Raw genomic sequence first — 70,685 nt, 5'->3', positions numbered from 1 at the left:
GTTGATTATTTGTGTTACCGAGAATCAACGTGGGCAAGCAAGTAATGAGGGACTTGGGTTGTTAGTGCAAGGGAGAGAGCTCAAACTTTACCATCTTTTTTGTTGCCAATAAATGTGAGCAGAAATCATCCCTGAGGAGGATTTTAAGAAGGCATCAGCTGCTCTGGAGATGTAGCCAAACCTCTGGACCTTTTGAGGTTTGCCCGTCACTTCTTACAATCAGGAAAGAAATGCATGACTCTGTGAGGAAGGTATTTTAAGCTTATTTTCTTTAATCTTCTGGGTTCTGTGGTTGTAACTCCCCTGAGGTCATACAGATATTTTTAAATGAATTCTCACTGCTCGAATAACAGGGAAATAACATCTTGGTTTTCACCTTCTGTATTCTCCAGCTTCATAACTTTGGGCTCAAGTGAAGCTGAAGTCGTTGGGTTGTTTCAAGAGTCCTTTTGTATTTACATTAATAACAAACCTTCCCTCTCAAAGAACATTTTTCCATACTTCAAATGTTTATTCTTCAGCTGGGCCACCTAACAGCTGTATTGAGCAAAGCCCCATGTGACAACCAGCGCATTCCTGGGTGATTATGGTATCCTTCAGCGACTGTGTAATGTGTACGTTGCGGTGGTATCTGCACAGCCCAGAGCACAGCTAAGTGGAGGCAAAAAAACCCCCTTGCAATCTGAGTATGAAATCTTCACACAGGGATATAAAAAGCAAGGAAGAGGTTGTTGCACCCGTGGTAAAATGTCTTCTGTCCCACCTTGCACTGAATTGGTGCCTGTTTTCTGACAAGAGAACGCTCAGCCTGGGTCCTGTGCCTCGGCGTGGAGGCTCTGGAGCCCCAGAGATATCTCAGAGCTTTCCTCCAAACCACGTTTGCATCAGAATGTGGAGTCTGTCAAAACTGAAACGTATTGTGGGAGCACACCAGCATTCAGGGGTGGCAGGAAGGGACGTGTGGGGGCTTCATCTTCGGTTTGTTCCAGTCTGTGACAGACTGCATTGATTTGACAGAATAAAGGCATTTTGTTTCAACCTTCAGTGCTCCTATTACTTTTTGGTAGGTCTATTTACATTGCAAGCAGTGTTAATTAAGGCAACAGTACTTTATATTGTGATGATACGGTGGAAGTGAGGTATTGCCACGCTTCTGAATTGATTTTTTTTTAAAGAAAAGAAATTCTACCTAGCAGGAAAGCTTAAAATTTGCATTTTATGCGTTTATCATGACACAAACTTGGGAACACTGGTGCTGACTGCAGCTTTCTAGCTAACTTAAATTCATCCTTGTGTCCACACTATTTCTTGCTCTGATCCATGCCAGATACCAATGACTGAAAAGACACATTTCCAGACCAAAAAAACTTAAGAGGCTTTTCTTTGTGCCATTCATTTATAATAACCCTTTTTCAGATTTTTATTGTAAGTGACACTGGCGCTCCCACAGCAAGTGTTGGGGCTTGTAAGAGGGAGGGGAGCGGAGCATCCCCCCTGCCCTGGGTGCTACCAGCACCGCGGAGCAAACCCTGTGCCACAGTTTGTGTCCTCGCTTCTTCCTCATTATCTGCCTCTACCACAGAGAAGACGAAGAGATTGGAGCACAGCGATTCTCAGCTTTCCTAATAATAGAAAATTTTAAAATCATCGGGATGTTTAGGTTGCCGCCCTGCCACGAGCTGCTGTGTTACTCATGTCATCCAGCAGGCACGCAGGGAAGAATTAATTGCCACAACTTGTTAATAAAAATAGTTCTAGTGCTTGGGATTATTTCAAACCTGTTCCATTCGGATGGATTTCTGTGCTAAGAGCAACATTTCTTCCTCACCCCAGAATCTTCTAAAGCAAAAGGGCTGCATAGCTATTGATTGTCTATTAGCAGTTCCCAAATAAGGAAGGAAATTATATTCACATAGGCCTTTTAAATAAATTCATAAATCTCATCTGGACTTGTCTTGCTTGAGAGACCTACACTTCACTAGTCCTCTGTGGTGTGCGAGCTGGCCCTTCTCAGCTAGACAAATAATAATCTCAAATGAGTACTAAACAGACAATCAGCTACTTAAAAAAAAAACCAACACTTTAAAAGAATAATAGGCTGCATGAGAACAAATATTTCCAGCAACTCCACAGAATGTTACAGGAAAGTTTGATCTGAAATTAGCTCCTTCTGACTAACTTTAATGCAGTGGGCTATCACAGGGCCACCTAGATTCTTCCTGTTAATAAGGCTTTTTTCAGGGGCAGAATAAGGATAGTCTTGCAAACTGCTTGCTTTTGCAAGATTTTCACTGTAATTTTGAAGGTTCTAAATGATGAGATATGATCCATTTGAATTAAGCATGGCTAGTGACTGCTACCATATCTCTATAGGGAATTAAAGGTTTTAAACATTTTCTTGTAATATTTTTGTTAGGAAATGGGAAATAAAGCTTTGTAGGCTGTCACTGGAGAAGTTTGGTGCAGGTTTTGGTTTCTTTTTGTTTTCTGATGTTAATTTCTACAAAACAAAATGATACTTAAAAGTATATCACTTAACATTAAAAACAGGTTTCCATTTGGAGAGAATAATTTGTTCAAGATCACGCCATGCCTTATCAACTCAACGAACTGGCTTTGTTTGTGAGCAGTTACTTGGAGTCAGGTTCTTCGGGACTGGTTCTCACAACTAAGCTGTTACTCCTGGTGCAGCCCAGCTCCCTGAGCCCAAGGGGAATAACAATCAAACCAGCTGAACACACAAATTCACTTCTGTGTAGAGGAGCTCTTGGACTCTTGTCTGCTAGTACCTTGCAAAGAAAGGACTCTGGACTTCTCAATACCTTAAGTGGAGGCCTTTTTGATGCTTGCTTTGTTTGTTTGTTTAAATTCCTGAAGGGCTGAGTTTGGAGGACATCTTCTCTGGGACCGTGGGCAACATGATACAGTTTTCCCCAAATTGCTTTCCTTTCCTGTTCCTATCAAGGCTTGACTATCTCAGAAGGATCGAAAGGATGGCCCTTTGTGTTTCCCAGTCAGGCAGGTGCTGCCTGTAAGAGCAGGGGGATGGTTGCCCATGTAACTGGTGTTTCTGATGCAGAGCAGGGAGACAAGAGGTGGAGGTGTCTGTCAGGTGAAAATGAATCTGTGAGCCCTTTGAAAGTTTGGGGAAAAAAAATTTCAAGCCCTTCTTTGATGGTGAAATGGTTTAGATATAAATGAGGCTGTCAGCCCCGAGACACTGTGGCTCCCAACAAGGGAAGGGGGATGGAGAAGGCTCTGAGGAGACCTTATTGTGGCCTTTCAGCACTTAAAAGGAGCCTATGACAAAGATGGGGACAGACTTTTTAGCAAGACCTGTTATGACAGGACAAGGAGTAGTGTTTTTAAACTAAAAGAGGGGAGATTCAGGCTAGACATGAGGAAGAAATGTTTTACAATGAGGGTGGTGAAACACTGGCCCAGGTTGCCCAGAGAGGCGGTAGATGCCCCATCCCTGGAGACATTCCAGGCCAGGCTGGACGGGGCTCGGAGCAACCTGATCTGGTTGAAGATGTCCCTGATCATTGCAGGGGGTTGGACTGGATGAGCTTTGAAGGTCCCTTCCAACCCAAACTGTTCTATGATTCTATGCCCCCGCTAGTGCCTGTTATCTGTCAGGATGACCTTTTGCATCCTCCCCAAGGCTCCTACAGGGCAGGCACAGCTGAAGCCCGGTCTCAGCTCTGTGCTGGACCTTGCCCCATGGATGCTATAGCTTGTGTACATTTACTGTATATAACATTTAGGGGGAAACATGGCATGCCAGTGGGAACCGGCTGAAAATGAGGTGGCTAAATCTGCTTGGACCTGCAATATATTTCAACTCTGACCTTTGATATCTCTTGCTGCCACTATCTCGTGTCTTCCTTTATCAGAGACTTCCAGTCTCATGTCAATTTTAAAATGTCGGCTGTGAGCCTGGGGCAAATATTCACTGGAGATTAGGAGGAGACTTTAATGAATGCAGCACAGCAGAAGCACTCGCACAACAGTGGCTTTTGAAAAACCTTTCCCAGGGCAGTTGCAGCAAATCTGGGGCATGTCATGATTTTGTTCACTTGACTTGCCAGCTGCAAGGCATGTTGTTCCACGTGGATTTTTCTCTTGCATTTCACCCACTCAAAATGTCCAGTCTGTGGCTGCTGGGAGCTTGAAATGAATTTGGGAACGCATCCAAAAAATGGTGGGTGGGTGGGTGTGTTTTGTGGGTGAAGGCTAGCAGATGAAAATCTCTGTCAGGCGAGGGGATATGAAGAAAAGACTATCTCGGTGCATACCCTGGTCAGTGCCAGGGCAGAGGGAGGGAGGATTCATTTCCACGGGGTGCGTCAAGATGCTGACCCAGATTTATGATGCCGCGGTGGCGGGTTTAATGCAGCACCAACTGCACTTGCAGCAGCTCAGCAGCAAACAGCTTGTGCAGCACAAGCGTTTCATCACATCCCTTACAGGGTGGGGAAAGCACTACCTGGAAGTCCCTGCAGCTTGATGGCTGCATTGGGAATTGCCTCCCTCCCTCCCTCTTCCCCTGTATAACTACTAAAATTCTGTAGAAAATATGAGTGTTGGGGTCTGGCTTCAACGTCAGGTGCATCTTTGAGGCAAGCCCTGCTGTGAGCAGGTGGTTGCATCAGGTGAGCCCCAGAGACCCCACCCGAATTACCAAAATCGGTGGGGTTGAAGCGGTGTGACGGTGGTGTCAGAGCCAGGGCCCCGGGGACATGCCCTGGTGCAGAGCTGGCTGCAGGTGTGTGTGACTGCCCACAAACTGCCTCCTTCAGAGTTTATCCCTCTTACCTGCATCTTAATTAGTTGCTAAATGGGTAATAAGCGATTGCTGCTTAATCTTAGTGTTTCCCCACCATCAGTCGTATAAAACTGTCAGTATTATTTCATGCCTGATAGAGTTCTGTTAAAGGAAATGGTGCTATTCAGGGACGCATATGATGCAGAATTTGGTCAGACCTAGAGCTTATTTAGTAAAAGCTTTGTCTGTTGAGTGTTAGCTTCCTCTTTCTGCTCGAGTTACAGGGCCACAACCTCCTTTCATTTTCACTTGCCTTCAGAGATCCAAGCTCAGACCTGTAGGAAGCACCAAAGAAGAGGGGAAGGCTGGACTTGCTGCTAAGGCAAGTCTAACTCAGGCCTGCTGAGACCCATTTCTGCTCTCATGGACTAATGCTCCCCTTTTTTGTCCTTTTTTTCTCCCTCTAGAAGTTGGGAATGGTTGTACTAGCCTATCTTATCAAAGTATTAAATAGCTCAAGGAGTTGAAGCTTAGAAGGAGCTTGGAGAGTGGCAGATATAGTACAAATCGTGGCAGCATCCTGTAGTCCTCGAGGAGGCTGCGTTTGCTTCATCACACAGCAAGGCCACCAGGAAGGTCCCAGCAATTTGGGTTCTTGCTCAGCCTTCCTCCCCAGGATTTGGAGGGAGACTCTCAGCCTGACCTCAGCAGTTTGCGAGCCCTTGGGTCTGTGGATGTGACTGCACATGGCTGTGAGGCAGCAATTGTTGGGATATTTCAAGGTTTTTTCGGTTTCCAGTTCTGATGAGTTAGCAAGAGAAGAGCCCGTGGTACAGCTCCTTGTAGTGGACCACAGAAATGTCACTGCTCTTCCAGTTTTGGCAAATGAGTCATGGCCATTGTTGTCCCAAGTGAAAATTGCTCTCCTTATGTCCTGCTAGGAGCTGTGATGGAAAGCTTCCTGTGGAGCAACTTCTGTAGCAACTTGGCCAAGGAGGAGTTGAGTCCCTCATGAGGGGCCACTTCAGGCTGGTGGTGGGGACCTGCTCTTTGGCATCACGCCAGGCCTCCCCTCCATGCATGAGATCACATCACTTTAACCCTTTGTGAGGGGGGAGGCAGCTCTCCTTGCTGCTGAAGGCCAGCACATCAGTGCTGTGTGGTGCCAGCCACGTGTCTGCCCTCAAACACGCTCGGTGTGGCCGCCAGCATTGATTTAGTTGAAGGGAAGCCTTCAGTTTATCAGGCCAAACTCTTTTTTTGTGCCAAAATCTGCTTGGCATAGGGGAGAGGGGCATTTGTCAGAGACTGCAGCTGTCCCTGAGGTTTGCTAGTAGTTTTTAAAGCTGCTGCAGTCTGTGAATGGCCATGGCATTCACTTGGTGGCCTCAGCTACCAGGTCACCCAGGAGGGACTTTGTCATCCCAGGCTTGCTGGGCTGCTCCTTCCAGCAAATCCCATGGAATGAGGGAATGATCCTGCCAGCACTGTGCTGGTTAATGCCACCTCTCCATAGCAGAGCACTTAGTGTGGTCCCCGTGGTCAGGATACATCCCCGTGCCCGACTCAGGTGGCAGGATGGTCAGGAGCATGGGAAGAACTGGGTCTGATACATGCGATATTCCCGCCTGCTTCTTTTTCCCTCTGATCTTCCCCCTGCCCCTGGTAGGACAAGCAAATGCCAACTCAGGCATGTCTAATTCTTCCCTGTCTTCCTCAGCCTGTGCTTCTTTCCTTAGCTGGGTAGCCAAAAATAACCTCTGCCTCCTTTCCAAACGTTGCTCATGCAAGACTGGCCTCGTAGTACCCATGTGGGAGAGTAAAGCACAGTTTGAGTTTTGTCCACAGACAAAAGGGATTGAGCTGCAACAAGCAGGGGGCTTCCAGAGGTGAGGTTCATCTGCAAGTACTAGGGATTTTCCAAGCAGGATGATCCAAAGCGGAAGCCTTGTGTAAACCTCATAGCATCTCTTTGATTAGGTTGCATTGCATGACCTATGTATCACAAGGCATCGCAGGAAAAAGCGAGCATTTTGGGTTCAGAGGTGTGTTGATTGCATACAGCCACACGCATAGTATGTGGGGAATGTTTTTTTCTTTTTTCTCCTTTGTGATTTATTCCTTTTATTGCCGTCTTCTTTGGGTGTGCTTGCTCATGATTGCTGGGTGCTGGCATGAAGATGGTGAGTGAAGTGCTGGTGTAGAAATACTGTGTGTGAAAACAAAGACCTTGTTGTGGACAAATAGAAAGGTGTCAGACCCTCACCAGAAGGTAAATGAGTGCAGAGCTTTTGTCTACAAATACACCCCTGTTTATGCTGCTCCAAAGACCTGCCTTGGAGACAGTCAGCTGAGCTAGGGAACTAACAAACTTGCTACGGAAAGTATGATGAGAGATGTGTATGTGTGTCCCTCCCGCCTCCCACTTGCTTTCTTGACTAACTGGACTCCTTCTCTAGCGTGGAGTACGTGTGATGTCCTGGGAGGTTGTTCCTCTCCAAAGGTGAACCTTCCCTGAGGTGACCGTTCAGGCCAGGGCAGCTCAGGCACGAGGTGTCCCATGACCATGAGCCATCACAAGGTGTTAGTGGCAGGAGTTTTACTCCAGCCGGGGCTCGGAATAGAAGGAGGACAATGTGGCAAGAGCCTGCCTGATGCAAGCACCGCACATCTCTTGCATGTCTGGTGTGTGAGGTATGAGGAAGCACGGGGAAAATTCTTGTTTGTAGGCAGTTTTATTCATATCTCCCAGATAAGGATTTACTGTGGCAGTGGGTGCAGGTAAAGCTCACTTCTCTGGGTGACTGGGAGCCCTTGTCATGCTTTCTGATTCACGTTAGCTGTAGCTGAAAGCTTAGGTGGGCCAGAGGAACCACATGGACCTTGCACTGGGTCTCGGCACAACAGGGACCTCCGTGAGTCTGAAAAGTCTGTATTGGCCAGCTGCGTGTGGGAGGTGGAGGGAGATTTGGTGGAAAATGTGAAATGAGTATTTGTCCATTTTGAGCTTCAAGCACTCAAGGAAACTTTGCAGCTAAAAAAAGAAAAAAAGAACAAAAGCCTCAGCCATCCACCCCGTTAGTTTATGTGCATCCATGCGTGTGTATCTGTGTACAAAGAGTGATTTTAGAAGGCTGTTCAGTCATTTCCCATCCTCCATCTCCCAGTAGGGCACTGCTTCTCCTGGCATACCGATAAATGGGAGAACAGTCGTGCAGGCCATACCTTAGGGCCAGCAAAAGTGTCATTTGAAAGTCAGGATTGTAGCCAGGCTTTTGACATAGCACTCTTCCAGCATGACACTTAGTAACATTTTCTTCTTGCCTTCCTCCTGCATAATGTTCAGTTCTTCCGTTCAGCTGGAGAGTGGTGGCAGATCTGTGGGATCTTCAGTAGGGCCAGGATGTTTATTGCTCTGCCAGACCTGGAATACAGATTCTTGAACGCTGTGCACCACTAATGCACCATTGAATAATCCATGTCATTATTCCCCAGGTCTTTTTTTCTCAGGATACGCATCTCCTGAGCATATATTAACAGCGCACGTAAGCTGGAGGCAATGGCTTTGTCGTCAGCTTCAGCAGGCGAGCCTGGATCAGCAGAGGGACTGAAGCAACAAAATGTTAAACATTTGGTCCATCAGAAATCCTTGAAGCATACGCTTCAAGCCTTTGATCAGTAGAGGTAGTTACTACTGGGTTTGGTAGTAATGGCAAAATATCTGTTCTTCTGCGGGATTAGTAAAGGGATTTCTCTATAGCTTCCACTACCGCTTGGTAATTAAGGGCATGAGTCTCAAGTGGCATAAAAAGGCAAAACTCTCTTCTTGTTATTTGAGCTGTTCTGTGACAGAGGACATTGGCCTCATTACCATTGGCCTCGGTTACTCATTTTTTTCAGGTTTCCACTCAGAATTACTCATACCAGTTTTTCAAAATGGGATATGTGTGATGACTAAGCTGGCTTGGATGAGTCTAACATAGCTCATTATATCTTGAGTTGTTGTAATTTTTAGTGTACTGATTTATTAAAAGTATATCTATTAGGGGAGAATGAGTATTTTACTATATACGGATATCTCTTCTTGTAATATCATGTAATCTTCTTGTAATATCGTGTCAACTTTCAGGCAGCCAATGATGCTTACTATTTTACGTGCGGCTATATAGAATTGGATTTAATGCTCCACAGGGCTATGCAAAATGATGCACCAAGGGAACTGGGAGGCAAAAAGGCTTTTAAATGTAAATATTTATTATTTTAACTGTAATATTTGGCTCCTGATATCTGTACAGAAAGGAGCAGCCTGAGATATTTGGCAATGCTTGCCTACAGCTGTCCCAAGAAATGCTGTCCATGGTCTTCCTGCTGTATAGTAGGTGTGCAATACTGCATTACTGATGGGTTATCGTGCTCCTCTGACTCTGCAGGACCTGGAACACCAGTGCCTGGCTTTACACCCTCGGTGGTCACTGTTCTCTGGTATCCGTTCAACTCCTAGAGCCTGCAAGCCTGGAGGAATGTCCATCGGCACAGAATAAGTGTATGAATCCTTTGTTTTTCTGCCAACAAAGAAGTGTTTTAAGAGGAAAACATAAATCAGCTGGCTGATTTAGTCACATAGGTCTCAGCTGAAAAGTTGAGAGACCCATATGCTGCCTGTGAATGTATGTTTAGGCAGACCATGTGCTCAGATCCTTTCTCTTAAGCAGCAGGCTCAAGGGGTTATGGAGCTGCGGTGCTGCGCCACCAGGAACGTGTTTTCCAGCCCAAAGAATCTTGTTCTCTAAATCTATCAAGTCCCAGAGGGGACTGCAGCATCCGTAGGGTATGGCCGTGTTTTATAGCACAGCCACCTGACTGCTGTTAAACTGTGGCACCCTGAGAGCCTTGGGTAGGTGCTATATGCTCTGTTGGTGGTGGCATTTCAGCAGAACCTCTCTTCTCCCACCCCGTGAGGGTTATGTATAATTTTATTGAAAATAAAATCCTCTCCCTAAGGCCTGGCCGGCTGTGAGCTACATGCAGCCTGGAGGTGGTCATTCAAAGTATTCACTTATTTTTTTTAATACGCTACACCACCTTTCTGGTGCAGTTGCGACCTCGGTGTCAGTTTCGATTTCTAAATGATTAAAACTCCTGAATCACCTTTTGTTTCGCTTTGCCATGAGTGTTTTTCCTGTGAAGTGTTTCCTGTACTGCGAACGTGTGACCATGACTGATCACGACCGTTGTGAACATTTGCAAATTACACAACATTGTCCCTTGATAAAGATGAGTGAGCTCATTGTTCAGACCCGAACGTGACTCTTCTCCTGGGCATTTTTTTCATTAGCAGGGGAATAAAATCACAGAGGAGCAGGAAGGCTCCCGTAACGGGAAAGATCAGACCAAAAGATTAGCACAGCTCTTTTCGCTCAGCTAACTAGCACGTGAATTTGGGAAGTTACGTCACCAAATTTTTACGGTGCTCCTCACAGTGTGGGAGCATCCCAGAGAAATTAGGAGGCAGCAAATGTGTGAGGAGTAATAACTCTCTGTTTTACACAAGGCGTAATTAACGCGTGGAAATTCCTTTCAGAGAGAGTGTCGAGGTCAAGAGTCAAGTGGGATTAAGAAAGTGAATGAAACGCTTAGAGGTCTAATGAGGCTGCTCCTAACAACTCTGCTAGAAGAAATGGAAAGCACTAATGAGTCTCGCCTTCAGGAGAATTTGCCAAGGCTTGGATATTGTGGCTGTTCCTTGGTTGTCCACTGAAGGGTTCATTCAGTCTTTTGCTGAATCTCTTTGCTCTTGGAGGGTCAGTATCAGAGTAGGTGGGTCACTGGGGTCGCTTGCAATGCCAATTTGTTTGTATAGCATAGAAGGAATCACCAAAAGCATTTTGTGTGTGTAAATATACCTATGCACACTATATATAACTGAAACTATTTAATATACATAGTTGTTAAGACCTCACTAAGTTTTATGGCTGAAAAGTCTGAAGTCATGACATTGTCAAGGAGAAAAGTTATGTTTTATCACCTTTTTGCTTGCAGGCTTCATTTTATATACTGACCTCAGCAAATGTAGCAATGAAGACAGCAATATCAAGGAAAAAAATCAAAACAAAGCCTCCCAGCTGCTTACCCATGCATGTTCCCGAGTCCCACACTGAGCTAGGTTTGAATTTTGCAAAAACTTTTCTTTATAATGGGCTGAACAAGCAATCTGGTTAGAACAACCTCCTTTTCCCTTCCTCTCCTGTCTCCCTCCCCAACTGTGCACGATGTGAGATCCTCACACCAGAGTTTGCAGTTTAAACTAAAATTTCTGAGCTCTTCCTGATATACATATTTCTTTGGAATACCGTAGTGGAATGTGCGTGTCCCAGGCCCCTGAGCGCTGGCTCGAGGTCCCTGCTGTTCCCCGGCAGGCCAGGCTGCAGGACATCGATCCAGCCGGGAGGACAGAATGCTTGGAAGCCCCCATCGCTCTCCTGAGCCCAAGCTGACGTTTTATTTATGCAAAGTTTGCCAGAAGAACTTTAGTCATGAATGAAATATCCATAAGATCATACAACTGTCCTCCTAAGCTTTTATTTCTTCTCTTTTGAAAGGATGTATAATTCTATAATACAATGCAGTCTTTTAAGAAAGGCTGTGGATGAGAGATGACTTACATTTGCAGTGACGAATGGAACAGATGAAGAGTCCTGTTGTTTATCATCCATCATGGCCGTTGCATACATCCTTTGCCTGGTGAAGCAATTCCTTATTTGTGTATTGAGCGTTAACTGTTTGTGTTTGAACTCTGTATAGGACATTGCTCACTCCTGTGGCGTTTACAATTAGTACTGATCACATGCAGCATAGTCAGACGTGGGTGGTATCTAAATCAAAAGCCAAAGGGGTGCTGATTTTGTTATAAACCTATAGGTGGGAACATCACTATTTCCTTCACCAGGAACAGAGTTTATCTCTGCCACAGGCGCCCTATCTCAGCCTCTCCTGGGAATGAAGGTGAGATCCAAGAGTCAGGAGGGGGCCAGTCAGTGGACAGGACAAAAAATAGGATTCCTGGGAACTGCAGGACCCCTATTTCCTTCTCATCTTGATGCCCTGGCCAGAGAGCAGTGGGAGGACGAGGGCAGAAGAGCAGCGGTGCTGAGGGTGTGCTTGGCATTAAAAATGTATTCCCTGGCAGGGAAAAAGCTTTGATGATTCATTATCAGAGCCTCCATGGGTCTGAAGCAGTTTTCCTGCACATTTCTCAGTCCCTGTTCTGCTCGTCCTGCAGATAACCAGGCGACAGGCAAAGACTCTTTTGAGTAAAAAGTTAGAAGTGAGGAACAGCATCCCAGCAGCAGCTGCCAGAGCTGCTGCAGATAAGGGCTTGTGGTGATTTCCATTACCCTCTTGTCTGAGCGCTTATGGTTCACCCATTAAAATTAGTTTGGGGCTAAAAACTGACATTGAGTTGCCCATCTCTTAACACTGAACACACACAAGGTATGATTTTTATAGCATAGGTTCACTGTTTTGGGCAAAATTTATAGTAAATCGATTTCCCCCCATCTGTTAGCAGCAGGCACCGTCTTACACATGCAGTTTGCAGGTACGAGGCACAGAGCTAAAAGGGAAATTATCCAGGTGTGGACCCAGAGTGTGTTCTCTGTCCTCAAAATGAGCAGGCTGCTGTATGGCTAGGGGTATAACACCCCCAGAACTTCTCCACGTGTGCCAGTGAGAACGGCACACAAGCTCACTGGAGTTCTCAGCTGTTCCCACTGCTGCTGGACATGCGGCGGGGCTGAGCTGTGACATGTACTGGCCCCTGTTTGGCCATGATGCCTGAAATAATTTTTAGGGCTTTTTTATTTGTTTGTTTGTTTTTGCTTTGTTTTAATAGTGCAAACCATAGGTTTCAATCCTTCACATTTTTATTTCCAGAACCGCTTCAGTTGATGATCTGTGCCCTTGAAAGGGTAATGAAACTCCAGTTCCCACCCCTCTCTGTCCTCCAGCAGCCCCTGGGCAGTGCTGCTCCTGCTAATAGTTGCTGAGTTGTGGTGTAAGGCTGCTCATGTGGGCAGGGAAGTACATCTTCAGTAACAGAATGGGAAAAGTCCCTTTGGAGTGTTTATTTCTGAAGAGGTCGTTCTGCACTGTAGGAAGTAAAGAAACAGAGAAAATAAATCTTCCTGAAGATGTGTTGTGCCTGTAGAGACGCACAGGGATGTGGTAGCCACTGTTGTCAACGCGTACATCTTCTGCAATGCCTCTGGAAATACCTACTGGAAAAAGCCTTCTTCCTTAGTGATTTTCTGTGGTGTTTCCTAAACACCATGCGTGCCTGACCACAACTTTTCCCCAGCCAAGCAGTGAAGTAGAACGAGGTTGGGATGCAGAGGGGAACCAGGATATCTTAGACCAGATGAAGGGTGTAATCCCCTCTTTGGGAAGGGGAAAAGCCAAAAGGGATCAGGGAGATGGTGAGAGAGGGTTTTCTCTCACAGAATGAGTGCAGGGATAGTAACTGCCCCTTGCTGAACATTAATGGCCACAAGCCCAGCAGACCCATGTCTGTTGTCCCACCTGAAGACCATAATGTACTCACAGTTCCCACAGGGACTGTGTGACCCTGACTTAATTAACACTCATCAAGAAAGAATCTTGCACTTCATTATATCATCACTTTTTTATCTTTTACACTCCTTCGATTAAAACAGTGAGTAATTACTCGCACTGTTGACCTTGGCATCTCCTCTTAGATCTGCAGCGATAAGTGGTGAACAGTGGGGTGACTCAGAGCACGGGAGTGATGCGGGGGCAGTGTTTAATTTAGGCAGCAATGGTCAGGTGCCTCATCGGGGTGGTTTGGGTGCCTCATCTGGATGGCATGGCTGCCTAGAAAGGAAGAGGACTGAAATCCTGAATGAAAGTCCCTTGTCAGGACTCAGAGCAGACCCACGAGGTATCTGGAGTGACAGTGTTTGCCGTAGTACTGCTTCATTTGACGGAGAAAAAAAGCTCTTATTTCTTGCTGGCCAGATGGGATTAGTTGTATTTGAAAAGTACTTTAATCAGACTAATAGTAAATGCACTCGCTCAGCTAGGAAAAATCCTTTTTGTTTTTGAGGAAATCTGCTTGATTTGCCTGATGCAGCACAAATGATTGGCACAGCTTGGAGATATTTGCACAGTGCTCTGTCCTGGTGTACAGGTGATTGTTTTACTTAATTTGCCATTGAGTCCTTTCTCTTCTGCTAGGTTACAGCTGCTTACAGTGGCTTCTGCCTCTTCTTTAGGCTGAGTCACCACCTCATAAATAACAAAGTCCTGCAAGTTTACTGTATCTTTATTATTAGATCTGTGTAATTAATGGCCTTATTTTGAAGGAGAAGGAGCGGAAGCAGCGTTTTTTGAGTGTGTTTATAAAAGCAAAATTTAGCAGGGCTCTAGGAAAAAAAAAAAACAAAACAGAACTTTGAAACAATGGTGAAAAACATATAGGGATTGTTGATGCCATCAGCCTGTCTCAGTGTGTTGCTGCTGATGCAGGGTTCATATAGAGCTGAAATTCTGCCGCATGTCCTGGCATGCTCTCGCTGGTTTGATCTTGGGGCTGAGAGACATCTGCCCTGGATTCTTCCTTCTGTGTCTGCTCCTCACCCTTTTATGTCCTAAACAATCTGTTTTTTAGTTACCTGGCATCTCTAAGCCACTATTCCTCCTCACCCCTTGGACAGGATCTTACCATTCAGATGGTCACTTTGGAGCTTGTAGGGTCACTTCTGGATGTGGCACCATCTGAGTGGCTTGCAAAGTGCCAAGTCCTCATGCAGGTGGCATGTCAATGTGCCAACAAGGTTCTGAGGACGCACAAGGTCCCATTACTATGAGGTCACTGTAAATGTTCTCCAGGGGTGAGGAAGGAGTCCCAGCTGCTGTGGTTGTTGCCATGTGGGTGGTGTGAGCAGCACTGACTTGGCTGTCCAGGACTGGCACTACGACCGTTCTCATCTGTAGTGATTCTATCCAGCCGGAGCTCAAAGGATGACCCATGAATTACAGAGACCAGCTGCAAAAGGTAGAGTAATGGAGCAATACGGCGTTGCATGCCAATGACTTTTATAGTAGTGACAGCCAGTCTCACACCTCCCTGAACACCATCACGTGTACCAGTTCATGTGCTGCTTTGAGAAAGCGAAGGGGGCTGCGATTAGCGCTTACCCATCCAATTCCCGATACCTGCAGTTTGCTGCTGAATAGAGAAACAAGGGCTGAGCTGATCAAAACCACCAGCAGACCCTGAAGTGTAGCTACAGCTGTGCTCTTTGTGACACTACTGCAGGCAGAGCAGAACTGTGTAACCCAAAGCAATGACGTGAACGTCTTACTAGGAGATGTCTTTCCCATGCATTGCACCTGCTGCAGGGTGAAGTGCCCCAGGGATCTGGAGCCAGAGCTGCTTCTTGCTGGTAGGGATTGTATAGCCAGCTCAGGAGTAGCCACATGGCTGCCTAATGAGAATGGGATACTTAACAAGACTGAAGGAGCTCAGTAGATGTCAGGACAGCTGCAGGAATTGGGCTGGAGTAAGAAAAAGGACAGGTCAGCTGCTGGCTGCACGCTGAATTGCTTTCAGTGGGTAGCAGGGGGAAAAATGATGATTGGTGCAATCAAGAAATTAATCTCTTGAGGAGGTGCACAAGTAGATGGTAGGTGTGGTGATAATCCTCAGTGGGCTGGGGAAGCAAGCCTGTAGTGTGTAATCTCCACTGCTGACATCTGCTGTGTGAGGTTTCACAATCCATCAGTTGCAGTGTGGGAAAGGAGAAGTTGTAAGACATGCCTGGGACATTAATATTAACCCCGAACAAACTTGGTTTTATTTTTTGTACTTTGCTATATAAGAGAAGGGCGCTTTGATTAAGGGCAGCCAGCCTAATCCAAGCACGGGTAACCTACCTTCTAAGAAATAATTAGCATTTCGCACAAGATCTGTATTTACAGCCAAATACTGCTTGCTGTAGTCTCACAAGTGTGCAGGAGGGAGCCAGCTTCCCCTTCTCCCTCGATTATATCATGTTGTTTTCCTTCTACCAAGAGTGGTAGAAGTCCTTTAGGAAGTCCCTCAATCCCATGAGTCAACTGAGCAGGATTTGCTTTAAAGTTTTTCAGTTGCAAGCATCGATTATACTGATGAGCTGATTGTACTATCTCACTGCCCTGTTACCTGAATGACCTGCACTGATTTATGTGATGAGACCAAAGTCTGCCTGCTTAAAGTTTGGTCACAAGCATGAAGCACAGAGGCAGGCTCCCTTGGTAAGAGCCAAATTGATCTGTAGTTTTCTTCTACCATCTTTAACCCTCAATGTCCTTCTCTCATCTCCTGGTGGCTTTAGTATAGTCACCGCACAAAGGAAGAGGGGGCACCTGAACCACAGCGAGAGAACATGCTGTTCCCATTGGAACAGTGTCCTTCTTGGAGGCTCGTCAAGGGCAGCGCATTGCACTAAGCTAAAAGCATGGGTGACCTCCCAAGGAAAGAACATGGCACCAGCTGGTGTCCCACATCGCCTCACCTGCAGGGATTAGAGGAGGCTTGGCCTTTTGTACCCGCTCTGGGAAGCCCCGGCAGCCCTGGCATCGTGGTCAAAATCAAGGGAGATTGCAGGTGTGTGTTGTGGGACTCATCTGGCAGCTGTGAGAGCAGAAGGAAGCAACTAGTGTTTCTCTGGTGGAAGGGTGGCTCTGTGGAGGGAGGAGATGCTTTTGATTAAACTGTCATCCTTTTCAAAGGGAAAATCTCTTCAAAGAAAGCTGCATAAACCTGTGTGGAGCTCACTGGCCTTTGGTACATTAGACTGACAAGGGAGGAACTCTCTGTAGTTAAACTGGTTTGTTGTATCAGCATAAGGAAGAAGGTGAGTGTAATTATTGCTCACCACCTCGGGGAAGTGGAGGAGCAGGGAGACAAGCTCGTCCTGTGACCCAGAGCACTTTGCTTGTTGACTAACAAGATGAAAGTTTGGAGTCCATTCGTACGAATTCCACTTTCCCTGTCTTTGGTTGCACGGGGGTGACCCCTGGTCACTCCACCGTGGTGGGAGGCAGGATTTGTGAAGCAGGTGGAGGATGCTGGGGAGCCCCTGCTGTACTTGCTCACCCCATGCTGGTGATAAAGCGAGCTGTGGTTTGCTCTGTGGTTGTCATAAGTAGAACACAGCCAACTGCCTATTTCAGTCAACATGACAGAAATAGAGTTGATCTCAATAAGATCCTAGCTCTTTCTTCCTGTTAACTTCTCAGTTCCAATTTTAGGATTGCTGTAATCAAGCTGAGGAAGAGGCCGTTTATGCCATGGAGGGGAAGCTGCTTGAAGGCCAGGCAGGAGGAGAGGAGTTGCTTGAAAATGTACTTCAAGGAATTAGGTTTTCCTGTCCAGTCATTGGTGTGGACAACTAGAAGGTACATGGGTCAGAAGAGGACCTGTTCTCCTTCCCTTCTGGCAGCAGCTGCACTGGAGGAGGGAGGTGGTTGAGATTAACCATCTAGTTTGACCAAGCAGAAGTTTCCAGGTTTGCAAGTCTAAACATCCATTAAACTGTTAAAACTGTAGCTTTGCGCAGAGCCTCCCCTGCCTGCTGCCAAGGAATACTGATGCTCTTTTTGTTGGAGGCGAGATGCTGACAGCTCCGTCTAATACAGACAGAAATGGGGTGGGGTAGAAACTGGCACTGAATGCTAATCTGAATGAGCAGCAACTTAAAATACAAAGCCTCTGCCACAAAGAAATTAGTTAGGATGTTCTCTTAGGACAAACATTCAGAGTGGTTTTATGATAGTTCAATTAGTTTTCCCCAAAACACCTGTGAATGCCAAAGTGCAGCGCTGCTGACGACTGACTGATGCACTGTACCTTGCAGCTTGCCTGTGCGCAACCTCCATCCCCCTTGTCCCCCCAGGCTGGAGGGAGGGCTGGGAGCTTGAGATCCTTGGCTAAGCAGGTGAGCGAGCCATGTCATTCACACACCTGAGAAAGGCTGGTGCAGGCTCAGGCAGTCTTTGAGCAAAGGAGCAGAGCAGTGGTTGCCCCACATGGGTGGTGCTTTGTGGGTGATGCTTTTCTGCTCTGTGCCCCTGGGCAGGGGTGTCCACCCTAGCAGCTGCTCACTGCTGCCACTCTGCTGTTTTCATAGAATCAGAGAATGATAGAACAGTTTGGGTTGGAAGGGACCTTCAAAGCCCATCCAGTCCAACCCCCTGCAATGAGCAGGGACATCTTCAACTAGATCAGGTTGCTCAGAGCCTCGTCCAGTTTGGCCTGGAATGTCTCCAGAGATGGGGCATCTGCCACCTCTTTGGGCAACTTGGGCCAATGTTTCACTGCCCTCATCATAAAACATTTCTTCCTCATGTCTAGCCTGAATCTTCCCTCTTTTAGTTTAAAATCATTACACCTTGTCCTGTCACAACAGACCCTGCTAAAAAGTCTGTCCCATCTTTCTCATAGCCCCTTTTTAAGTACTGAAAGGCTGCAATAAGGTGTCCCCAGAGCCTTCTCCAGGCTGAGCTGCCCCAACTAAGCCTCACCTCATAGGGGAGGACTTCCAGCTCTCTGATCATCTTGGTGACCTCCTCTGGCCCCTCTCCAACAGGTCCATGTCTTTTGTGTACAGGGATCTCCAGAGCTGGATGCAGGACTCCAGGTGGGGTCTCACCAGAGCAGAGCAGAGGGGCAGAGTCACCTCCGTTGACCTGCTGACCACACTCCTTTTGATGCAGCCCAAGGTATGATTTGCCTTCTGGGCTACAAGTGCACGTTGCTGGCTCATGTCCAATCTGTCATCCACCAGTACTCCCAAGTCCTTCTTGGCAGGGCTGCTCTCAATCCCTTCATTCCCAACCCAGGTTCAGGACGTTGCACCTGGCCTTGTTGAACCTCAGGTGGCTTGCATGGGCCCACTTTTGGCACAAGTGCTGGTGCAAATGCAAGAACTGAGCTGGTGTGAGAAGAGGTGGAGGAAGTGGGATCTGTGCTGGTTCCTGTCTCGGTGGGATGAGCTCCCCATGCCACATACCTGCACACATGGACGGGCCAGCACAGAGCGGGCAGCGAGGCAGGAGCAGCGACAAGAGGTGATACATGCACAAAATGCTGGGTAAAAAAGTTGCTTGTAGACCAGGAGTGTTAGTGCCAGTTATCTGGGCTGTGATTTGCCCCTGCAGTACTTAGGTCATTCATGGCAGTGAGTGGGGCTGATCAGAGCTCAGCTCTGCTGTGGACACATATCTGCTGTCTAGCAGGGCTTCATCTGGCCGTGCACCCCTGACCTTCAGAGTCTGGCTGGTGTTTGCAGGCAAGCAGGATCGAAACTGCAGTCTGGGTGGAAGGTCTGATATGAAAGCTTGTTCTGGAAGACAAGAACCTTCTCCTGTAAGACAGAAGCTGCCCTTCCTGAAGAGGTGTTGTCCATGGGTTGCTGCTGAAGCAGCTACAGCAGCAGTTGAAACAAGCATCTCTGAAGATCTGTTCTGGTATGCTTCCAAGTGTGGATAAGCCATAAAGGTCATGTTACCGTCCTGCTTCCCCTTTTGTTTATGGGGCTGGAGGGAAGAATATGCAAGACAGTATTCTCAGTCTTGCGGCTCAGGAGAGAGGAGCTGCACTGGCCCAAGAAAGGAAAAAACAGGAGGGGAAGCACACAAAAGGCAAGATCTGTCACTTCTGGCAGGCAGCTGTCCTCCCTGGCATGAGGAGGAAAGGGCTTGGTCTTATCTGGCTTTGCAAAGGGGGAACCAGGGCTCAGGTTTGCCAGGAGCACACCTACAGCATCTCCCATCCGGAAGGCCTGGAAGGACCCTCAGAAGCCCCCTGTCTCGCAGTGTCAGCTGCAGTGTGCCCTCACCTACCCCGCGCACGTCCCTCTGCAGTTCCCAGGCTGCCGGGACAGGACAATCGGATATTTGCCTCTGGGAAGGAGACCTTGTGCCAGTGCACTGAGAGGCAGAGTTTGCTCTCACCGAATCGATAAAGTGTTTTGGGTGTGATGGAGAGCAGGATTTGGCCCAGCTGGCTGTCAATAGCACTACAGCTTTCTCAGCTCACAGTTGTTGTCAGGGCGGCAATTATTCACGCGCTTATTTTCCAATACAGCTGATCTGAGTAATTCACCTTGCCTGATCTCTTTTTGAAGCCAGGAGGGACTAGCCTTTATGACCCCGAACTGCTGAACAGAGCTGTAGGAGTGACTCCAGCTGCACTTTCTCCAGCCCTCTTGCGTCCCAGCTCTGCTCCCCATCACCGGTGTCTTCCCCTTTGGCTCTCCTAAGGAGAGGCAAAATGAGGGACCTGACCCAGTCTCTAAGAAAATGAAGATTGTGTCTGGCCTGAAAACAGTTTATAAGCAAACACCTTCAGAAAGCTGTTCCCTTCTTCTTTTCACACTCTCTTACTCCATCCCTCCGTGGCCCTCATGTCCTCTCCTGCGTGGCACAGATGTGCTGCCTGTCCCTTCCTGTTGACGTGCTCCTGGTGGTGCTGTGTGCTGGTGTTGTTGCGGCACCAGGAGCACACCTGAAGACTTCTTGTGACCTGATTCTGTTCTGCTCTCTATGTGGGGAGGTCATTAACTGCATGCTCACCCAAACAGCCACTGCTTAAACAGGGAAATATGGTAATGATAAAAGGACTGTAAAAATATATATAGATATGTGTCTGTGTTGCTGAGGTTCCTGACCAGGATGGTTGGAGAAGCTTAAATACATCTTTATGCTTAACTACTGGATCTCATTTCTTTATAAACTTAATTTGTGCACAATTTTAAGCCCACCCATTCATTAGAAGATGAACTCTTTGTCTAAAAAGGGGTCACGTTTCCTCTCATACTAGAGGATCAGTTAAGAGAGAAGTTTGTATTTTACATTTTGCTGTGGAAGGTGTCTTGAAAACAATCTTTTAAAAAATAAGAAAGAAAAAAGGAGTATCCTTTTCTTGCAAAAGGCTAACAGAAACTAAATCGAGTGTTTTCTCACCTTTGTCTGTGTAGTGAACTGACATTCCTAATGAGTAGAAACGAAGGCACGATGCGGTACGTTAAAACCTATCAAGAATCAAAGAGTGCTTAAACAAAAATAGGCAAACTTAACTAGTGAACACATGGAAGTTCAGTCTGGCCCCGGGGAGATCTGTGTTTAGCCAGTTCATGTGATACCTGCTGAAGTACAAGATACTGGTTTGCAATTCAAACACACTGTGCTGCTTCTCACCTTGGCTTTCCCCAGGTTTCCCTGTTTTCTGCTTCATGGTGTAAGTTTTTGTGTGGCTTTGGGAAGGTCGCTCAACCTCTTGGTTCCCATTTCTGCTGGTAAATTGGGAGCTGGACACGGCTGTGTTGGCAAAGGTAATTATTTTGTCTTTCAATCCCAAGCAAGAGAAAAGTTTGCTGATTGTAGAGCAGAAGATAAGAATGGTCATAGAAGAAACCTTTCAATAACAAGGGGCTCTTTAGTTTGAGAGCACTTAAGGGATGTCTGTGTTATTGGTGAGAATTTTGGTGGCTTCCTTTTCGCATCTGTTCAATATTCAGCATGTGTTTTTAGCAATCTTTACCCTTTTTGTGGGGTTGAACGGGTTTGATTGGATTTTATGCAGTTAGTATACTGTGAGAGTTTGTGAGGATTTGCTTCAATTCTGAGATGATTTCTCTTTGTCTGCTTGTGGTTTTCTACAAATATCTGAACGAGCGCACTATGATGGCAAAAGCATTTGAGGAAAATGAGTGTCAGAATCCTGTGTGCCTCTACTGCTGGAAGTGGGAATTTAACTAAGACCTGCCAGCTTTCATAGTAAGAATTCTTGTGTGTTTTTCAGAAAATAGAACTTTAGTTGTTAGGGGATAGATAAGTCATGTCTCTTATGGGTGTTGAATTACAGAAAACAAAAGTATGTAGAAAGCTTTTAATTGAATATGCTTAGGAAAAAAAAAATCACAGTGGGTTGTGGTTTCTGAGAGCAGGAGAAAGGCCAGTCTTATGTCATAGGCTAATAAAATATATTAAGGATGAAGTCAGTAAAAGTTCTGTAGGAAATCCTCTGAAACTGGAGATGAATAGCAACTTACAGTCAACATACTTAGAAAAATAGAAAGTTAAGTCAAATATGAGACAAAATTCCATTTGGCCTGCCTTTGTATTTAAAAGAAACTTGTCAAAGGCTGTGTATCCTTCAGAAGGGAGCATTGCTTACCACGGGTAAGCTCTGCTTGGCTCTTCTGCAAGGTGAGCTCCTCCATAAAGAAGTAATGGAAAATTTCCTCAGCACACATTGTTAGCACTGAGAAATTTGGTCAGAGAGTAAAAGAAGCTAAATCAGTGGTTGGAAGTGTTTTCTAGGAAGTATGTGCTTTAGGACACATGTAGCTCTGGGAGGATGCACAAACACAGAAGTACAGTTTCAAGCTCCCCTGGTTGGAAGGGACATTTTGGGCAGTGAATTGAGCACCAGCCCACAGAGAGCTCCTTCCCTGAGCCCGAGGCTGCAGAAGGGCTCTGCCAGCGGCAGCAATGGCTCTTGCAACATCCTTGTGCTTGAACAGTGAGCAGGCAAGTGATGCAGCAGATTTCAGTCTTGCCAGCAAGATTTAGTTGTTTCTTCTTCAGCGTTCAGGTCAGCAGGCTGAGGGCAAGTGGGGTGCAAGTACTTGAGTGTGCTTGAGAATTGCGGGGCTGTTTCTGAGCTGTGTGGCCACACCTGGCCTGGCTGAAGTGGTTCTGGGTGCCAGAGCCAATGTGGGAAGTGTTGGAGAAGAGTCTGGGCCAGGCTGGCAAGAATCCTGTAAGCACAAGCATGACGAGCAGTTGGGTGAAGTGGAACGGCCCGTAGGAGCTTGCCATGCGTCTGCTTTCTGATGTTGTCTGCAGAGAAAAGAATGGCCCCAGGGGCAGCCTGAGTCAGCGTGGTAGCAATTTGGGAGAGCTGTTCTTGATGGGATGACAGCAGGATCCCTATCCTGTGGGTCTTCAACTCAAAAAAGCCACAAATAAGAAAAGGAAAAAAAAAAAAAAGAAAAATTAGGAAACACAGCCCCAGTGAGACAGCTGTCATCAGCGAGTACCACAGATCCTGGTGAAATGCCAGAGCAGGAGTACCCCCTGAGCTACATTATAGGACCTCCCCCCAACTCAGAACTCACCCCCACTCCAGAGCTGTGTGCTGACCCAGAGCTTGATCTAGAATCATAAGGCAAGCTAGAACTTGATCTAGAGCCCCAAAGCAATCTAGAACACAATACAGACCATCAAATTGATCTAGAACCCAAAGGCAAATAAGAACTTGATCTAGAACCAACTGGTGGTCTAGAACCGGACCCCACCGCTCCACCCTTCCCCCAACCAAACAGCTCCAGAATTCGTAGTTGTGCTATAAACCACTGCACCGACACCACCCAACCTCTACAACCACCAATTCCCAAAACCCAACTTCTGGAATAGACCCAGACCATTTTGGGTGGTGAATCAAGCACAAGCCCATGGAGAGCTCCTGCCTTAAACCCAAGTGTGGCCTGAAAGGGCAGTTTGAGGGAAGCCCAAGCTAAGCCTCTTCTCGGCGGTGAGCCCCGTGCCAGCCGCAGCAAAACATGGGCAAAGAGGAACAGCATAAAAAAATTACCGTGTTGTTTCATGTCTCCAAGGAGCCGAACCATGTTTGTGGAGAGACTCTGAGACCGGTGCGTTTCTCCACTGATCTTTTCGCTGTCTTGTTGGGGTGGGCAACTGTTAATGCAGCGATTGCACACTGGTTATTAGAAGCCCGACTTATAAGCCTTCAGAAGGTGATACCTCTAGGCTGCAGTTTTTGCCGGTGTGAGGATGAAGTCACTGCATGACTGACTTGCTCAAAGTCTTTGCCCACGTTTGCTCTCAGTGGGAACAGATTTCTGGAGGTGAAGCATCCCCTCGGCTCCCCTTTCCTCTCTGGTGTGTGTGCCCTACTGTGACATCACGAGATGGTTCGTGCTGGATGAGTCACTGTCCTGTGAGGAACATTTAAGGGATTTGTTTAAGGGATGGCGGTGAGGAGGACAATTCGACTTGCTGTTCAAGTTAGAACTATTCATAAAAAAACCCTCAAGTGTTTAGTGTTTCTGAAATCTTGTTATATATTTTCATGAGATTTTTTTTACTCTGAATTGCTGAATGCTGATGCTACTGCATCTTACACTGTCTTTGGTAATAGTCCCAGTTGGATTGGTAGTCACAGCTTGAAAATCCCAGTTGAAAAATGAATTCTGCATGTACACCCCAGAACCAAAGTCTTTGGGCGCTAATTAGGTTCAATGTTATCGTATTGACAACATCTTACCTGCTCTGACTTCACCCTTCCTCCTCTAGCTCAAAGAGTTTGTGTTCCCATTTGTAGGTGAAACTCTCTGGTACTCCCTCTGTTAGGGAGGACCTGGTGGGTTGCATCGTTTTGGCCACACCACTTTCCCTGTCTCTGGCTCGGTGGATTGATGCGTGATGGATTGATGTATGTGTTGAATTGTGGTTGCTGAAGGAGGAAAGGCTAAAATGAATGTCACGGTGGTGAAGAAAGGGGTGCAAAAAGTTTGTGCTGCTGCCAGGTACCCTTCTAGCATTCAGTGAGTAAATCCATAAATCCAAAAAACAATTTTCACCCTTTGCCTTGCAGTGCACCTATAGCAAGGGTGAGAGCCTGTTATTTCACTGTGTCCAGGTCTGACATAGGGAATGAATATACTTGTCCTTGCAACTGGTCCCAAGAATCTTCTCCTCAAGCTAGTATTTTGCTTTCCTTTTTACACTGGGAGAGTCCATCTAATCCAAATACTCGTGATCTTTGCCGGACCAGGGTGGACTGGCAGCATGCCAAGAACTGGATTTGATCTGAATTTGCATTAACACAGAGCAACTGGATCCATCATTAACATGGAGGCCAGGCGGGCAGAGACCTTCAGGCCTGGCCACCTCCGAGCTGCATCTCCTGTCCTCTCCATGCTTTATAGCTGCTCTGCAGGGAATTGATGGTTTTTCTCTTCAAAGTACCTTGTGCGGGCCTGTTTCTGTTAGAGGCAGGACCACCCTGCTGCCCCCGAACTCCAGGAGCAGTGGTCTCCCTGCTCTGCTTCAAAGATGGGTTGGTCATCGCGCTGGCACTTTCCTATACGTTATGTAAATAGCTCTGCTTGTGGAAATGATGCATCTGGGCCATAGGCACCTGCAATCGTTCCCAGTCTTCGGCAGGCAGTTTGGGGGGCAGTGTTGCTGGGGAGCGATGTGCCCCCGCTCTGAGGTGCAGCTCTCTGCTGCGGTGGCGTGGCAGGTCAGGGGTTACCGAGGTGTTTGTGGCTTTTCCTGATGAAGGGGCCGATTCGGGACGTTCAGCTGTTCCGTTGTTGTTTTCTTGCAGGCAGTTTCCCGCAGCGGCTGCGCGGGCGGGCGGCCCCACAAGCCGGATCGCCGCCCCACAAGCCGGATCGCCGCCTCACAAGCCGGATCGCCGCCCGGGCGCTCCGGGCCGCTCCAGCAGCGCCGGCAGCGGGGCCGCCTGCGCGCAGCCCGTCCTGCGGGGGGCGCTGCCGCGGGGGGCGCGCGGCCCGGCCGCCTCCGCCTGTCACCGCGGCGCAGCTGCTGCCCCCGGGGCGCGCGCCGGCGCCGCGCCCTCCCGATTGGCTGCCGATGACATCACCGCCCCGGAGCCCCGCGGGCCGGCCACGCCTCCTTCCCCGCCCCGCCGCCCGCCGCCGCGCGGCCATTGGCCAGCGGGGCCGCCCGTCGCCGCCCGCCCCGCCCCCGCCGAGCCGTACATTTACGCGGTAGCAAAAGAGAAAGTAACGAGGATGGTGCGGGCGGCACGCGGGTCGCGGGGTGGGCGGCTGCGGGGCAGCGGGCGCGAGACGCAGCGGCGGCCGCGCGGGGCCGCGACGCACCGGGCCGGAGCGCGCCGGTGAGTGCGGGCGGAGCGGAGCGGGGAGCGGAGCGAAGCGGCGCCTTGCGGGGGCCGGGGGCTGCGGGAGCCCGGGCACGGTTGCCGCCGCAGGGGGCACCGGCTCGGCCCGGAGCACCGGCTCGGCCCGGCCCGCCGCGAGGGTGGCGGTGGCGGCGGCCCCGGGTGCCTGCGCTCGGGGGTAAAACTTCAGTTTTCCCACTTCTCTGCTGCTTTTCTGTTCTTCCCGTCCCTGGCTGGGGGAGCTGCGTTATTTGTCTCGTTTACTTAATTTTTTAAAAATTGCATCAGGCGAAGGCGCTCAGGGCTTGTTTATCTTTCTTTTTCCTAAACAGCCGAAAAGAGCGAAGGGAGGTTCGGGAAGACAAGAGGAGGCTGGAAAACCTCCCCGGGTGAGCCGCCGCCGGGGCCGCTCCGCCCGGCCCCCGGAGCTCCACCGCCACCGGGCGGGTGGGTGGCGGCACCTTCCCTCGCTCCGGAGGTGCCCACGGGTCTGCCCCGGTGGCTGTTGTGTATGGGGAGAAAGCGTCTTGCGGGCCGCCTCGGGAGGAGGTCTGACTACTCGGGATGGGGCATCTCCGTGCCGGTTGTCGGCGGGTCCGGTGCAAGGCTGAATGGGGAGGAGAATGGGTGTTGCAAGCGCTCATTCGGTTTTGGGGGTTTGATGGAGTTGGCGAAGTTGCTTTTAGGATGTGTTTTCCAGCGAAAGCCTCAGCGGCTCTGAAAGTTGTTGTAGAAGAGGAGGCACTGTCTGGGCTTCCTGAGGTTGCTCTGCTTTTGTTGTTTTCCTTTTCTCCCGAGTGGAAAGAGGGATTTTTCTAATCCTGTGTGCTGTCTCCTAGCAAATGGCAAGTTGGACAGGCAGTGACCTTGGCCGGGGTGGAGAGGACCCCTCTTTCTAGAAGGTGTGAAATGTGCTGGACAGGAGACAACCACTGCTCTGGGGCTGCTGGAGAGCAGCACCCTTCCTGGGCCTGGAGCTGGGGGCTTAACGGGGGCTGGATTAACCTCTCCAGCGGGGGGATGGCAGTGCAAGAGTAAACTTACTTTTTGTAAAGATCTCCAGAACATAATTTTCCTGGTTTCTGTTTAGCTTGGTGGTGGTATGTTTTTGTTTGTTTGTTTATGTTTTTCGTTGTTTTTTTTTGTCTGTGTGCTTTTGGGTTTTGTTTTGTCTTTTTTTGTTGTTGAGTTGTGGCTTTGTTTTTTTGTGTTTATTTGTTTTTTAGCTTTATGTGTTTAAGTGTGTAACTGTTTTGGAGAACTTATTCACAAGCTAGTTTTATTCCAGCTTGCTGGAAAAGTTGCATGTCACCACTGACACATCCAGCTCCTGCGCGTTCCTACCAGTAGCAGAGTCAACCCAGTACTTGCTCCCCATGCAGTGAGCAACGGGAACAAGAGAACGTGCCTCTGTCGTTATCAGTTGCGTGCCTGGGGTTTCGGAATAGCTCGGCACCATCTGCATGTAGACAAATGCCTCCTCCTGGGTAGCGCTGCACAGTCCAGGCTGGTCGCGTGTATTCCGCCTGCCATGTGCACAAATGCAGATTGCTGAAGTCTTTGCTGCAGGACTCAAAATGGTTTTTTAGTAACTACTGTGAGCTGATAACTGTCAGGAGGAGTTGTTAGTTTGCTACCTGTGGGTAATGGGTGTTGGCAAAGTAAGTTGCTGTGTCTGCAGGCTTGTGTGATTTCATGATCTGTTTTCATCACCTATTTCTTCTTTTTTCCCCTTCCCTTTTTCTCTTTTGCAGGGTGATCTTGAGTTCTTCCTAACTTGCTAGTGCTCAGCCTCCTCATGCCTCCATCTCCTTTAGACGACAGGGTAGTAGTGGCACTTTCGAGGCCGGTGAGACCTCAGGATCTTAACCTTTGTTTAGACTCTAGCTATCTTGAATCTGCCTCTTCTGCCAGTGAGAGCCACTCCAGTCTGCTCGGCGCAGCTGTCGTGTCCCTAAAGACTGCTAATCTCACGTATATGCCCTCATCCAACGGCTCTGCGCGCTCCCTGAGTTGTGGATGCAGCAGTGCCAGTTGCTGCACTGTGGCAACGTACGACAAGGACACTCAGGCCCAAACTCAAGCGAGCACCAGCAGCACCAGAGCCTCCACCGCCTGCCCTGCCAGCCAAATGGTCAACAGCAATGACAGCGCCGGCAGCTTGAGCCCGCTGGGCGGGGTGGGGAGCCCAGTCTCAGGCACCACCAAGCAACTCGCCAGCATCAAAATAATTTACCCCAATGATCTGGCGAAGAAGATGACCAAATGCAGCAAGAGCCACCAACAGAACCAAGGGCCTGTCATCATTGACTGCAGGCCGTTCATGGAGTATAATAAGAGCCACATTCAAGGGGCTGTCCACATTAACTGTTCTGACAAAATTAGCCGGAGAAGGCTCCAGCAGGGCAAGATCACTGTCTTGGACTTGATCTCCTGCCGGGAAGGCAAGGACTCCTTCAAGAGAATCTTTTCCAAAGAAATAATAGTGTATGATGAGAATACCAATGAGCCAAGCAGAGTAATGCCTTCCCAGCCACTTCACATAGTGCTGGAGTCACTCAAGAGAGAAGGCAAGGAACCCCTAGTCCTAAAAGGTAATCTTCCTCTTTGCCTGTGTGTAACCTCATGGTCTGCTGTGCAGTCTGTGGATTCTGCTGTCAGCTTTGCTGATGGTTGAATTTTCAAAGCATTTGTTTGTTTCTAGACAGGCCTGTATGCCTCGAGTGACTGATGGCAAAGCAAGTGTTTTCCACGAACGCAGTGGGGAGATGCTTGTTTTCCTCTGACTGTTGTCCTTGAGTAGCGGAGAGGGTGGGAACTGGAAGAAGGAGGAAATGCGCTTCCTGGTGTCTGTCTGTGCAGACAAAGAATTTCCCCCAGTGCCTTCTCTGAGTATTTATAGTCCAAGGGGCAGAGGTCCAGGAGGGTATACTTCACTTTTAGCTCATCAGACTGACCTTTACTTAGCAGCCTTATTTTAGTCTGTATAGAACTGAACTTGGAGGTGCTGGAGATGGGCAGTGGGAAAGCAGAAGGGAGGAGGAAGGATGAGGGAGGCCACTTGGTCTGAGGCATTGCATCATGGAGCAGTCAAGCCTTGCTCAGGTGTTCTGAGATCAGAATAATGGAGAGAGAGAGAGATACTTTGTCTGAAAGGTGATCGGGAAGTGTTACGTTTACATGTATGCATACTTACATATGTATATGGTTTTCCTGTAAAGGCTTCTGTTTGAATGTGGTGGTTGATCTATCCCTCAATGCTCTGGGGGAAATGAGCTCCACCAATTAAGGCAGCATCCAAGGATACTTCGTTTCTTCACTTGATTCTGTAGCCCCTGTTTATAACAGTGTTGCCCTCTAGCTCGAACCTCTCTTCGCTTGGGTGGTTATGCCGTTGGCAGACACTGGCTGTGGGACGGAGAAACTACAGAAAGATTTGTTGCTTGTCTCATACTGTATATATTTAATTCACTTAATTTTTCTGTACAGCTTACTACTTCTAACCTGTGCAACATGGCAGATGGATGGACTGGGCCAATAGTTTATCCCCTTTCTTCTATGTAGTCTTGTAGCTTTACAGGAGCTAAGGGTCCTATGAGATGCTCCTCTGGGTTTATCTTGTGGAAGCTTAAAATTGCACTGAACTTTCTTCTTGCTCACAGCAAGTGTATGGTCATGCTGGGTTTACTTTGGCACTTGCTTCAGGCTCCCAGTGGGCTCTTATTGATTCTCTCAGGTTGTGGTGGTGCCCTTTGTGTGTTAAAAACAAAAACCAACCAAACAAACCCAATGAGATTCTTTGGAAGGTGAGGTTACAACTGAAGTTCTGTGTTTCTTGCTGTAGTTGTTCTGTCGTACAGCCCTTACAACTGGATATGTGGTTGTAGTCTGCAAGACTTCCTGTCCTTAGAGAAGTGGGATACTGAAGTTGTCTTCCCTCTGTGTTTCTCTGAACACATTGAAGTGCCTGTGGACCTCAGACTAGCAGTTTTTCAGTGCCTGAAGCAAGAGGCCTTGGCCGAGGTGGAGCCACAGGGCTGTAGTTGGGCAGCACAGAGATGCTGGGTCCTGTGAGCAGCCCCTTCTCCCATCCTCCAGCGCTGGTTGCTGCCCCTGGCTGCTGTGCTGGGTTTAACTGAGTGCTTGTGGGGTTCCTTGGGCCATTTTTGGCTTTCAGCCACTGAGGAGTTGTTAGCATCTCCCTCAAAGCTGCTTAGCAGAAATCACATTCCTCAGATCGTTCTGCCAACAGATCTAGAAGGGTGCTAGAAAACAGAGGAGGCCCAAATTCTTTTGCTTTTTGGTTGTAGTGATCATCTGGGCCAGAGCAGACTTCACCTGGGGCATGTGTAACCAGGAGCTTCCCCATCACCCTAACTCCCCTCCATTGAAGTGGAGCTTGAACTGGGGTCGAATGGCGTTGAGCATGGAATAAAGCAGCGTTTAGGAAGGCTGTGGTTAAGTTTCCGAGCCAGAGGAGCAGTGCTGGTGCTCGTTATTTAGTTTCACTTGTCAGATAGCGTTTTTTCCATCATGCTTCAGCAGCCCAGGAGCTGGTGCATGCACACCCCTGGGTTCAGGCACTGAAATGAAACCGGGGGGTAGCTGGAGAGCTCTCTTAGCCCCCACTTGTTATTTCGGGCCATTTCTCTGGCTCACTGCAATCTGGCCCTAAGTTATTGCCGGCCCATCTGATCCCCTGTGTTGTGTTTGCAAACACTGGTTGCTAGCCTGGCCGTCCAAGTTTATGTCCCCCTGATCCGGTGCCACCTTCTCCATGTTTGGTGCTGCCTGTCAGCCCGCGGCCCCGTTGCTGTTTTCGTGGCAGGGTGTCGTGTTGTGGGGCGAATCTGATCGGCAAAGCCAAGGGTTGAGTTACGGCTTTGGCTTACAGCGCACTGGGGCAGTGACGTGGCCCCATGTGCATTTAGGTTTTAGGTACTTGAGTCTTTTCAAGCAGCGGAGAAACTTTGTGCAGTTTCCAAAGGCTGGACTGTGATCTATAGATAAATGTATGTATGGGACACCTTATTAGGCTCAAGTTAAAACGAGATGGCCTGTTTTATTTTTAATGTAGCAGACTAATATATAAACTAGCACTGTGACAAGGCAGTGTGGGGGTTTTGTATGCTGTGGTACAGGGAGATTTTAAGACCTCTGTTCTTCCCTTCCTATGACTAGTTGCTGCTTCCTTTAACATAGAGCATTTTTTTGGTCATAAATACAACATTTGCATAATTTTGATTTAAGCCCTTTAGAAGCAACTATTTGGTTATTTCTTTGTTCACAAGGCACAACAGTATTTGAGACAGGCATGACTCCCCTATTTTTACAAAATGAAAAGGGGAAAAAGAAAAACAATCATGTACTTCACAGCACTACCATACAGCCTCTAGCAGCCTAATCTGTCAGGGCTGAAGCTGCTGCTCAGCCTGTTTGTATACAAAATAGGAAGAAGTCATGTTTCCCCCCCTGCACCCACAAACCTTTTTGTTAGACCATGGTGTTGCATGCTTACTGAAACCTAAAGGCCTCCCTTTTTGTGGATGCTTCTTTGTTGGTGGTTTTGCTTAGTTTTGGGAGGAGAGGAGGAAAAACCAGTGATGTGAGCTAAGCGTCCCTTCTGCTTGAGGCGAGTGGCAAAGCTGTTGCTGAATTTGGGGAGGGCGAGCGTGGTGGTGCAGCCCTGGGTGGCTCAGCAGCTCTGCTCCTCCTCGGCTGGCTTGTGCCCCCTTGTTTATTCCTGCAAACCCATCTCTGCCTTCCCTGAGCACCTCAGCTCACAGCAAGAGTGGCCCGGAGCCTTGGGGGTTTGTGTGCTTGCGTTTGCTGCTGGGACCTAAAAATAGGAAGTGGGAAATTGATTTGCATTCAGATTAAAAGTATTATTTTTACCCAGAATGAAACTTTTAGGTGTGGAGGTGAGCATTGCTTTTCCAAGTTGAATTGAATCTACAAATGTAACAAAAAATGAGAAATGGAAGCTTCTGTGTCAAGAAATGTTGACAGCTTTTAAGGCACGAAGAGTTGCCTTTGTCTCCCTGGCTGGTATGTAGTGGTGTTGTCTTCATCCTGCCCGTCCTCCTCTGCCTTTGAGCCCCAGCAGCAGGAGCCTTGTGAACCCCCCCAAATCTTGTGTTTAGTTTTTAAAGGCTCTTGTATTTGACTGCAGGGAAACACCAAATACGAAGTCAGAGGTGCAAAATGTAATTTGGTGAATAATCTTTTGTTTTTTCCTATCTGTAAAGTGATAGCTGGACTGCTACAAGGGGGATGGGGAGGAACAGGCTGGTGGCGATAACAACTGGTTGCTTCTCTGTTCTTGTTCCTGGTCTGAGACGCTTATTTATGCTCTGGCTTTCAGTCTTCTCATTGCTCATATAACAGGGAAATAAATGAAGTGGCTTGCTCTTGTTATAGCAGGGAGTATAAGACCTGCCAGCAAACCACTTCATGCTTTCTGCCATGGCCTAAGAATAGCTTCAGATCTCTTACCACACCGAAGTCACATATCAGCAAAGTTGAAACAACTACAGAGGGACCGAGATGCCTATAAAAGGAGTAAGTGCCTGATTTATGTTGTCCCATGTTTGTGCAAAATGCTATGATCAGCTGCCTTTGGAATACTTGACCTAGTCATAATCTGTTGCAAAGAAATTATTTTTTATTATTAATTATATAACTTAACTGTGTAGGTGTTATTTTAAGTACCAATGGGATTACACTGCACAAGTGTGTTTGAGAGTGAAACTTGACGCAATGGTCAACAAAACACGTGCCTGGCACTTATTTCCACCAGAGATCTCCACTGAATAATGATTAGGTCATGGTTGTAATGGAGAAATGTGTATTTTTAAGTGTTAAGTAATGCATGTGAAACCTCCAGTGTGTTTAAAACTGTGTTCCTTCTGTGCTGTAGAGGAAATCTGGCCCCATCAGTCACTGGGGAAGAAACTTCTGGCTCTGTTAGGGCTGAGGTTTTACCTTCAGTTTCCAGGTTCTTATTGCTGGAGTTTAAAAAGCATGTGTTTCTCCACTGGAACAGATAATCTCATTGGCTGTAACACATAAAAACTGATTGTATGTGTCTATTCCCTTTGCATATAGATAAATTAGGGTAATATGGTCGGAGATCACGGCCTTTTCTATAGTCCAGGGGGGATATTTCTGCAGAGGAGTGCACCTGTAAACTTTGCCTGTTCAACAGGAATGGGATGTGTAGCATCTCCTCTCAGACAGTGGCACCTGGGAGTCCAAAGTGCTGCCTTGCCACAGTGCCTGTCATATTTTAACTGTCATTTCCAAGCAATGATACTCCCTTGGAAAGAGAAGAACAGGAAAGATTATATATTTTATATATATATATGGGGGTTTTTGCTGTGTTGCGTTTTTTTTTTTTTTTAAGCTCTGTAGCTTCTTAGACCTTTGGAAACCAAACTACGGGTCAAGAAGCAAAGTGTTACGTATCTCTGCTTGTAAAGAAAAATCTGGCCCATGCTCTGTGTAAACTGGGGGGACATCCCCTGCAATGTTCCTGGTGGGCAGGCTTTAGGTTATAATTAGCCCAATGCCTCGTGTGCCGCCCTTGCCCTGTCAAAGGTGAGACACTCCACTAGTAAAAATCGTTATGGGGTTGCTTGTTGCTGTGTCTTCTGGCTTTTTATTCTTAAGGTGAGCACAGCCTTTTTGAGAGACTCAGCGTGGATGAATAGATGTATTTGAGGTCTGAGTGGTGTCTGGATGTTAACTAATATAGTAATATAGGTAGACTTTTTTGGTGGGGTTTTTTTTTTTAGGACCTGTACATGGGTTGTTTTCTTCCAAAGCAGCAGCCAATGTTTTTATTACGCTTGAGAGCACAAAAGTTTTTAGTGAGATTGCCTTGGCTTTACAATGCCTTTTGAAGTGTGGGATCAGCCGTTGTCTTTAGCTTATGACTCTTTCTTTACTCTGTAAAAAGCCACATTATAATTTTTTAAAGAAATTTATGCAGGCAACTCTGAAGTGAAGAAATGCAATAAATCGGAGCAGCATGCACACAGTCTTAGCATTTTTCTGTTTTGCGTGTTTACCAGCCAACCAGGAGAGAACTATTTCTCAAATATTCAGTGTGATCTTGCAGGACTAGAGAAGTCAGGGGCTGTTTAAAGAAATAGATTGTGGTAATCTATGAAGATGACGTAATGCATTGTCCCTTTACAAGTAAGATAAGATTGTGTGTGGTGCCTTGGCCTTGTTGGGAAGTCTCTGGTGGGCCTGTGAGAGCGCTGGCTACAGAAATCAGAAGGCTGACCTGGATTATCATGAGCAGTTGTTTGCCTGGAGCTTTGTTTCTAGATACTCACCTGAATCTGTCCTCAGTGTTTTTTAAAACACCTCTGTACTGTAAAAATTAAAATTCTTTTTGAGGTTCTTGTTACCACAAAGGTGTTTGGTGACCTGGGGCTTGAAGAAGAGTGATGGGTATCGTGGATATCACCTTTCCCCTCCTCCCCTGAAAGTCAGAGCTGGCAAAGAGCCCTGTCAAGAGGAGGCTGGATAAAGGTCTTGAGCATTGCGCTTGCTTCTGCTTCAGCTGGCAGGTCTTCCAGGCGGCTGCCTCCTACCTGCTCTTGATGCAATGAATGGTGGTGATGATGTTGGTAAAGCTCACATGTGCACTAGCACTTTTGGCTTTGGCCACCAGTCGTGACTGTGCCTCTCAGTGCACCCCATGTGGAGGCAGAACAGGGGGGCTGCTGTGAGCACGAGGGGTTTAGTGGAGTTATTTCTGCAGCTAGTAAGTCCTAGGTGCTCATGGTTTCTGTGTGGGGTGACTGATCAATGCTTCAGGAGTGAAGCTGCAGGGTTGGTTTTGGTTTTTTGTTTTTTGGGGTTTTTTTTAACTGCCTTGTGACTTTTTAGTACAGGAAACTCTTTGCTTCAATTAATATCTATGATTAAGACAACTTCACATCTGGCAGCATCTCAGCCCAATGGAGGTTGGTTTTGGTGTGTCTCCCCCTGCTCTGGAAGATGTTGCTTCCCCAGGGGCATGTGTCTCTTCAGAAGGTGGTCTCTGACTTGGTTCTGGACCTGTGCAGCAGCTTTTTAGGACTTGAAGGAGAGATGGGAGAAGCATATCTTGCATGTGGTACAGAGAAGGGGTAATCTGACTAGAAGGATAATTCTGTGCCTAGATAGCAGGGCAGTCTCAGGGCCAGGGGAGCTTTAGCCAAGGCTCTTCAATGGTTATTCTCCCTTTGTGACTGAGCACACACAACAGACTTTTTGTGAGGCCTTGGACAAGTCATTTTAATCTGTCTGTGTTTTCTTTTCCTGTCCTCTGTGCTGTTTGTAACGCTGATCTCGTCTCTCTTGTTGTGACCAGTGTTAAGTGTGGCTCATCCAGGTTCATCCACTGTCACAGCAGTGCCTGGAATGCCACAGCTGCCTGTTGCAGAAAGTTGGAGAGAGGCTTGCAAGCACCCTCTTCCCCTCCTCCCCCAACATCACATCTTTGCTGAAGTGTTGAACTGCAGGCTCTGATTTTCCCCCAGGGTGTTTTTGTTCTCTTAAAAATTTAAAATTCATTTTCATGTTTTTCTCTGCTTGGGTGAGCAGGTTACCTTTTTTTCTAAAGGAAAGCTCCACTTCCAGTGAAGAAACCAAGATCCAAAAGGGGCAAAAGCTTATGATCTCCTGGCACTTGTTTTTAGTGGTGTCCCTAAGAGCATGTCCCAGGGGAGTGCATGCAGAGAGACCTGAGCCAGCAAGGCTGTGGGGAGCAACTGGGATCTTGTAGGTTGTGGTAGGACAAGGGATAATGGCTTTAAACTGAAAGAGGGTAGATCTAGATTAGATATAAGGTATAAATTGTTCACCAGGAGGGTGGTGAGGTGCTGGCACAGGCTGCCCAGAGAAGCTGTGGGTGCCCCATCCCTGGAAGTGTTCAAGGCCAGGTTGGATGGGGCTTTGAGCAACCTGTTCTGGTGGAACGTGTCCCTCCCATGGCAGGGGGGTTGGAACTAGATGATCTTTAAGGTTCCTTCCAATGCAAATCATTCCTTGATTCTATGATTCTAAGTCTGGTTGCCACCTAGCCCCTCTTGGCCTGAAGGAGTGAGCCTCCGATTGCTGCTGCTTGGGGCAACATGAGCCTTGTTGAGCTCAGCTACACCCGCAGCTCCCTTGGCTGGGGTCCAGCCAGCTCATGTGTCCCTGAGCTGGGCTGTCCTCACTGGAGGGGTCTGGGGTGACTATAAATCTGTCATCACCTTCTGCTGAGGGGGACATGAATGTGCTCAGTGGGTGGGCAGGCTTGGGAGCCACTGTTTCAGCTAGGGTTAGGTGCTTCTTTGGATGTGTGCATCACTCTGTTTCTAAGGTGATGGCTTTGAACGAGGAAGTTGGAAAAAATAAATAATAATTTTTTAAAAGTGATGTGAACATGTTGATTCCACCTCTTTTACTATGCTTTAGCTTTAGAAAGCCTACAGTGAGCCTGAGTTAATTCCCACTTAATTTGCTGCCACAGAGAAGAACCACTTTTAATTAAAGGTAATAAAAAGTAGATGAAATGTTACTCCTTGTCCACACGTGAATTATCATATGTATATATTTTTTTTTTACAATGGCTTAGAGATTTGGAAAAAAGAAGATAACTTCTAAACTTCTGCCATATTGGGTGAATTGATTGTCTCTAGTTTATTGTACCAAAGTGTGACATTAAGCTTTATGAAAACAGTTGACCAATAATGTTTTAAAGCAAAAGCTATTATTGGAACAGTTGACCTGTACTGTGTTGGTGATGGGCTCTAATTCTTCTTGGTCTCTGCCAAAGTAATGAGACTGTGTTCAGTTGATGGAAACTAAGAATAAGCCTTTTGCCACTGCTTAGAATTTGCAGGCATATTTTAGGTACTAAACCCACTTAATGATTGATTAGCGTGAGGTTAATCTTGGGTTTGTAGGTGTTTGTGCTAGTTCTGTAAGGCAGCATGACAGCTCTGAGGGGTAACGCAGTGTTTATGCTTCCTGGGAAACATTAGGGTTAACTCACCTGTGGAGACAAAGAGACCCAGCTTGGTTTTAAGCTGGCTGAAGAGATTCCTTGTTTGATTGCTATTTAGGTCTGGATTCTGCAAATCTGTCTCCCTCTCTCTGTCTTTTTTGGTGGTCTTCTCTTGAATATACGGCTACAAACTGCATCAACTTTCTGTTGCTTTTGGGGGGTTTTAGGGTCTAGTCTTGTTTCTTTGGCCATTAGGATTGCGATTTGAGAAGTTTCTGACAGTGTGGGGGCTGGCTTGCACCATGCTACTTCCAATAGTTTGCTGCTTTTATTTTTGGACAGTGTGGCACTGGGATGTGTCAAGAGAGCAACCTTTACTTTCTCTGGGTTTTCTTCTTGTGCTTTGAAATTGCTTTGCTGGCAAGTGTCAAATCAGAGCTAGATATTATTTCTAGCCAAAAGCACAGAAGCTCTTCACTTTAGAAAGAGTTTAGATCCAGCAGGGATGGATGGCACTCCCAGTTGCTGGTGTGGTGTATCAGCACCCTGTTTCCCTTTCCTATCGATGCAAATGTTGCTGGTGTTTCTGATGTGGAGAAGCAGTGGTTTGGACTGTAAAAAAGCCTGTGCTTATCCTCGGCAGAAACAAAGCAACCTGCTCTGTTGTTAGAAAGAACCTGTCCTGAAGAGGTAGCCATCCATTTATTCACTCTACCCTTTTAAGGGCAGAAACATGAAAATGTCAGTGTTCTCTAAAACACGTGAATTAAAACAGAAATGTTCACTCCTACGTATCCAGGATGACAGATGTCTGACACGGTGCCAGGGCTCTTCTGCCTCTTCAGATGAGCTGAGCCAAAGCCCCCTGCGCTGTGCTGGTGTCCTGGCTGTCCCCAGGCCAAGTGGGCCAGGTGCTCGAGGGATGGACCTGGCGATGGGCAGTGAGAGAACTGGTAACAGGTTAAGAAATAAACCAAACCTGGTGTTTTGGGCAAATCTGATCTGCTCTACCTCTGTCTGTGAAAACAGCCTTGTAGCTCTTTGTCAAAATAAAACCTTTTGTGGTATCTTTATTGCATTAAAATAGTTTTTTCTCTCCCGCCCCCCCCTCACTTCCCCTGCCTCCTTTGTACATAGCTTTAGCATTTCTTGATGACCTTTTTGTTAATATGATTTCCAGTGGGAGCATTTCACAGTAGAAGTATGTATTCCTTCAGGGTTTACGCTGACATTTCCAGTGACTATTTAATTGGACTTCATGTTAGCCTGCATCCCCATGGGAATGCATACTTTTGCTATGAGAAGTTGTAATGTGTCTAATTTTGACTTTCTGCTATAAATGTTTGCCCTCCAGGGAGGGTAAGTCCAGTCCTCATCTGTCGCTACAGAATCATCACTGTAGTGTGTTTGGGATGTGTGGTTTCTCGTCTTGTTCCTAATCGTATTATTGTATAGCTTAATCTTTATGCCAATCCAGAGCAGGCCTTGTCTTCTTTCACCTTCCTGACCATTCCCCAAGGATAACTCAGCTCTTTGAATGATACTGTCATGTGTTTTATTTTCCTGTGAATACTTTTTTTTTTTCCCTCCTTTCAAATGTGTAGATTCTTCATTTACTCAACATAGGGGCATTTCCAGTTGCAAGCTGGAACCACTGTCTTGATATCAGAGATACGGTCTGAAACTATTCACAGTGGCTTCTTGACAGGCTGCTAAGTAGTCCAGAAGTTAGTGACATCTCTTGGAAAAGGTGGTGAGTAAGGTATGGAATGGATATGTGGGACTTGCATGTGTGGCCTGGGCCCAAAAGTTAGGGTCTGAGTTAGAACTAAGTGTAAGACAAAAATCCCAAACTGAAATCCCAAGAGAGGTTATGTAGTAGCAGGTTGAAATAATATTGTGCTGGTTTCGCTGAAAATGAGTTAATGTTCTTCATGCAGTTAGAAACCTTTCTTTTTCATAGGTAGCACAGTCATTATTTGGTCTCAGTTTGAGAACAAGAGAACATCCTGGGACAGAATTGATGTTTTTAATTGCTCTGGTTTGAGAACCAAGGACATTCTGAGTGCTCTGCCCACAGGTGTGAGGCATCGAGGAAGGGGGGCAGAGATGGGCAGAGCTTGACTGACATCCAGACTGATCCATGAGAGTATTCTGTGCCATCAGCATCATGCTTCAGATTTAAGGAGGGTCTGGATCTTCCAGTGCCCTCTTGCTTCTTCACCTTCTTTGCTCTTTTTGTCAAAGCTGGGGGAGTTCTGTTTGGGACTTTCATTAGTTCAGCCTTTTGCCATCCTGCCATTTGCAGAGGCCTCTGGACCTTTCTGTCTCTTTCCTGTATTTTTTTTTCCTCTCTTTGGATTCAGCTGTTGGGACCAGGTGCTGCTTTCCTGGAAGTGACTGCTTGGTGTGGACAGAGTTTTTGAGGAATTGCATTGATTATCTTTTATTTTATATTCTGTTTCTATTATATATTTACTAGCAGTGTATTATTATTTTGTTATTTTATTAAACTGTGTTTATCTCAATCCAAGTTTCTCTCTTCCCTTTAGATTCTCTCCAATATTTTGAGGCCTGGAGAGGGCACTGAGTGAGTGGCTGTTATGGTTATATTGCTAGCTTGGGTTAAACCATGACAAATATATTTATGTATGTATATATGTATATATATGTATATATAGTTTCTTTTTAATTGGAACTAATTTTGGATGATCTGTGGTTCTTCAGCCTGGAGAAGAGCAGGCTCCAGGGAGACCTTATTGTACTTAAAAGGGGCCTATGAGAAAGATGGGGACAGACTTTTTAGCAGGGCCTACTGTAGTAGGACAAGGGGTAATGGTTTTAAACTAAAGGAGGGGAGATTCAGGCTAGACATGAGGAAGAAATTTTTTACAATGAGGGTGGTGGAACACTGGCCCAGGTTGCCCAGAGAGGTGGTAGATGCCCCATCCCTGGAGACATTCCAGGCCAGGCTGGATGGAGCTCTGAGCAACCTGATCTGGTTGAAGATGTCCCTGCTCATTGCAGGGGGTTGGGCTGGATGAGCTTTGAAGGTCCCTTCCAACCCAAACTATTATGTGATTTGGTTGTGCTCAGAAGAGGAAAAGTGAAGGGGCAAGAGCTGATGGCAGAAAGAAGCAAGCTGAGTGTTGAGGTATAGAAGGCGTTGGTGGTGAGAATGTGGCTGAGAGCAAGTGGTGATGAGGCAGGAGGAGCTGAGTGGGGCTGGGCAGAACCAGCATCTCTGGCAGGGAAGGGGGTTTTCTGTGACCTCTCTCCTGGGACGTGTCCATAGGGCAGCTGGCTGCTCTATACCTGGTGTCAAAGTGCGTAAGCTGATGAGCCAGGCACGGCAAAGGGCAGTGGGAGAGGATGTACTGTGACAAGTGCCATGAGCCGTAACAAGATGAAATTGGAAATAACATGCAAACACGCATGCACGTGCTGCAGTGTGGACAGGAAACCTTTCCTCTTTATCTGGCGTCATGCTCTTGACTTCTAAAGGGACCTCAAAGAGATTGTGTCAAGGATGTGGTTGTAACTCCTCAAGGCCAGAACTTGTTTACAAACTGACCTCTTAGGATAGTTCCCACATGGAAAAAACCTGACCTTGCAAATTCTCCAGAATGCGGGGTTTTGCCTTTTTTTGAAGTGCCGTTGGCAGCTTGATTAGAGGGAGACACGAGATTAGATTGAGTGTATCGAGGTGGAAGCTGTGCATTGTGAACTATGTTTACTTTTGCTATTTTTTGTTTGTTTTAAGCTTAATCTTTTGCAGCAAGGCTGCTGCTGAATGCTGTGTGGGTGACAGGGAAAGAAACCCTGCAATGGGTCTTCTGAACCTCCTGCAGACAGGTGAGAAATATGCTTGCAGGACCAGAAAGTCAGATCTATTCTACTTGCTAGTAGCAATAGAAGTAGAAAAACCTTCAGTTGTGCCTTTGATATTTGGAAAAGAGGGGGCCAATGTAGATTCTTGATGTAAATGTGGATACTTCTGTTGTAAAAGCATGGGATTTTTCTTTTATTTTCCCCCCCCCTTTTGTTTAACAGCAGGAATAGTAATGTGTAAAGCAGTCCTGGTGTCACTGTGGTCTCCTTGTACTGCAGAATGATGGGCTCCCCTCTGTTGTGGGCTTAACCTCACATAAATCTCCCTCCAGTGTTTGAAAAACAAACAAAGAAGGAAAAAAACAATCCACAACTTCCTTGAAATCAAAGGAACAGCTACTAATGTCACCTGGGTGAGTGTGGTCTGATAGGTCCCCACCCCTTCTGACAGAAGGGAGTTGCCTTTCTCATCTCAGCTTCCCGCTGTGTGCGCCAAATACAATATTTTCAACCATGCTGAGCTTTCTACAGCAGTGAGGGCAAGCCCTGAATGCTGCTCAGCAGCAGCTGTGGTGAGGAGGACATCTGTCTCAGAGTGGGAACACCTCTACAATGACCTGCTTGGATTAGCCCTGTTGTTCTAGAAGAGATGAGGGAAGCACAGTTCTTTGCCACAGTGACTGGAGCCCTGTGTGGACAAGGAAAGTGGCTGTCTTGTGGTGTTTAGGAAATCTGGGCATCCCTTCTTCAGTACCTCAGGATGAACAGAGAATGATCCCCAGTGTGGACCATGAGCCCTCTTTGCTATGGCTGAGATGGTGCCAGCAACAGCTGTGGGAGAGTGTGGTGGCCAGATCTTCCACTACAAGGTGATTTTAGCTCATGTGCTCTATGGGTGCACCCCCAGTGTCTTCCATGCCCTCCCTGATAGTGCCTTCGGTACCCAGTAGACCTGCCCCTGCTTGGGGCTGAGTACTGCATAAGAAATATGGAGAGTTGAGGACTTTCCTCTTTCTTTTGCTTACTCTATAGCATCTAGTGGTGTTGGAGATAAGGTAGTGGGCTTTAAATTTGATTATGACCTATATACAAGATCATTTGTGCACAGCCATAAACTTCTGTAGATATGGCTGTGTTGGTCAGTGGTATGGAAAGATGGTCTGGGTGGTTGTCCACATCCTGAGCATAGATCTGGCCTATATGGGCTGAATTCTGCTTCAGCCTGTACAGCTCGTTTTTTCCTTGGTGGAAGCAAGCAAGCTGTGATGAATTTGTTGCGAAAAGTGAACCTGTGTCAGATGGGGAGTGGTACATCTGTGCTCACTGGTTCTTCTTCCATGGGAAAGCAGCTCTCCCGTAGACCTGTGACCTGGGGACAAGACCCTGTCTCCAAATAAGCTCGCCTAGCTTCAGCCCTCTGTAAAGCTGTCATGTGAAGGTCAGCACAGGGAAAGTGATGCTGCCTGCCCATAGGGATGGTAACCTGAGCCAAAGGGGAAGAAAATGTGATGTTAATGAAAGAAGGTAAGCATGGTGCTCAAAGGTAAGTGCATCTCACTCAAGCATGGTGCTACAGTCCACAGCATGACCTGCTGTGGAGCAGGAGCTGCCTGAACGCTGGCAATAAAGCAGGGGTGGCTCAGCACCAACATGCCACCCTGCAGCAGGACCTCTGGGCACCGCTGGTGGCACGGCACAGGGGTGGCCCTGGTGCCCCAGACTTTCCTGCATGGGTGGGAAAAGGGTGCAACACCAAGTGGGTGAAGCAGCTGGCAGTACCTGGCCTCTATTTTTACGTGCCAGTCACATTTGCTTGACCTTGAGGCATCCTGCACTTTGAATCAACTTGACACAAAGTCATCTGTTCATTAATAACACAGGAGCAGTTTAATTGTTGTCTTAGTGGAAAAATACATGAGACTGTCATCAGCTGTTGCTTCTGGCAGTGCTTTTTTGCAGTAATGTAAATAAATGAGGTCACAGGTTTAAAGGAACAGGCTGTACTTGCACAAATTTGAAGCGTCATCTTAAACAGATATACACCAATTTTCTGAATGTCTCCATCCTGTGCCCCAAATTATAGCTGTAACATTTTGACCTTAAACACACTCAAACGCTGTCACAGGAGCTTGGTTTGCTGTATTGGTACTGACAGGGTACATACCAAGTGAGTGTTTTAAAACTTGGCTTTCTTCCTGAGTGAGTGAAGTTTTTGGTGGCCAGAACCCCAGTATTGCTGAATTTTCTGCTGTTCCCCACCACGAGAGCCCAGCAATTCAAGAGTAGGGGAAGTTACACCTGAACATCCCTTCTGCTGATCCTTCACAGTGTCTTGGGATTTCTGTTCTTTTTGCGCATGTGTGCATGTGGGGTGGGGTGGTGGGTTTTTTTTTTTGAGATGGCTTTGTGGTATTGTAATCGAGGATGAGCAGATCCAGAAATCTGCCTGGACGGCTTTGAAAGCTGCATAAAAGGTCTGTTTGTCTCCCAGGACCACGTGTTCTGTCTAAATGTGGATCCCGCATCTGCAGTCTGTCATGTATAAAAATATGTTCCTGTTTGTAATTGTAACGGGAACACCCAGTACCTGCCCCGCTCAGAACAAAGTATGGCCTTGCCGATGAGGTAATGCAAAGGTATTGCTTTATGGTGAGGGTATTTCATGGTGACTGCCTCTCTGTATACTCTCTTGCTATAGGGGGAACAAGGTCACTTAATCCCTTTACTGTGGGGCAAGAGCCTGTTTCCAGATAGGAAACTTATTGCAAATTACCAAAACATATTGTAAACCCACATCCTGGTTTGTTTATAGTCACGCATCCATAGAACAGCAGCGACAGTTGAAAGAGGTGCCAAAGGAGACACAGAGAAAGAGGGCAGGTGTTACTGTGCTACTGATACTTTAATTCTCAATCTTCTCTTAGGAAAAAAAATCGTAAAAATAAAATATGTGTAGGTAAGGTTTGTTTTTCCTTGCTTTCTTTGAAGATTAGTGTTTCTATTGCAAGGTCATGGTCCCTCGTAAAAGCTGGTTGCCTAGTTTCTGCCGTACCTTTTGTGCCTATTTGCACTGTGTTTGCCCTCTTCCGATGGTAAATGACAGGCGCCCTGTTTGGCATGGTTTTTATGCAAGCACCATACTGCTTGTCTTTTTTTTATTTGTTCGGAGCTGCTCTGGCTCTTATCCAGCTGCTCACCTGGCCTCTTGGTGCTGGTGCAAGCCCTGGGCTCCTGGGTGGCTTTGGAGCTGAGAAATCTGTGTGCAGCTGCTGCCCGGGTGCTGCTCAGCAGGAGGTTTTGAGGAGCATTAAGTGAGATATTGATGGGCAGATGACTGCGAAGAACTTGAACAAACAAGCGTAAATAGCTGGAGCACATACAATGCTGACTTGAGACTTACTCAAAGTTTTGAGGTCTTGTACAATCTGAAGTCTGTTGTCGCTCACTAACTGTTCTGGCAGGGCAGGATGTTGGAAGATGTCACACAGTGATAACTGCAAACGTATCTGGTTCTTGCATCAGTGGTGAGCAAAAGCCCTCGATCTTCTGTTGTGTTCCACTAGATCGTAGGCAAGACCATCTGCTGTGAAGGGTCGTGCTTCATTGATTCATCTTCCTATGGAAGAAATACCTTGGCTTCCCCACTGCGCTGGGCATTTTTGCATGTCCATCTTCATTGGGACTTGGGTATGTTCAGCTGCCTGACAGCCTGCCCGGCAGCTGTTTTGGAGCAGAGCGTGCACAAAAGCACTTGGCATGTTCTCAGCATCCATGCGTGGGCTGCATCAAACTGGCTGGGGCGGTTCAGGCTTTTTGCTGTGCTTTGGTTATTAAAGCTCTGTGGTATGTTTAAAGCTAGAAGAGACAGGTTACAAGCATGACATTCTGTAGAAGTAAATGTTGGTGGCTTATCTTGCTGCTGGCATTTTGGTTTGTCACCGAAGGTGGCAACACAGCTGAGTCAAGACTTTGTGGCCATCGTTCAGACCACACTGCTGTGCATGCTACGGGTCTTTCCTGGTAGATACATTATGTTATTGCCTCTCTGTTTAGGCTGCCTTTATATAGTGAAGGCTTTTTGTGTATTACAAATAGCAGCTGGAAAGCTGCTTTTAAAATACAGCTTACTTTTATGCTTTTAGGCTTCTACCAAGTTGTGCTTCTCCACACCCCTGTTACTGCCTTCTGTAGTGCTTCCTTCATGCCCTAGCTTTGGGAAGGCCTGAGCAGCTTCAACCACCAAGCAGCTTCTGTTACAACCATGAGTAGAGTCTCTGCATCCATGCCTTGAGCTTCCTTGTCATCTGGAGTTGCTGTCAGTAGCAGTGATATGTCTTGGTCATTGCTGAGTTTAATAAATCAACTCTTTGGACTAGGCTTGCAGTAGCTATGTGTTGGTTTCCTCTCTGCTTACACCATGTTCTCTCCCACTGCACAAAGGCTTTATATGCTGGTATAGCAGCTGCTTGACAAAGGAGTACAGATGCACTTGAATACCTTGTATGTTGTATTTACCTTCATGTGGGAAGCCCATCCCTCTTAGACTCTTTCTGACTGGTCATAATGAACTTTGCTTGGACCTTTTTTGGGAAGTAGTCTCAAACTTTGGAAAAACCTGAGCATTATGCATGCATGAGCTCCACTTAAATTACACTAGTGCCTCATAAATCAGCTAGGAGGAAGGATTGTCTGTGGTGAGCATGGTGGGAGTAGATTAAGGAAACAACCCTCATGAAGTGTCTGGATCGTGTTTTGGGACCTGTGTGACTTGTATGGCTGTGCAGATCTAAGCTAAGCTCCTGCTGCTGGCTTCAGAGCTCAGCTTCCCTGCGTGACTGCATCTTGCTGCTTCCGTTCTGGGTACCAGTGTTCTCATCCAGGCCTCCCTTGCTCACGTCTCTGAGCCTGTCAGGTTAGTAATCCTCTTCACAGTAACATGTTGTTTCAGGGACTTTTGCTCTGAGAGCTGCTTGGGTACAGTACTTTCAATATTGCTTGAACTGACTTTTTAGCTCCCTACCCACATGAGGGAAGAGAACAAGAAAAAAGTGGTATGTGAACTGACATTACGAAAGATGACCTCTTCACTGGCAAATGTCAGGAAAGAGATTGTGGGTGAGGCTATTGTATGCTTGGGTGCTACACTTGTTTTGGCATCTTCCACGTGGCATATCTGGGGTTGCTTTCCCATCCTTTGACCTGATACTCCTGCTGGAGTGATGAGGATTGCCCTATACCCTTTGATCTCTTCTGGATTCAGTGATAACAGAGGAGCTCTGCACAATGTAATGGTTTGTTGTCCTTCCTGTTCTCATCTGCTGGACCAAAGCTCACACTGAGTAAGAGTTGGTAACAGGAGTAATGGTGTCTTCTGGCCAACAGGGCAGGCAGAGGCCCCAGAAGGAGAACATAGGTGGTGAGGAAAGAGCTTGCTGTAGACTCTCCAGCTCTGCTGTCTCTTACAAGGCAGCTGGTGGAGCAGGATGGTGTCTCCACACCATCAGTGTATCTGCACCTGAGGGATGAAGCTACCCCTGCCTATGGCCACTTACTCCCAGAGGGCTGCAGGAGATGTGGAAAGTGAGTGTTGGCTCTGGAGTCACTAGAGCAACTGATCTTTTTCAGGGGTTTTCTTTGGAATCCAAGTGTGCTCTGGTTATTGCTTAATGTTTAAGCTGAATGGATTGCTTGCCTATACAGAAGGATGGGGACGTGGGCTAGGGCTTAGTCTTTAGCTCAGACTCTAAGCAGGGCTGTTGGTTTGGAGGGGACTTCAGACATTTTAGCTTGGGGACCATAGTCTTGTTTGTTTCCTTGAGCAGACTGAGATGACTTCTCAGACCCTGTCAAGGTCAGGTGCTGTGGTTGGCAGTCAAGCTCAGGTTTTTTTTGTCATTTTTCGTACTTCTATCTGCTCCCCTGTTGTAACAACTTAGTGAGAGGCAGATCTGTTTGCTCTGTATCCTGTAGGCAGTGGGAATACTCTGTGTTTTGTGGGCAATTCAAGGGTTTCTGGGAAGATTAGTCACTAGCAGCATGTGAAGGACAGAAGTCTGGACATTCAAAAGGGCACTTGTATTAGAGGCGCTCAGATGGTTGTAACCTGCTCAGTACTTGTCGTGCTCATTGAGTGCTGTGTCGGGCACAGAGATGGCCCTGAGTGGGTCCCACCCTATGGACAGGCACATGGACATTTGGAGCTGCAGTACTCAACACGTAGGCATCGAAGCCCATTGCTGTGTCTGATCCAGAGCCCGTGTGACAGCTTGTTTTGCTCTCTTCTAAAATCTTCCTGTGCTAGATCATGGTGAAAGAACGTGTAAAAGACAAATAACCTCTTTTTTTTTCTATTTTTAAAAATAACATTACTGGGATGGTGACGTTCAGCATTAATTTTGGCTAGTGTAGCTCTTTCTAGTAACTTCAGCGTAGCTCTCCCCCTTCCTGGGATATTTTTTTCTTTTTGGCTTGCATTTAACAAAGTGCAATTGAGTCTGAACACTTGGCCCGTCTCAATGCGTTGCATGACTCCAAGCATCCCAGTACAACACAAACGTGCGCTTTTTTGCGGGCGAGGCAGGGGGGGAATATGTGGCTGCGTTTCTCCTCTTTCCGCCTTTTTCTTTTGGAGGAGCCACCTGTTAGCATTACATCAGCGGCTCCCAGGAACGCAGCCTCTGACCAAAGGCCTTACACAAAGTAGTTCTTCTTGTATTGTTTGCGCTCAAAGAGCTGATGTCATGCCAGCTGATGTCATTGTGTGCTTTGTGTAATCGCTATGGAAACTGGGCAGGTGGGGAGCCTGGGGCTGATGTAATTGCCGAATGAGGTGTAGAAAGAAGGTCTGCTTTTCTTGCTCCAGTTCTGTGGAGCTGCCCTCCTGAGGGAAGGAAAAAAAAAGGGGGGTGGAAATGCTGCTTGAAAAAGTCAGCAAAATGTGCAATAGAGCCAGGGGAGGCACAAGCCAAAATAAATTGCTTCTCTCTCCCCCTTGGAACCATTTCCCGATCCATATTAATGTCCTAAAAATAACTCTTGCTAGATATTTTCAGGCAACCTGGGGCAGAAAAAGAACTGTTTGCCACATGTTATGTGAGCACCTTGATTGCCGTTAGGTTACAAGGAGCGGTTTTCTTCTGGCCGCACAAATGCGTATGTACCGATGCCCAGAGCAATGCCCCCGCCCGGGGGAGTTGGGTGGGGGATACCCTGGGGGGATGCCCCCGGTGTGGGGATCTGCTGTGAACAGGTAAAGCTGGAAGACTGTCCCATCTTGCTCACCGCTCTGTTCTGGTGTGCTGCGAGCCTGTTTGCTCGTAGTTTTGGCAATGTTCTCCATCTTGGAAAAATGCCTTTTGTCTATTTTTTTTTTCCTCTTCTCTGCCTTCTCCCATGGGCTCGTAGGTGAGGCAGCCCCTGCACGCTGACGTTGCTCAGAGACATGTTTGTGAGCCTGTTTCTTGGCACCATCAGCTTTGTGGAGGGGAAGGCAATGTGTGCCATCAGTTCATGCCACACTTGCTGTTGGTGGCCATGCCCACCATCAGTCACTGTGATAGCTGTGGCGGTGGGGACAATAGAACCAGCTCCAGCCCTGGTGGCATCAGCATGTGCTGTGAAGAAAGGTAGGTCCAAAGCATCACTGACCTTGGGGTGTGTAACCAAAATATCTGCTTGGTCTCTCTTCCCAGGAGGACTCAGCGGTTTCAAGCAGAACCACGAAAACCTCTGTGATAACTCCCTCCAGCTGCAAGAGTGCCCAGAGGGGGGAGGAGGGGGCGGCGCGTCCGCTGTGCCCCCCACGCTACCTCAGTCCATCCCCACCACGCCGGACATAGAGAACGCTGAGCTCACCCCCATCCTGCCCTTCCTCTTCCTCGGAAACGAGCATGATGCTCAGGACTTGGAGAAAATGCAGAGGTTGAACATCGGCTACGTGATCAATGTGACCACCCACCTGCCCCTGTACCACTACGAGAAAGGCTTGTTCAACTACAAGCGGCTCCCGGCCACTGACAGCAACAAGCAGAATCTCAGGCAGTATTTTGAAGAGGCTTTTGAGTTCATTGGTAATTACCCTTGACTGGAAATACTCCTGTATTTTTTTACCTGTTATAAGAATCTGAAGTGAATTTTATGCTTTGCTAACTACCCTGAAGGCCATGTAAGGCCTTATTTACTTCTGTTCAGGTTGTCAGAAATGCTGAGCATCTCATGTTTCTACTTATTCTCATCTCTAGTGCATCCAGTTAAGTAGCCTGGCGGTACAATTTTATCCATTGATAGTGGTGCTAGCCTCTAGGCCTTGAAATTCAGGAAACTCCACAAAACTGAGAGTGGTGTCACCCCTTCTTCTCTATTCTTTTGGATTCCTAGTCTCCACAGTGGCTTCCAGCCAACTTTTCATAGTAATTATTGTTAATCATGGCTGAGTCTTTCCTAACTTAATTTCATGAGAAAATTGACAAACTTTCGCACTTCACTTGTCCTACTCTTAGATTTATCCACACATACAGTCTAAAGTTATAAGTAGATAGTGATGAAAACTTGTATTAATAAGCCTCAAAACCCTGTAGGCTGTGTGAGAGTTGACCACAGACATGCAGCTCCATCTGGTGTTGGGGAGGCTGCAGAAGAAACAGCCCAGCAACATTGCCCACGTTGCTCTGAAACTCTACAATCCACACAGCACAACCCTCAACCGTGTTTTAGGGTATATTCAGCTCTGTTTGGTCATTTAGTCTAGAGCCAGATGGCCTCTTTTGGCAGGACTGGTCAGTGAGGGCATCAACACAGGATACTGAAAGCTTTTTGAGGGCCTTCTCTTGCCTCTTTCTGGGCACAGCTCCCTGCCATGCCTTTTGTAACCTGAGTATGTGTCCTGAGAGGTTTTCTGGAATATGCTGGAGGGGGGCACAAATGATGTATAATTCTTTTTCTCATGCTGAGGCTGGGCTTGTCTCATTTCCAATACTTCAAGCTCAATAGTGGTAGATGAGACAATGGGGAGTTCTGTGCTGTGACACAGCCTAGGTGGACTTGTTGAAGTGGGCACAGAGCTGTCTTTCTCCCTACCCTCGAATGGTGTTTGTGGCCTTTGAGTTACGGTGTGGGTATGTGGCTCCTCTGAACCCTAAGCCTGCTTGGGCTGGCTCTGTGGGGTTGCTCCTGGGCTTGAGAAGGACTGGGCACCAGTCATGGCCCTGGGGCCCAGGGCAGGAGGTCCCAACTCAGTGTATTCTTCCAAACATGTGTCTGTGCTGTCTGCCTGGGCAGGTTCTTGCTGTTCAGAAGGAGACAGCTCTTCAGCCTTGTCCATCTGTGCGTGGGTTGGCAAGAGCCATGTGACTTCCATGAAGGTGCATAGGCAAATCACTGCTTATGCTGCGGTTTGGATGGAGTGCAGCATTAAAGCTTGAGTGAGTCTTGCTGCTTCGAGCTTCTGCCAGAAGCCCTTGGGCTTGTCCTCTACAGTGTTGAGGACTGAAGGACCTCTACTTAAAGCCAGTTTTTCCTTAGTGTTCCTAACCCAACCCCGGCTGTACCAGTAGTGCTGTCAGCTCTGCAGACTGCTGATGAATGGCAAGGTGAATGCCCCTCTTTGAGGGCAAGGGAGAGGGAACCTCACTTTGATTCTTTGGGAGGAAAAGATGCATCAAGAAATCCAGTAAAACTTTAAACTTTGAGTTCATCAAGATGGGGAGATGCAGTAGGCTAAGATTACCTGAAGAAGCATCAGAGCTCTGAGGTCCTGTGGGACTGGGAGGGAGGTTTGTGCACCCAGCATCCCTAAGATGTGCAGGATTAGAACTCTCCAAACCACTAAAAGAGAGCATTTGGCTGATGACCTTACCAAGGGCAGAGAAAGCAGCCTTGCTCTGAAAAAGGTTTAGAAAGTGTTTCAAAGCCCATTTTACTTTCCTTTTTAGTAATTACAGCTTGAGGGTCTGTCTTTGTTTTTAATAAACAAATATTTCTCCATTGAGAGTTTCTTTTCCACAGCAAATTTAGCCAGCTGGGGAAGTAACTATTCAAAGCTTTCCCTTCCTCAGGGTAAACTTTAAATTGCATTTGAGATTTGGAAATGTTTGAATAGCAGATCGTTGGCCTATGTTTCTTTAAATACGTCTGAAAAAAAAACCAAACCATGACGAAACCCAGGTTTAGGTAAGACTAGAGCCATAGGAAGTGGAATCATCAACATTTCTTCAGGAACATGTGTCAAAATGAGTTAAGAGAGTTTCAGCTTTTCGAAATACTAACTGGCAAAAACGTCTAGAGGGAAGTTGGCTTCATTTCTGCTTTCACAATACAGGTTGAACATGTGGGGCAGGATGAACCATACTCTTGGTGGGGTTGGATTCATGCCAAAATCCACAAACTAAATTTGTGCTCCACTTATGGATTAAAACAAAATAAATAGATTCAAGTGTCACCCCTTGAAAGTTTTATCTCCTGTTTTGAAAGCAAGTTGTGGGAGATGAGTATGGGTATGGTAGTGACTCTCTTCACTCTTGAGTCCTATTAGCACATAATTCCAAGGGCTCTGTCCTCCCTAAATCCTGACCAAGTTGCATCCCTCTAAGTGATGTAACTTGGTTGAGAACCTGTGTGTGCGTGTGACTGTGTATGTGTGTTGTCGTTTCCCTCCCTCCTCACCTCGTCCTTTCCCCACCACTCATAGCACAAAGCCCTGGAGGGGCAGCGCTCAGCAGAATGTGATGCTGTGCTCGATTTGCCAAGAGGTGGGGATGGCAAATCCCTTTTTCACACTACTGAAGGTGACCAAGTCAAAGCACACGGAGCTTGATATGCGGCAAGTGAGGAGTCAGAATTTGAGGCCTCTTTGCTGACACTGAAGTCTTGCTAAGGTCTACACTGGATCCAGCTCCTGCTTTTGTAGATGCACCACAGCAAAGTGCCCTGTTGAAGCTCATTTCAAGAGTAGCTTTGTAATCAAATAAAAGGACTTCTCACATTAAGTTATACTTCAGTGCACTGAGCTTTCTGTTTTACAAACTGGCAAAAATCTTACTTTCTTCTGTCTTTCTCATTTCCAGAGGAAGCTCATCAGTGTGGAAAAGGTCTCCTCATCCACTGCCAGGCTGGTGTCTCCCGATCTGCCACCATAGTTATCGCGTACTTAATGAAGCACACGCGCATGACCATGACGGATGCCTATAAATTTGTAAAAGGCAAACGACCAATTATTTCCCCTAACCTTAACTTTATGGGGCAGTTACTGGAGTTCGAAGAAGATCTAAACAACGGTGTCACGCCACGAATCCTCACACCAAAGCTGATCGGCGTAGAGACTGTCGTGTGACAGCGAAGCTGCGACAAGGTGGTCAATGAAGGGGTTAACCTATTCTTCACCTGATTGGGGCAGTGACGGGTGGGTTGTGGGTTTTTCTTTTTAGCTTTCAAGGGGGGTTTTTGTGGCAAACTTTTTGTGAATAAAAACCTTTTTTTGTAAGGAAAGGTTTTTAAAAGAGATCCAAGAACTTTGCTGCGTTTGGGATGCTGTTGTGATTTCCTTCCCAGATGCCGGCAGAGCACGGAGGCATCAGAGCAAAAGAAGTACTTTTTAAAATCAGAAGAAGAAGAAATATTGGGCTTTTTTTTTTTTCTTTTTATTTTTCCCTCCTTTCCAGCTACTTGTAGAGTTTATGGCTAAGTAGTCTGTGCAGGTTCATAGACTGAAGAAACCCAATTTGAAGATGAAACACGAACAGCCAAAACAAAGCAGGAAGAAACCTCTGTGAAACATAAGGGCCTTCATTCTGCAAAGGCTTTGTGAAGGATAACCTAGCTAAACGCTCACCAATGCAAAGGAAATTGGAGCAGCTTAAAAAGGCTGCGAGGCACTTTTCACACTCCTGACTCAAACTAGACAAGGGAAAAAAACAAAGTTTATTTGGCGTGTTTCATGTTCCAGTTCTATTTTTCTATTTTGGGGTGTAAGGTTTTAACAGTAAAGGACTTTGATCATTCTATGCCATATGCCTTCACTGGCTTCTTGTGCAATAATAATTTGGGGTTTGTTTTGAGTGTTCAAAGGAATTAGAGTTGGCTGCCCATTAATAATAAGATAATAGATTTTCGAGTCTGATAGTGCAATGGCAGCTGGCTTGGTTCAGAAAGGAGAAATGAGAGCAATTATTTCGTTCCTTTATATGATTTTTGATCCTGGTTACAGTGCCATAAACCTTGTTACATATGTATATCAGAATGTACAAAAATCGAGAACGAGCAAAGTTTTATTTAAAAATATTTTTCGCACAAAATATTGGTGTGTTTCAGTTGTCTATGTAAAAAAAAAATAATTTGATTATAAAACAAAAAAATCTTTTGGAAAATGTGTGTCCTTTTATTTCTTTAGCAATTTTCCATTTTCTTTCTATGGGATGGGTTTTCATTCTGTTCTTTTGTTTTGTTTTGGGTTTTTTGTTGCAGTGTACATCTCCCCTTGACAAAACTGATCTCTCTTGTTTGGCATCTCCTCTTCAGTGTTTTGGTCCTGTCCTCTACTGGTGGAACATGTTTTCTTTATTTTCTACTGTACTTTCGCATCCTTCAGTTTCTGTAACCGGATTTTTCTCTCCTGGAAGTACATCAGGTTTGAAGCTGTTCAGCTGAATTAGGACGGTTGATGAGGGCTCTTTGGAACAGACGTGTTATTTCTACAGCTCAATAGCCATTTGGAAAAATAAGAAATAAACATTCTCCACTGATTCCTTTTCATCTTCCTGCATTTATCTTATATTCTTTGTTACAAAATTGTCCGGTTTCTAGAAATATGTTGGTCTTTCCTGTGCTTTTCCCTGGTCGCTCTATAGCCCGCTCCTTTAGCAGCTCTGTGATCCCTGGGAATCCTCCTCCTGGGATTTTCCCCTCTCTTGCCCATCTTTCCTTCATCTCCCTCCTTTTCCCAGCTGTGTTGGTGTTAAGTGTGGTGTCTATTGTAGGGCTGATGATTCTGCCTGACAGTGTCCCTTAGGTGGCTGACTTTTGCTTTATTTGTATTTATTATTATTTTTTTAATAATACGGTACAACCTGATCTCTTCTGAACTGTTACCAACTCTAAAGTTTATTTGTATGAGCCTAAAATGAGATTGAAAACAAATGTCATTTGCCGTGATTCTGTTGTGCAAACTGATACACGCCAGGAAGTCTGGTAGCAGCGAAGGTCTTTCCTAGATGGACTGAACCAAGTTTAAAACAGGACCTGTCGGAAAACTTACTGTATAATCACATTAGACATGTATATTTTTGTGGACATTTTACTTAAAATGTTGTTACTATACAGATATTTTCTTGAAACTTATCCCTTTATTAAATTATTTTTCTACTGGAATTGATTTTTTTTTTGTTTCGATCAATATTGGTCCTTTTGCTGAGCTGCCCCTGGCAGCGAGTGTTGCCCAGGCAGCACAACCTCCTGGACTGTGAATGCTCCTGGGGCCAAGGAGAGAGCGGCTGGAGAGAGAAGTCACTGTTTGCTGGCCGAGAGCCTTCGTGTTCCAGGAGGAAGGAGGTTTGTCAGCAGAGATGGTCTCCTTCCCTCTCCCCTTCCCTTGCATTTGGACTCAGTCTCTTCCAGCTGTTCTCCATGGGCTGCAGGTGCAGGTCATTTGATAGCAGGGAGGAGGTTAGAAAACCTCGTTGTTTCTTGCTAGAGAAGCAGTAACAGGGCTGGTTGGTCCTTGTGGGCTGTGTTTGTGGCTGTAAGCGCTGCATAACAGTGCTGATTCTCCACAGTGAAAATAGGTTATTTAGCAAGGGGACACAGCTCCCCTAAGAGTGAGGGAAAGGAGGACCAACAACAGGTCCTCCCTGTTTCTACTGTTTTCTTGGTTCCTGTGCTGAATGGCCTGATGTGAATGTCTCCAATGGGAGGAAGAATCCACCACGCTGAAGTGACAGCATCCTCTCTGCTTCAGCCTCTGAACTGCCTTGAATCAGGATCAAGTTTGTAGCCACGTAAGTTCTTGCGCTTGGTTCTTATTTAAGCTTAATTAAGCTTGGGTCTTATTTAAGACCAGCCCCTGCAGCCCTGAGATGCTGTCAGCAGAGGATCCAATGCATTTGCCTTGGTGAGGCTGAGCAGCGCTGTTGTGTGTGCAAATGTGGAGTTTGGAGGGTTCACTCCCTGCTGCAGAAACCCATCAGCCTTTCTGTGCTCATCGTGGTGAGAAGCAGTGCCTGAATTTGGTCTTCAGTGTCAAGAACTTGGAGATGATGGGGCAGAGCACTGTGAGGTGCTGTGAGCAGAGTTTGCTGTGGGTAGCAGAGATGGGCTGGATCAAACTCCTGCTTTGTGCCAACCAGTTCCCTTGGAGGGGATGGGACTGGGCTGGGGGAGAGGAGCTCGGGAGGGTGATGTCCTGCTGAAGGCAGCGCTGGGGAATGTCAGCCTGGGAATCACTTCACTGGGGGACAGACTATGGAGAAACACTGATAATTGTTGTGTTTTTTCAGCCAGAATTTATTAAAGGATAGTGAATGATCACTTGACATCTTTATGTCTGAGTGCAGGAAGGGTTCAGTTGGGGTTTATATGAGTGTTACACCACCTGGGAGCTCTGCCTGTGAGCACGTGTTGTACATTTCTCCTTTTCTGGTATCCAGTACGATGCGCTGCAAATATGTGTCTGCATATCACTAGAAACCCTCTGTCTGAGCATCACATGCTCCTAGCCAGGAAAAAAAAAAACACCAACAAACAAACCTCTCATTTTAGGAGGAAGTGAAGCTAAAGGGGTGGGGGCCACAGTTGCAAAGGAGTGGAAGCAGACACAAGTGTTGCTTTTCCACAGAAACCTCCAGAAGGGTTATTTCTGATTTTTGAGGTCAGAATTGAGGCTTGATAACCAATCCTCTGCTCTTACAGCTGGCTGCACCACACATCTAGCCTCTCCAAGGTGGGGCGTAGTTAAAACAAAACAGAAATTGGGAAAATCATTCGATAGCCTTTGCACATACGGGTGTCAGCGAGGACAGGACCTGCTTTTCCCTGCTCTGCATCAGCATTGCATGCTTGTGTGCAACGTGTGCTAAAATAGGTATGCTGCTGGGAAATTGGTTACCTCATAACTTCATTTCCATTTCTCTCCTTCAGGAGCTTGGGGTAGACCCCTGAGTGCTTGTTTGTGAGACCATTGCCCTCGAGACCAGGATCTCATGAGATCCAACTTGGAAAGCAAGGCAGGGTGCTCAGAGCGAGTGCTGCTCCTGGTGTGAATTTACTTTCTCTCTACAAACTGGGAACTCTACCGAGTGGTGAACTGTCTGCATGTGAGGATGTCAAGACCTGCTATACTTCTGTGAAAGCTAGAACTGTTCATTTATGTTGCAGGCTATCTCACTTTTAAGGTTGGGCTTTCAGAGCCAAGAGTTTAACTTCCTGTGCAAAGTATAATATCTTGTATGCTTTGTTCTTCTGGGTCACACTGGGAACCGAACTGAATCCCCCTTTTTGTCTTGGCAGTCGATTTTCTGAGGCTTCCCATGGTTTTACCTCTTCACAAATGTTCTAACATCCTTTGAGGAAAGATGAATCAAAGGTCCCTCTCCTGCTCCTTGACAGATCCAGGCTAAGAGTGTTTCAAGATAAAGCAATCGTGTAGGAAGTGCATTGTTGCCTTATGGTCACAAGATCTGCCAAGGGCTGTTTGTAGAGAGGTGTGTTCCAAAGCACAAGCAGGAGCTGATGAGACTGAGACAGGAGCCACAAAGGGTGTGGGAAAGTGCTGAGTAGACTGGAAGTGTTTTGGCCTCCGGTCCTGCTTGGCTATGGTGAAGGTGGCTCCTGGTGTGTGCACTACCAGCAGCAGGTTCCCTCTGGGAGCTGAAGGTGCTGATTCAGTAGGGAGGACAAAAATAAAGCCTGCTATCTCTTGACTGAGTTAAGGAGGTGATCAAAGAGAGATAACAAGTGGTTAATGGCTGATTCATTAGCAGGTATCTGCTTTCCTGTGGCACGTTTGCCTGCTGCTCCTGGTGGTACCACAGAGGAGGTTACAGATGAGCAAGTTTGGAATGGTTTGAGCACAGCCTGACATCAGTAGCCAATAATTAGAGCCGTGGAGTTTTTTTCCCCTAAACGTGCTGCTTCTGGCAGCAAAGTGAGGTGGCTGATGCCATGCCCTGTTCCCAGGAGCAATTTGGGTGCTGCCATCCCTGGCATCCTCCTGCCGCAGGGTGCAATATCAATCTCTCTGCTCAACTGGGTGCTCCTTTTGCTGAGGGGTTTCTTTCTTCTGCTATCTCCACTCCTTCTTTGGGCTCTTGTCCCAGTGGAGCATGAGAAAGAGGAGCAGACTCCTTTCTTAGAACCATAGAATCATTTTGGTTGGAAGAGACCCTTAAGATCATCGAGTTCAACTATAAGCTAACTCTGGAACCAAAACATGTCCCTAAAAAGGACAATGCTCCTTTCTTGTCTTGCTTTAGCTGTCTTCTCCATCTTTTCCATCCCTGTTATTCCTCAGACTAGAGGAAAGCAACTTAAAGCCAGTCATTTTCAAGGTGTTCTGCAGCAGAATGAATGTTTTCTGGAACCCTGGTGGGCTCCTGGTTTGATTTGAATATCATCCAGGCAGCATCTCTCCTAGAGAGACAAGAGCATGAGACCATCTCCTGCAGCAATTCCTGCTTGCAACTGCCTCGTTACTAGAGACAAGGGATGCTGTTGGGGAGAGAAAATTATGTATTAAAACCACCTGCTGAATACCATGTGGGTCTCTAGCTGGCCCTGCCCATGGTGGGGATGACTGTCAGATGTGCAATGAGCTGTAACAGGACTCAGTGTGCAGCCAGAAATCTCATCAGTAACAGTCTGACTTAAATTCTCTGCTGTGAGATGTGCATCTGTTTGGCATGCTCATGGGCTGTGATGTTTGTCAGATCAAGCACAGAGCCTGTGAGCTCCTGCCTCAAGGCTGGGTTCATCTAGAGCTTTATTAATATATAACCTAGAGCTTTATTCCTGGGAATAAGAACTCCTCTATCTGGGAAAGGCAGAGTTCAGTGCAGTATAGAAACACTTAAAAATACCTAACATAAATCGAGGAGTAAAGTTAAAACATGTAACAGACTATTTCTGCTAGATAAAAGTACTAAACCAGAGGTTAAATGTCATTTCACTCATGCCTTGTCTTCACACTTCTGTACCTTAGCTTCTTTGGTTGTCTATATATAAAGAGGTGACATTGGAGAGCATGGATTTATCACAAAGATTTATTTGTCATGGAGAGATGAAGGAGCTGTCTGTCACTTGGGGGTTTTGTATCAAGTTGCGCTTCTGGCAGGTGCTAGTGGAGCATTTAAAGAAGATCACATTGTAGAGCATAGTAGTAAGTTGCTATAAGGATGGACAGAGGTTTGTCTGTGGTGCAGGGACTCTGAACAGAGAGCCACTGAATTAGTAAGATCTCTCTCTGATGCAGGACACATGCAGATAGAAAATGTCTATCCAGAGGTGCAGCTTCCACGAGGGCAAGTTCTGGTCCTTTGTTAAAGTCCATGGGCACAATGGAAGAGGATGCTGGTGTGAAAAGCTGTGAGATATTGGCAGCTGTGCTGAGGAGCTTGCCTGGAGCCATTTGTGTTTTATGAGGTCTGACAGTCCTGAATGAAGCTTTGCCCAGCTAGCATCCATCTGAAATCTCTTTTCAAGGCATCCAGTTTCGATGCAGCACTGTGCATCTGCCTCACATTGCTTTGCTCTGCCTTGGAATACTCCAACACCCGAGACAAAACTTCTGCAGTTACTGATAGTATTAATAGTCTGTAGGGATTCGTTTCCAGTGGGAGCAAACAGGTGCCGAGGAGCACACTGACAGTTTGTGCTCCTTCCCCAAACCCTCCTGGGTTTTCAGCTGCGCTCCTTGAGTGGCTCCTTGGGCTGTGGTGGCCACCAGGTCATGATGTGGAGTCCAGCTGTGCTTCAGCTGTTGATCCTGCTGGAGTGTGACCTATGGAGAAACCCTCTGGGCTTGGATCTTCTGGGTTTGGGTCTGTGACACTCAAGTGTGCTGGGTGGGATGTTGCTGCCAGGTGACTCGGCTGAGCTCCTGCCCATGCTGCACCAGTGAAAAATCTCAGAAAGCTTGAAATGAGAGCCCAATTTTTACTTTGAATTTTTGGTGCATATTGAGGATTTGGCGCACAGTCATGAATACGTAACCTTTGTCAGGGAATCTATGCAGACTGAATATTTATAACTCTATAGAACCTGTTTGAGACAGTCTATTTGCTATAAGACAGGATTGGGTTTCTTGGGGACTCCTCTCTGCCCTGAAGTATCACCCATGCTTGTAAAATAGCACTGTGGAAGCAGGAGGCAAGACCTCATCCTGTAGTTGACTGTTGTCCCTCCCATTTTGCAGCTGGGGCAGATGTCCATGGTCAGAGCTGAGTGAGGAATGGAGCTCAGGGGCTAGAATGCCTCATGTTTTACTAGTGTCACAAAACCATTTCTTACAACTTCAGGCGGTTGCTGATAAATGTGGAGATAAGCTACAGCTTCAGATGCTGAGACCCTTCTCCTTAGAGCTGGAGCAGATTAGGTCCTCATTGTGTCCAGCTGTCCTATATGCACTGAAAACTCCAGAGCGATTTTAGCTTCAACAAAGTGACACTGAAGTCTTACTGGTGCCATTCACTAAACCCCGTTCTACTGCTGTATGGGCATTAGCAAACGGTCCTTTGCAGCTTAACTGGAAGCGAAGAGCAATGCATATGTATGGCAGTTTATTGTCTTGTATTAAACAAAGCCATGATTACATGGTGACACAGAAGGGGCTGATAAGCCATTTGAGTACTCAGCAGAGAAACGGCACCAAAATAGTTGTAGTGTTGTTTCTAATTGCAACGGATGAGCAGCCTGGCTCATTAATCCTCCCCATCAGCAGCACGTAGCCTGTCTGCACCAGAATAGCCCTGATCTCAGCAAACCTGCATCCAGCCCTGGCCTTCTCTTTTCGACGTATTTGGAAGAGAAAAGCTTCCAGCACAGCCCTGAGTGGACTCCTACTTGGCCAGGCTGCCGGGTAGAGATGACCCAGGGCATAAGGGGCTTTGTGGCATTTTGGGAGACTACAGGGGTGTGCACGAATGGTACAACCCCAGTTTTAGGCTGAGCGAGAGTGCTGCTTTGGCAGGTCCCGCAGTGTAGGTGGCCATGCCGGTGAGCGCTGAACCATTGCACCAGTGTCTCACCACTCTGGGGGTGGTAGGGCTGCTGCCTGTGCTGGTGACCATCATCTGCACAGCATAAGCACATGTGTGGTGGGAACCATGCTAACTGGCCCCACCTGCCCTGGACGCAGCTGGCATGGCTTTACACCGCTACAGCCTCAGCTTTAAAGCCAGAGGGTGCAATTCAGAGGGAGCTGTTGGGCTAAGGGACTATGATAGCGTGCTTCTCTGTGGTCTTTGTCCCCTTTCTTCTTGGACACCTGCACAAAGACTTCTCAGAGGCTATAACAAGTACTGTTAAAAAGCCAAGTCTGTGTTTTCTTTTTCTTGCTGTCCTCAGTGACTTCAGCCTAAGATGTGTTTGCAGAAATTTTCTCTCAAGAGACTGTGTGAGCTACTCTTAAAAACTGAACCTGACTCTTTAATAGCACTCAGTACTGCTGCAATCATCCTGAAATCCTCATAGCAGGAGCCTGGGGCCAGGTACTGCATGGATGAGAAAGCCAGTGCTGGGGTCAGACAGTAATTTGGGAAACATTCCTGCTTAGGGCAGAGGCTGCGCAGTGCATCATGAGATGCAGAGAGCTGCCTGCCTGGTGCTACAGGATGGAGGAAAGTCATGCAAAGACAGGACCTGTAGTGGCAGGGCAAGCACAGGTGTGATGATACCACTGTTTTGGCTGCTATCTGGGGATTTAGTCTTCTGCACCCATATGGTATGCAGGTCACTAAGTATTGTGCAGGCAGGAGGTTTGTTTTTGGGACAGGCTAATGCCTATTGAAAGCTAGGAGTGCTTTCCCTATCTGTTTTCTTCATTTTAATTGTGCATATCCTGTTTGAGGAAGCTGTAGACAGCAATGAGGTCTCCTCTTAGTCTTCTTCAGGCTGAACAAACCAAACTCCTCATATGGCTTCCCCTCCAAACCCTTCACCAACTTCATAACACTCTTCTGGGTACTCTCCAGTAGCTTTATATGCTTTTTATCTTGTGGTGCCCAGAACTGCACAAGGGCTCCAGGTGAGGCTGCATCAGTGCAGAGTAGAGCGGGACAATCACCTCCCTCACCCAGGTGGCAATGCTTGGGTTTAACTAGGTGACCTTTGAAGGTTCCTTCCAACCAAACTATTCTATTACTTTGTGATGTTACAGCACAGCCCCATGTGCTAGGAATGTCTCGGCTGAATGCCGGCAGCCAGCTGCACCAGCTTGATTGGTACCAGTCTGGTTCAAGATGGGCTTCTGCAGAGCTGAGCCCTTTCCCACTTGCCATCTTGCAAAGAGCTGCTTCTTACAAGCTGTTCAATCCAGGGTCTGCTGGACCTACTGTCCATCCCAGCTGAATTCTTGGGATGACTGGGCTGGATATGGGTAGATAAACCACTGGGGAATTCAGTAAATAAACTCCCGCTACCTTTGCCTTGCTTTTGCTAGGATGACCACACATTGTACATGAGGAAGCAGAGGAACCATGACTTAGTGCAATCTGTCAGAGTAAGGGTCATGTGTGGAGAAACTGGGCAAAAGGATTTCTGGATCATCCTAAAATCCCAAGGAAATATACTAGAGAATTTTTCCTTCTTTAATCTCTCCTATGTTTCTATCTGCCAGACACCTTCAGTAGCACTCCAGCCACATGGTCTACATGTATATCATAATGACATTTTGCCTATTAAAATTCTAATTTCTACTTTCTTTTTATCCTTAAGATGAAAAAATGTCAGGCTTTTAATGACTGGAGGTTGGAAAAGGCATGGCCCCATTGCTGAAAAGTACCATGTGTGGGAGGCACTAAGAAGCAGAGATTAGCACACACAAGGAAAACTGGGCACAGAAGTGAGAATCCCTCCTCACCTGAGTCTAAGGACAATGCTGGATCTCTGCTGAGTGCTGAGGAATTATGAACACTTAATGGTGGCACTCAGAAGCTACACCTCTTGAGACGACCTGCTGACCAGGGAAAGAAATGGGTCTTGGGAGCTGAGATGGAGCAAAACAATAATTTTGCTTCATGTATTTCTTTCTAATATCGTTGGCCTGGTTCAGAGAGATAGAAACAGTGACCCAGGTAGAAAGGGAGTTTCTACATGGCCAGAAGTCCACCTTAGTGCCCACTCCAGGCAGTAGGGAGAACTGGGTTGAGATAGAATGCCTGCAGAAGGCAATGGAAACATTGTGTGCCTATACAAGGGTCTGAGATCCTCCTGAAGCCTTCAGCTTCCCAGGAGGACCTGGGGCTAGCTCCATCCTGGTGGCTGAGAGCCAGTTGGGTCCAGTGGGTGTCCTAAAGCTGGAAGAGAAGTCTGGACACCCAGCCTGTTGGGAGCTTTGCCCGCCTGAGAACCATCTTGGCTTCTCTGCAAGCCTTTCACTGTGAAGGTTAAATTCCGCTGCCTCACAGAGGAGACTTGGGCACTTTGTCATCACCCTGCTGGCTCTTGTCACGGTTTCCTTGCACTTATCATGAGAAGGCTCAGGTTTCAGTTCCTCATAACTTTGCTGAACTTGAGCTATTTGGGGCTAAAATTTTCCGTGCTGGGTGGTTGTCAAGGCTAAGCATCCCGTTGTGCTCTTCTGAAGCTGATTTACTCTATTTCCATTGTGTTTTTAGCTAATTCTCTTTTAACTTGAACTGATGAGAATTTTTGGAATAAGACATTTTGATTTTATTCATTAGGAAAATGAAAATAATTTAATTTTAGTTAGGAAAATTATTGATTTCATTAACATCAGAGTATTGCATGGAGTGCATAATTCTAATAAGATTTTTTTTAGAAAATAATTAATTTAGAAAATTAATTTAGAAATTTAGAAAATAATTAATATAATAATTAATTATAAACCCTTTTGATAAGGATTGAGTGTGTCACTTTGACCTTTTTGGTGATGAAACCATTCAATTGCTCACCCATAAAGGACTTCATCCTCTGAATACATATCTAAAATGAAATAGAGTTGCTGTTGTAAAGAAATGCTTTGATTTCTGTCAAAACTTTTTGGCCATCTTTAAATGGCTCTCTGCAGACAGTTTTTGAAATGATGAAGTTTTTTTCCAATAAGGAATATCAATATTTCCCAGTGGATAATAATCCAGAATAGTCAATGTGAGCAGAGAGAGGAGCTTTGCCTGACTGCTGTGTTTGTTTTACAGACTTTGAAGCAGCCCCTTGGGGGCTGGTGCGGGGTCTGCATCATGAGTGTGACCCAGATCTGTCAATGTCAGAGTGGTGCGCTGACATCCTGAAATATGGCTGCTGCTCTTCCAGATCAGTCCAGGAGTTCACTTGTGGTTGGAGACAGTTAGGAGAAGGGTCCAACTTGGCCTTGGTGGGAGAGAGAAAACAGAAAGAGTCTCCTGTGTCTTGTTTGTATTTTCTTCGGGCAGTTTGTTCTGTGGCATTGACTCCTAGTCATGCCACTGCTAATCCAGACTTTACGGGACTATGGTTGAGAAAGGAAAGGAAAATGTCTGTGTCAATGGCTGACAGCACTTGCAAACTGCTGCGTCTTGCCTAGAGGGTAGACGTAGACAATGTATTTGTTTTACCAAGGTTACGTGGTTGCAACATAGGGGGCAAATAGACATCTATCCATCTGCCCTGGTGAGACCACATCTGGAATATTGTGTCCAGTTCTGGGCCTCTCAGTTCAAGAAGGACAGGGAACTGCTGAAGAGGGTCCAGTGTAGGGCAACAAAGATGATGAAGGGAGTGGAGCACCTCCCTTATGAAGAAAGGCTGAGGGAGCTGGGTCTCTTTAGTTTGGAGAAGAGGAGACTGAGGGGTGACCTTATTAATGTTTATAAATATATAAAGGGTGAGTGTCACGAGGATGGAGCCAGGCTCTTCTCGTTGGCAAACAATGATAGGACAAGGGGTAATGGGATCAAGCTGGAACACAAGAGGTTCCACTTAAATTTGAGAAAAAACTTCTTCACGGTGAGGGTGCCAGAGCACTGGAACAGGCTGCCCAGGGAGGGTGTGGAGTCTCCTTCTCTGGAGACATTCAAAACCCGCGTGGACATGTTCCTGTGCGACCTCACCTAGGTGTTCCTGCTCCAGCAGGGGGATTGGACTAGATGATCTTTTGAGGTCCCTTCCAATCCCAAACATACTGTGATACTGTGAACTGGGTCTTGATGCAAAGGTGAAATTTTCTTTGTAGAAAATAACATAATCTTACATTCATGAGAGATCTTAATATTGACTTATAGAGGCTTCCCAGAGTTTCAAGCTTCCCTGAACTACTGCTTCAGTCTCTTCAGCCTGCCAGACTTAGAGAAGTGAAACGTTCCTCCTAGTTGACAGTTTCTAATATACTCTGTGCTGGTATTTCTTCTTCTCCTTCCTAATGTTTGTTTGCCTGATTCCCTCTGGAGCACTCAAACTAGAAGCGTTCAGCTATGTTTACTGGGAAAAACCTTTACTTTTTACCCTGAAAGCAGCAGGAGAAGGCCTTACAAGAGGTTCTAAGTTTGTAGTCTTGGGAAGCGCAGCTCCTCCTTTGCTGTCATCTGTGGGCATGTGTTTGAGCTGGGTGTTCAGTGTTGCATCTCCACATGATGGTCCAGCCCAGGTGAGACCCCTGGAAACAGTCAGTTTCTTTTTCCTCGCAGAAAGCATGGATGGCAGAAGTTAGGTTGGAGGTCCTCAAAGAGGAGCTGTGGCCTAAGGAGCAGATGCTTGTGCACTTCTCTGGATTCACCCTGAAAACACTTGAAGAGAACTTGACACTGCATGTGGTAATGAGATAGGAATGCTTATTAATGAGAGCAAGAACATTAATATGTTTGTGAAACAATATTATGCAACTGAATTCAATACAGTACTTTGAATTGCCAAAGAGCAACTCAAGAAGTAGGGAGTACCAAAGTTCATACGCTTGGAAGCCAAGGGCTTCGCGTTGCCCCTGACTGAGTTGTTCAGCTCTGCTTTCCTGGTGCTCGGCTGTACCTACAGCCTTGTGCATGAAGTCTTGTGTGTGTTCTGAGCTGGAGGGAAAGCATATTTTCCCTATTGCAAGAATGCTTGAGAAAAATCAAGGTGTGCCTGAATACCAGGCCAGAGACAAAGGCAACACATGGCTTTTATAAATCAGAGCACGTAAATCATCTTTGTAGAAAATGTTCCTGTCTTCTTTTGAGCTATATGACCCCAATACCTTCGTGCATAATTATCCTGGGTCATTTGGAGACGCAGCAAAAGGGTTTGGGTCTTCACTATGGATGATTATTGTTAAAGTAATGGAGGCGTGATGTTTAGTGTAGCAAATAAAATAATGAAAAGAAGAATGCAACATGTTGAAGTTGGTTTCTCTTTGATAACAGGGAACAAGCAGTAAAAGGTGGTACAAAGACCTGCAATACAATATGAAAAAATTATCTGAAGATATGCTGAAAAGAACAAAATGCTTCATAATTATGATAAAACCAGTCCTTTGGACAAGGTGCTATCTAAGGTGAAGTTAGAAGTGAGCCAAGTATGCCAAAAAGGTGTTTTAATATCTTGAATAACTCAGGTAATGTATTCTTTAGCTGGCAACTTACCTCTTTTTTAATTTAAAAAAACATCTGCATGTTGTTTCCAGGACATCTACTAGAGGCGTTTATTTGATTTCATACAGATAATTCCATTGATGAGGTCAAAGGTATCACTTAAAATAATTTCTTTTCCAGCAACATTAAAATGTAAATTTCAGAACTGCGTGTCTTGTTTGCTAGATGTGTACTCGCTCAGTTTTGGTTCTGTGCAGATGAAACCGGGGTCAAACACTCTCAAATGGCTGATATTGAAAGCCCTGGGAATGCTGCCTGGAGCTGAAGCTCTCAGGCAGCTGGAGTCGATGGCCATCGAGTTAGAGCCGTGGGCTTCAATGCTCCTTCCACACACCAGGTTTTGATTGTGCTGTGTAAATGGAGACTTAGAAATAATTTGTAAAGAAAAACGTATATTTTTTTTCCTACAACCCTCTGCTTCTTGTTCTGTTTTGAACACTAGGTTACCCAGTTCCAGAAAGAATGCAGTATTTCTCAGAAAAGATAGTCCTTTTTTTCTTCCTTATCAGCCCCACGCTAACCCAGAAAATAAATCAGGGAAAGTTCAAATTCCAATCTAGTTATCAAAACCACAATGTTGGAGGGATTACAAAACAAGTCTGCCTCTCTGTACCCATGCTTTTAAAATTACTCACTAATTTAGGCAGTTTTAGCCAAAACGCTATGTACCTATCTTAAAGTAGCTACTTATAAATCCAGATCTTTAAGCTTTGTCATGTTTAGCACCAGCTTTTTATCACTTGCTTGCTCAGTCCCTGACTCTGTGGATGGTGGTGTCCATTGGTCATGCTTACAATTTGACCCACCTCAACCTATCAACAGAATGTTTTTTCCACTAATGGTAGTTCACGCTATTTATCTTGCTCTTGCTCAGCTTTGCTTCTTCATCCTCTTCTCCTTAACTGACCCTGAGGTTGAATGCCGCAGAAATAACCCTCCACAAACAATGTGCTAGCCTGCTTTCTGTCATCCTAACTACATACAAGCTGGCTGTCTGACTAATTTTATTTCAAGCTTACTCAGTAATCCTTTAAAGGATTTATTTTCAAATGCAAATATGAGGATAATTATTTAACGTAATTATTTTCTTAATGTACTTTACTTTTTCTACCTTAATTATGTTGATGTTTTTATATCCTCACTGCATTGCAATCTTGATAGCAACACTGGGTTTTGAAATTTTAATGGATAACTTACTTAACTTCTAAGCTGGAAAGAAGAAAACCTTGTTCCTCATTTCTAAGCTACTCTGGCCTGTCAAATTCAGTCTCTGAAGTACAGTTCTCCTATGATCTCCTTCTTTCCTAATGGACAGCATGGTCTTTAGGTTTCTACTCGAGAAATTAATTTGGATTTGAGTTTGCTAACTCTGTGGCTTCTAGTGATCAGATGGCTTGGCAGAAGGGTGATGGTGTAAGTCCATCTGCATTGTCAGGTCACTCGTCAAATCCGGTCCAGCCAGATTGTTTCCAAAAGCTGAGAGATATATGTGGAATATGTGAAATGCATCGGTTAGTTGTGATTTCAGCATCAGTAAAACCTAATTGTAGGTTGCAACCTGGACTCCTCCATTAAAAACTGCTTTTTTTACTATGTAGGCAATTTAATGAGTGATGGATCAGATCAGTCTGCACGGTTTTCATTCAAAGACATTGTTGTTCTTGGTCTACGTGCATGGGCAGGGAAACTGAGCTACTTTTCCTTTTATTTGTTCTAAAGCAATGTAATGCTACTGCCAGCCTGGATGAAGTTCTTTGGCAATAGCACTCTCATCCTCAGTGATCACTTGCAGTCTATGAATGTTACTTAAAAATAACAAACAGATCTGCTGCCAGAATCTATAGAAGCCTTTTCATAAATTCTGAAACAAACTCGGACTGTAATAATTGCCTCCAGGCAGGGCTGAGTAGTGTTTCTGGGTGGTATAAAATTTGGCCTAAAAAAGGGTTGAAGTAAATATCTTGAGTGGATCAAATTTAAGACATTAAAAAAAGAAGTAGCTTTCTGGATAATAAGCAGAATTGCCATCCTTTGTCTACATCTGTCCCTGGTTGACCATGAAGGAGGAGACTTGGTTAAGAGGACATAGGTTAGGACTGGGCTTGCACAAGAAATATCATTTTCTAACTGATTGGAAAGGGTGGAAAAAGGCAGTTGGTAATGAGAATTTCCATCAGAGGAAATGATGGGTTGATGCAATCGTTACACAGTGCTTACAAAGGGACTTGGATATGATCTTGAGTCCAGGACGTCTGCACCTTGCCTGAAAATGTCTGTGTCAAAAACTGTGATAACTGTTCTATTCATCCTGAGTTAACGCTGAACTTTCCTAAGAGTTCCTGACATTCCCAGTGCTTTTCCCCAGACAGGGAGGTGCTCAGGGAGGGTGAGACACCATTTCATGCACTTATGAAGTGCCAGCGCTGAGTTACTAAAGTCTGTGTTGCCACGTCCTCAGCTTCCTGTCTCTGTGGCAAGTTTGCACACCCTCCTGACTTGAACCTTGGTGACACAAGGATGGTGAGATGCAGCTCCTGGGCTGTGTCTGCTCTCAGGGGGCTGTGTTCCCCAAACCTACAGGCTGGGAGCCCAAGGGTATACGGGAATCCAGCCTTTTCTTATAAATGCGGAATGAACTTGGAATAAAGCTGGAATTAAAGGGAATGAAAATTCATAAAATACTGGATAACACATAAAACTAAATAACCAGCAACTGATGTGCTGTTTTAAAGTGCAGTCTCATCAGAAAATCATTTATCTAATTAGATGTAATATGATCAAAATATCACCGTTAAAAATCATAACATTACAATAATTGCAGGAGAGTGTGAATTATGGCATGGCTAAAACTCATGAAACTTGGTGTCAGTTTTCATGCATGTGTTGCTAGAAGTGGCTAAAGTGGCAGCTGTGGTGAAACACAGCTGTCTTAGAGCTACTTGACAGAAAGGTGTGGGCTATTGATAAGTGTCTGTTCTTTCCATACTTTGATTTTACTCCAGTGAAAAGTGCTGTTTACAGAAAACACTGAGGTGGCTCCCTCAGGAAGGTCTCCAAAATCACCCAATCTCTTCCAAAACACGAGCTTTTGGCTGTGGCTAGGCAAAGCTGTGAGCATCCATCTTGTTCCTGCAAGTTCTCATCATCCTGAATCCACACTTTTTTTATTCCCCAACTTTGTGGGGACCAGACAGGTAAACATGCAGGCTGAAGTTCCCTTAAGCTTATACTGTGTTTTCCTGGAGGGTTACAACAGAGTGCCACCACTGCATGAGGAGTCTTCATCTTCCTCTTCCCTTTTCCTTGGAGGGAGGAGATCTGGCTGTCCGCGGCAGCAGAGCAGCGCTGCCACCGGCTGAAACGCTGTGGTTGCCTCTGGTTTGATGGCATGAGTACGCTGATGTCTGGATCACATGAAAGCGCTGCTCTGAACAGGACCTGTCAGGACTGACGCTACAGACTGTTTCCCACCACAGAGCAGGGTGAGACAGATGCTGCTGAGAGGGAGCTCCATGTGCTGGAGATCACTAGAGCAAAATTTGGGTGGTTGGCTGCTCTTTGCTGAGGAGGCAGGGAGACTTTCCTACCAAACACAGAGTGATGGGGCAGTAAGGTCAGGACATTATCTTTTTCTTTCCACAAGTCACTTGGTGGCAAAATTTCTGAGGGCAAGAACACTTAGAAACTTCTTTGTAAATATTTCTGTTTTGGCTTGTTTAGTGGACATGTGTTTTCAGTTCTTTCTTGCTATCTGTAGTTCTAAAGTCTTGTAGGGCCCAGTTAAGGAAAAAGAAATAGATTTGTGGGTACTGGGAGTTTTTCATAACATGATGGTGTATTTGTGGAGCAATAACTTTTAATGGAGGGGATGTTACCATTTGGCCTTGACAATGACGTGCCTGTGTATGAGAAAAGCAGTGTTCCCATGGAAAGAAGACCACAAGGATCAGGAGTTGTTAAGAAGAACCCCAAAGCCAGCAACCAACAGATGAGGTCATTAAGACTGAGGGCAATGCGGTTCCTGGGAGAGGTTTGGAAACAAATTAGTTTTCCTTTTCTGCTTATGCAGACACTCTTTTGGGTACTGCCAATGGGGGATTAAAGCACATCCATTGCTTCATGAAGTGGCAGCTTGCCAAGTCCCTGAGTATGACTCAGTTGATCTGACCTGTTGGGGTATGTGGTACTCAATGTACATGCATTCCTACTCATCAAGGGCCTCTATACTTCATGCATTCAGGCTCCTTTACCTCCTCTAAGACAGTCATTATTTGCTCTTATTTAAAAATACACTGTGGCAGTGGGTAAGGAGGCACCTGTGAGAAAGCAGTAACTGAATTACTTGATGCCTCTGAAGTGTTTGTGGGTAGAGGGAGGGATGGAAAAGCTGAGGAAATAATGACTGTGCTGTCTTTCCAGGAGCAGAGGATGCCCAAGGATACAAGGAAAGACTGACTTGACATTAAGACACTATGTGCTGATCTGTAACATATTTAAGCTTCAACCATACAGGAGAAGAGGGATGATGCCCCCCCAAAAAACAGCCACTGATGTAATTTCATTTAATTGTGGCCATTAAAATGTAGCATGCCAAAAAAGACTGTGCCTCTACATCTGTCTGTGCATTAGGCATCTAGTTATACATAGTAAATATCAAAGAACAAAGGCAATAAATATCTCCGAGGGTCTGTATGTGGCTTCATGTGTATTAGTAAATTTTCTGCTGTTGTCTTGTAGGAAATTAATGAAATCTGAGTAGTGAGAAATCAGTGTTATGTTTTAGCTGGCAAGCAGCAGTGTGCTGATTTTCCTCTCCTTCCTCCACCCTGTGCAAATTATGAGGTGTGTGGATTAGTGACATAAGAATGAGTAAGGTTCTTCTGTGTTTACTTCCATAAAATTTAGGTCGAGTACCTTTAGTGAGGGGATATAGTTTTTCCTGGCGTAAAATCACAGCCTATTATGGCAGTGATTCTCAAGCCTTTCCAGTAGGCAAAGCCCCCTTTTCCACTTCACCATCGAATGCGGTCTCAGCCCCGTCTGCCCCTAGCGCTGTTAACGAGTCTCAGGAGAAGAATGTGTGTATTTTAGGTATGATTAGTAAATTCCATGGAGACGCAGTCCTGATATTGCTTCAGGCAGCTCTTGTGAATGTGCTGCCACAAATAAATACAGATGCCTCATTTATATATATATATATATATATATATATAAATGGAAAAACTGTTCATCTGTGAGGTGTGAACAGGACCTATCGCCACCATCACCACCACCCAGTGAGAAAAGGACACAACCCTGCTTCCTAGGGTTTGTTAGTTCACTAGCTGCATATCGACAGCCTCTAAAATACTCCAAGATTTTGACCTCCTTAGA

General features: G+C 46.2%; 1 protein-coding gene across 3 annotated transcripts; it reads left to right on the top strand.

The window, feature by feature from the left end:
- The first annotated feature begins 25,635 nt into the window (after positions 1–25,635).
- DUSP10 (dual specificity phosphatase 10) lies at positions 25,636–52,829 on the top strand. Of its 3 annotated transcripts, none has more exons than XM_080340885.1 (4): positions 25,636–25,727; positions 27,485–28,324; positions 48,246–48,623; positions 51,615–52,829. In XM_080340885.1, exons 2-4 carry the CDS (start codon positions 27,529–27,531, stop codon positions 51,878–51,880), a joined length of 1,440 nt encoding a protein of 479 aa, XP_080197011.1. In that variant the 5' UTR covers positions 25,636–25,727; positions 27,485–27,528; the 3' UTR covers positions 51,881–52,829. The 3 variants fall into 3 exon arrangements, with proteins under 3 accessions (XP_080197011.1, XP_080197012.1, XP_080197013.1); XM_080340886.1 differs by lacking the exon at positions 25,636–25,727 and adding an exon at positions 26,088–26,119; XM_080340887.1 differs by lacking the exon at positions 25,636–25,727 and adding an exon at positions 26,269–26,279.
- The last annotated feature ends 17,856 nt before the right edge of the window (positions 52,830–70,685 follow it).

Source organism: Nesoenas mayeri, assembly GCF_963082525.1.
Source record: "Nesoenas mayeri genome assembly, chromosome: 3".
Classification (NCBI taxonomy): Eukaryota; Metazoa; Chordata; class Aves; order Columbiformes; family Columbidae; genus Nesoenas; species Nesoenas mayeri.
This window is presented reverse-complemented; position numbering and strand designations above follow the sequence as displayed.

Bases quoted from the DNA above. Each gene is read 5' to 3' on its own strand.
- DUSP10 (XM_080340885.1), top strand. From the start codon at position 27,529: ATGCCTCCATCTCCTTTAGACGACAGGGTAGTAGTGGCACTTTCGAGG. The intron at 28,325-48,245 runs GTAATCTTCCTC...CTCTCTTCCCAG, and splicing joins GGAACCCCTAGTCCTAAAAG to GAGGACTCAGCGGTTTCAAG. The intron at 48,624-51,614 runs GTAATTACCCTT...TCTCATTTCCAG, and splicing joins AGAGGCTTTTGAGTTCATTG to AGGAAGCTCATCAGTGTGGA.